Source organism: Athene noctua, chromosome 9, assembly GCF_965140245.1.
Source record: "Athene noctua chromosome 9, bAthNoc1.hap1.1, whole genome shotgun sequence".
Taxonomy (NCBI): Eukaryota; Metazoa; Chordata; class Aves; order Strigiformes; family Strigidae; genus Athene; species Athene noctua.
The window spans coordinates 24,269,553-24,341,641 of NC_134045.1; the positions used below are offsets into that span (position 1 = coordinate 24,269,553).

At 41.4% G+C, this 72,089-nt stretch overlaps 1 long non-coding RNA gene across 2 annotated transcripts; it reads left to right on the forward strand.

Annotated features, from left to right (window-relative positions):
• The first annotated feature begins 5,811 nt into the window (after positions 1-5,811).
• On the forward strand, positions 5,812-32,259 carry LOC141963730 (uncharacterized). 2 transcript variants are annotated; one of them, XR_012634195.1, is made up of 3 exons: positions 5,812-5,853; positions 30,886-31,070; positions 31,782-32,259. It is a non-coding gene; the product is annotated as an uncharacterized LOC141963730 (long non-coding RNA). The 2 variants fall into 2 exon arrangements; XR_012634196.1 differs by lacking the exons at positions 30,886-31,070; positions 31,782-32,259 and adding exons at positions 19,337-19,378; positions 20,026-20,465 and having other exon boundaries at positions 5,815-5,853.
• Positions 32,260-72,089: the final 39,830 nt, after the last annotated feature.

Below are 72,089 nucleotides of genomic sequence, written 5' to 3' on the forward strand. Positions count from 1 at the left end.
ATGAAGCAAATGAAATTCCTGCACCCAAAGGACCATTGCTGAAGCAAATCCGACTGCAAACACAGGACAGTAACTGGCCAAACGCAATCGTGATGGATTATCAATTATTTTTATCAAGAGATTTTATCTCTTCTCGCTTAGCTCAGTGGCAAAATTTCCCTTTGCTTTCTGGAGCTCTGGATTTTAGTTTCATCATGCGGATAGGAAGACAGTGAGATGATACCCACAGCCTTATCCTCAAAGCTGCCAGCTACTGAGAAAAACCTTCTTTCTTGTAATCTAGCTCCGTTATACTAGGATTAAGTTAAAGCATGTAAAATTTCTACTCATATCTAAGACCTGAATTTTGTGTATGCTGTATCATGGAAAGTTATGACTCTGCTTTCACATGAATAATTCAGTCTGTGGCTCTTACGGATTCTGCTGCCAGCAAAATTGTCATGTTTTAGGATTTTATAGACAGATCAAAAAGGGTACCCTTCTAAAAATGTACAGTTTCAGTTGAGAGAAAGGGTTCGGATTGCAGCTGTCCCCTGTTTGAAAATGCTGCTTGGAAGACTGATTATTTTACTTCCTTCTGGACCAAAGCATACCAAAGCTCCCAGTTTTCTACAGCCCCCTCCCACTCTAAATGCCTGGCCCCAGATGGGGCTGGGAGATTTGTTGATGTTGAAAAAACCCCCCCGAGAGCTGTTCAGAAAGGATCGATAGCAAGTGATCATTTACCAGCGTGCTCAGCCTTGTCTTTGAAAGCGGTGCTAAAATTTCCATTGACTTCAGTAAGAACCAGACAGAGACTCTTAATTGAAAGTCAATGTGGCTTTGGTGTAAACACACCAGGCTGGGATGCAGATAACCTGTGTTTTAATCCTGCACTTCACCACTGAAATTGCACCTTGGATAAACCTTTTTTTTTTTTTTTTTTTTCCTAGAGCTTCAGTTCCCTCATCTATAAAAATTAAACCATGATACTAATATTTGTATTAAACTTTGACATTTACAGGAGTTACGAAAGAACTAGGAAAAATTACAGAACATCCTTCTAGTTACCTCTTAGACTAGTTTTTGCTGCTGTTGTTGAATTAATAAAAGTCTGATATTCCAGGTGATCTAGTGCCCTGCAGTCCACGCTGCAATGAGAACATCCTTAAGCAGATAAAACTCTGCTAAGGAGAAAGACTGAAGATACAGGATCAGGACCTAAATTTTATTAATTCTCCTTAATCCATGCAGCTCACACCACAGCACTTGCCGTGCTGACCTCCCAACGTGGGTCAGACGGGCAGTGCACAGCAGTGCCAGGTCAGGGGGCTTCTGCCCCAGCGGCCGCCTCGTGGGTCCCTCCTGGGGGCCCGATCCTGGGGATGCTCCGATCCCAGGGAACCTGCTGCTGCCTTTGCTTTTAGCTCAGCTGGACCCCATGGACCTGATCCTGTGTGCTCCAGCCTCGCTGACAGCTGGCAGAATTAGATATTATTTTCCATTTTTATTTTTATTTTTTAAATTTTTTTTTCTTTTCTCTTTTTGCTTTTATCATCAGCCTGTGCATTATGATCAAATGATGAACTCTACCAAGAAGGAATGACAGAAAAGCCACCACATATTAAAGACTCCTCTCACTCCACCCAGATTATCTTCTATTTATTTTGCGGGCAAACAGCAAGCTTTTCAGTCTTTTAATCCACAGCCTTACAACCCACCAAACAAAAACAAGAAATAGGTTTCTCCTGGCAAATCAAGTCAAACTGGATTAAATCCTATCCGAAAGGGACTAGATAAATATTTTCCTATAGGAGTCGACACCCCCAGCCTCTCTACAAACTAAAGAGGCAAGTGTGGGGTTTAATGGCCATATAGATAAGCCCTTATCTAAAGGATACACTTAGCTTTATAGTCCGCACACTTATTTCCCAGTTGCTAATGGCTACTGGGTTTGTGGCACTTGTGCCTCAATGACGGTGTGAACAGCCCTGGTTATCAGTGGCAGGGGGCAAGCCGTACCCCAGAGAGCCCCAGAAGGGATTTTTTTTGTGGAAACAAGCGCTTTAGAGGGGATCCGATAGGAAAAAAAAAAAAAAAAAAAAAAAAGCTTTTTTCTCACGCCAGCAGCTGCTTTAAGCGAGCAACGTGTGCCCTGGGCACTAAAAGCACTGGGCAGGGGGGAGGCGGCTAGAGTTGAATTACGGCTGCTTTTGAGAGAGTTTGGAGCCTGTTTAGATTTCTTGGGTCAAAGCGATCACAAAGGTGATTTTTTTTTTTTTTTTTGGTGAACAATTTCTCTTTGCGGAAAAGAAGATCAGGGGGAAAACTTTTCCCTGATGCTGCCCGGAGAAGGGATGCTGCCCGCAAAGGGGTGGGCAGCGGAGCCGGGACCTCCGCCCAGGTGATGTTTATGGCACAAAAAATAATCCCAATATCCCGGCGTACAATGGCTACACTGTAAATACGTCCTTTCCCATCCGTGTAAGACGTTAAAATCGTTAGTTTTGGCTGGAAACAAAATATATTACAGGCAAACCACTCTGCTAGTGGGCAGAAAATGCACACTGCTGCTGTAATGTTTCTCATTATATTTCCCCTTTGTTCATAAAAATGACTGAGTTATTGCATAATGCAGGAATCGAGGAAGAGGGGAAAATATATCATAAAGATGGAAACGAAGACAGCTTGGCAGTTATGAATACAAATGAATGCTTGATTTCTTTTATAAAGCAACTCCACCATAAAACTAATCGTCTAAGTAAACAAACCAAAAATAAAACCCAAAACAATCCTATTCCGACAAATAAATAGTTCGTCTCCTCCACGTTTAATCCAAGCTTGAAAAATCTCCAGAAACTAGTCAGAGGTTTGTTGAGGGGTTTTTTTGTGGGTTTGGTTGTTGTTTTTTTTTTTCTTTCTTGATTCTTGATTTTTTTCCCCCGAATTTTGTGTGCGTGCGTTTTATTAGGTTAATAAAACTTGGTTTTCAAGGATTTGGACGCCTCGAGGGTACAATCAGCTCGGATGTCAAATGCATCAAATAGCCAATGAAGGGATTTCAAAGGTCTCCAAAGTGTCCATAGCAGCAACTTGTAGCGTCTCATAAAGGTAAAGCCCATTTTGTGTTTTGTCTGACAGTTTTCCGGCTACTCCAGCTTCGATCTGGTGTTTTATTCCCATTTTATATGATTTTTAAATGCCCCGATCTCACTGTCATAAGGTTTGTGGTCAAATCAAGCCAAACCATCATCCTCAAGCGAAGTCACGCCAGTATTACTCGGAAAGGGCAAACGGGGAGCGAGGGGGGGGGGGAAACGGAGATGGACCCCCAAAGTATGGTGCATTACCGGGATGGAGAGGATGAAACCATGTGGGGGAAAATCCTTACGCAAGGAAATATTTTACTGTGTAAATGTGTTATTTGGGAAGGAACAGGGGGAGGAGAATCGCTTTTTGCTCCTTTTTTTTTATTTTTTAATTTTTTTCTTTTTTTCTTTTTTTTTCTTTTTTTCTTTTTTTTTTTTTTTTTTCCCCCCCTGTTTTTTCTTATTTCAACTTCTTTTCTGCTAACTAACTACTCTTTCTGGGGGCTGAGCTCGGTGCGCAGGCGGGTGACAGTGAGGGATGGAGGGAACTCTGCCGGCTGCTCCGGGCACTGCTGCCCGCCTGTACTCAGCTCTGCCCGGGGGCCGGGGCACTCACTTTTCCTCCAGGATTTTTTGCTTGATTTACTCTTCATTCTTCCCCCCCGCCTCCCCAGGCCTGGTGCTACTTTGTCAAAAGCAAAAAAAAAAAAAAAAACCAAGCAGCCCCCCCCTCCATTCCCCATCGCGCATCTCATCCGTGCGGGTCGCAGCATCCCCCGGGATTGCGGTGTGTTTTCTGTGATTCCTGGGCTAATGAATTTGCCGTTTCCAGCTTTCCTCTGCCTTTTTCACAAACAGGGAGCTCAATTAACGGAGCTGAGGAGCAAGTCCCTTTGAACTAAGCTTCTATAATAAACGCCCCGCACTCCCTCTTGCAGAGAGCGCTGTTTTCTTCCCCTCCCGAGGTGCAGGCGGTCACTAAAGGAGCTCTTGCAACAGGCCGGTGTTTGCTGGAAAATCTTCCTGGCAGCTCGTTCTGTCAGTTGTTACGAGCTCTTCTCGGCTGCCAAATTAAAGACATCGCCCGTAAAAATATTTTAAAAATTAAAATACTAAAATAAAATTTAAAAAAAAAAAAAAATAAATAAATAAAATAAAATAACCCCTCTGCCGGTTTTTTTGCAGCCACTCTCTCTGCTGTGGGGGACACCCAGAGCTTCGGTGACACCCAGGCAGGGGAGGGACGGTGATGGAGAGGGGCCGGGGGGGGCCGGGACGGCCGGGTTGGGGCTAAGCTGAGGATGGCAGGACTCGGGGTTGTTGTCACCCTTAAAACAAAAGGGCTATTATGGAGCCCATAGATCAGCAGCAGTAAAAGCTTTCCTAAGGCACAGCTCTCTCCGTGAGGTTAGAACAGCAGTGTTAATCTTCTATTCAGTGTTTACAGAGCCAGCTCATCCGTGGGGTGGGTGGAAAGCCGCCAGCTCGCAAGAGAACGCTCTTTATTAAAAAATACGGACTTGTGTTGCTTTTAGCAGTGACCCCGGAGCGTGTCCCGCATTTTTGGGGGGGAGGGCAGCTCCCCTTGCCCAGGGCTCCCGCAGTCCCGGCCCCGCACCCGTCGGGAGTGTGTGTGTGTGTGTGTGTGTGTGTGTGTGTGGGGAGGCGATAGGAGAGGGGCGGGGAGGTGTCTCCAGCATCTGGAGGGGTCTTCCCTGGGAGAAAAATCCCTTGCGGGGATTTGGGGGGTTATATTCGCTCAGATGGGAGCCTCAAGAAGCCAACCCCCCACCCCCGGCAGTGCCGCTGCCCACGGAGCGTGTGTGCGTGTGTCCCCCCCCCCCGCGGAGGACAGCCACGGGCTTTATTTTATTTATTCCTCTATTTGTTTGTTTTACGTAAGGGGTTGGGGGGAGCGAGAAAGACTTTCGGTCCGTATCAGCAGGCAGAGACCGTCATTTCGAAACGGGAAGAAAAGGGGAAGGAACGGGTGAATTGTGGAAAACTTAGGAAAAGCACGGAGGGTAGATGTGCAAGAAAAAAGAAAAAACAAACAAACAAAACCAAAACCCCAACAAAAAAGCGCCCAGCTCTCCTTGCTACACTCATCCTTGTGAGAAATGCACTTTTAGAAGAAATACCAGCACGGAACTCTGTCATGTCGCCATCCTGCTTAGCCCAGCCCGTGGGAAGGGAAGATAATTCCTCGGAAAAGGCTGCGCGCCCCGCACGGGTGTGCGGGGAGCTGCCTTCCACCTCCTTTTGGGGACAGATGGGCTGATGTGGGTATTTCTGCCCGGCAGGCAGTCCCTGGGCTGGTGGGGGGGCCCTGCCGGCACCCCCCGCCCTGCCCCGCGCTCTGCCGCAACCAGCAAAATCAGTAAAACTGGGCGGCCGCACCCGCGGGAGATGTGGGGATCCGCGGCCGCGTACCTGGCCCCGGAGGATGAGTTTCCGTGGGGTAAAAATACAGCAAAGAGAGGGTACCGCGGGTCGGAGCGCTGCCCGCGGTGCGCAGCGCCCTGCGCTGCTTGCGCTGCGCTGCGCGGGACTGCGCGCCGGCCCCCGCTCCTCTCCCTGCCAAAACGCGCGGCCCGCGCGAATTTGTTGCATTTCCTCGATTGATTGTTTAGTTAGAGATTTTGCCAACTTCCTGATGGTTCATTTTCTGATTCTGAAAAAAAAAAAAAAAAAAAAAAAAAAAAAAAGAACCGCATTTCCTTTTTGACTTAAGAGGGAGAGAGAGAGAGAAGCGGAGGCTGGGGGCTGGTGGACTCATCGAGCTGTATGTACTGGACTTTTTCTCTTCCCTCTCCCCTTCCCGAAACCCTCCTCCTCCTCTTCCTCTTCCTCCCCTTCCTCGCTCCGAGTTTCTGCTTCGAAAAATCCCGCCGGGCTCCTGGGACAGCGCTGGGCAGGGGGAAGCGGCACCGCTGCTCCGAGAGCAGCTGCTCCGCCAGCTCCGCTGGCCCAGGTTGGAGGCTTTGGATTTGCTTCCTTTGCCTTAAATTGCTTTAAATGATTTTTTTTTTCCCCCCTTTTTTCCTGTATTTTATTTCCCATTTCGAGTTCTATCCTTGCAGTTCTTGTGGCTACAACAAGGGATCCAACTGCAGAAAGAAAAGTAAACACGGAAATCTGTTCCACTCGCTTTTATTTGCTTCGGGGTTTCTGTTGTTGGGCTTGACTGAGTTTATTTTACTATTATTTCAATTTTTTTTCCTTTTTTCTGAAAGCAGCAAAGCTACCCTTTGCACTATTTTTTTTTTTTTTCCCCAGCTCTACTGGCTCTAAGTGTCGCCTCTAATCCTGATGGTTTTAAAACTGTGTCTTTCTTAAAGTTGATTTTTATCCCTAAACTTCCCATACTAGAATATTCTTGGAATAGGTGGTGGAACGGGTGCAAATCTTGCTGTAAGCATAGCACACTTCATAGAAAATGACTGTCTTTCCCCCCCCTACCCCCCCTTTCTAAACTATTTTTGTGTGGCCTGATGTTTGTCATTCAAATTAGCACCGATTTCAGACCTGCCTGCAGCAGGTCAGGGGCTGAAGAAGCGCAGGGCCCTATCCCAGACCTCGTGAAGTCAGCGGGAGCTTTGGGTCAGCCCCTACAGAAATAAATAAGAAGGCAAATCCTGGGTACAGTGTAAAGGAAAACACGCACGAGCCAGAGAGAATGGTGCTTTGTTCAACTGCGACGGGAGAAAGGGGAGAGGAAAAACCCAAACTGCTTTCTGACAGCCTTATGTCCAAGGGTATATAACTAGGGTGGAAATCTTAAATCATCTTCAAATTAGGGCCTGGTTTGGGAGTCAGTCCTAGAAGTTGGTCAGACACGATTTGTTGCACTAGTGAAAAGGCAAAGTAATTCGCCCCTGTGTTTATATATGTGTGCATAGATAACCACGCATCCACTGATCAGCAGCGATGCCTGCCTGCCCACGGGTACAGAAAAACATTCCTGGGAAGGTGCGCACACGCACGCAGATGTTTGTGACGCTGCAGAAAAGCAGCTGCAACCTGCACAATGCGGTTTAAGGCAAAGGCATCTTTCTTCTGTCGTCTCCGCACCCCGGCCTCGGTTTCTCCACGGGCATCTCTCTGCAAAGGGCCACGTGCGAGCCGCCGTGGACCTGTGTGTCGGGATGCATGAGGGGTGGGAGCGATGGGGAAGGCGAAAGCGTGTCACCACCACGCGTCAGAGAGCAGCGGTTTAGTGCAGCCCGGTGTATTTGCCCATCGCTTCCAGAGCGGGTCACAGCTCCAAGTATTCTGCCTTAACAGGAATATGGGGGGTTTCTATGAAGATAATAAATCGAAGCTTCTAAATCATCAGCCGTGCTCCTCATATAAAACCACAACTCGTGCTTTAGGGGCCGCGTGCATCTGCCCGTGAGACAGGGATGGGTTGAGACAACGCTACTCACTTCAAATGTTGACATCCAGCAAGGCAAGCAAAATATTTGCCCAGCCTTTGCTACAGGATTTTGTTATTCTTCCATTGAAACGATTGCTTTGTAAAGCTTTTTTTTTAAAAAAAAAAATTTTTTTTTTAGCTGTTAAAGCTAAGCAGAGATTGCTATCAGGGAAAACGCCTGCTCGGGCCGTGCTAGGTGCGGGCTCTCCATTAGATGGCATTGCTCGGTTGGCAGTGCGAGAGGGAAAAGGGGCTTCGTGCTCTGGTCACCTTCTACCGCGACATCTATTTCCATCGCCATTGAAAGCGCATTTATCTTTTCAGCACTTGTTCTACACTTCTAGTACAATTTGCTTTATCAACACCCAGTTTAATAATTTTATCGGCGAGGTTTCTCTATCAAGAATGAAAATCAATACCCACTTGCCCTAAACGCTGCACGTTGCGTCTGCTTTTTATGCAATTAGAGGCGTTATAAAAATAGTTACCGTACAACACTTAAAAACCATAACAGTCCAACTTAATGTATAACAGATTATACACAACCCTTTCCTGTTTTCCAAAGGGAACTCAGCCCTTATCTCGCGGGGTAGCCACATGCATTGGCAAATGAATTTTACACACTTACAAATTGTGGGTGTGTTGTACGCCGGGCAAAACCATGATGGCAATAAGAAAAAAAAAAAAAACAACAAAACACGCTTTAAAAATGTATAGAGCACAACTGGTTTTGATCTGAGAGATTATAGATGCAATTCTAAAAAAAAAAAAAAAATCTAAAAAAAATAATAAAAATCAATCAACAAAAATATTTTTTCTACCCACAGTAACATTCTGTCCGTGGGAGTTCTGCTTTTACATCTCATGCCAGATATATATATATTTTTTTAAATGTGGAAAAATCCTTTAATTGTTAAAAATAATCTATTTTGTCTGCAAAGACAGAGATCATTTTAATCATAAAATAATTAGCCTAATTTAATTTACACTGGTGAAATCGCATTAACTAAATTAGAGCCAGTCCCTTATTTACAATGAGGTTAGTGAGAGCAGAATCAATCTCAAACTGTTTGCTATTGTTTGTTTTGGTTTGGTTTTTTTTTCCCCTGACTTCTTGCTGTCATTTAATTGAAAGGGCAGACTTCACATTTATACTCATTTGGGAAAAATGCTCTAAAGAATTAAATCTGTGTTTTAATCTCAAGCTACTGTGTTTAAAGAAGGAGCTTCCCTGAATGGCTTTAAAACATCCTGATTCACGAAGGCTGAACTGTATATTTTGTCAAAGTTATGACTGGTAAGCTGTATTGGAAATGTTAGCCTGGTTTTTAATTAATTAATTTATTTATTTATTTATATATCATATATATATGATGAAATATCTACACATACTAATGGATAAACTGATTTTAAAACATTTGTTTTATCTAGAAAAAAAGGATTTTTATTTTAGTCTATGACATATTCTCTTTTTTTTTTTTCCCCAGTTTTGTCTTCTTTACTGTACTTTTCTTTCCCTGGACTAGCTATCTGAAAAAATATTAAAAATCTCATTTGTTGGATTTCTTTTAATAACTCACAGTGCTTTCCTGTGCTCTCATGGGAGGGAATACTCTGGTTATTTTGACAACTGAAGTTTTCAAAACCTTTTTTTTTAAAAGCACATAATGACATTTCTATTTGTATATGTGAGTCGATGACAATTAATAAAAAATTTTCATTCTAATACCTTAGATTTCTAGACTCCAGCAATAATAAATTGAACGTTCATATCCCAGATACATTTTAAAATGTAAGTTTTAAATATTTTCCCTATAACATCTGCAAGACCCCCATTAATAACATCTATATCAATATATCAGAAGAAAAGTGGCTTTAATTCTCGGGAGCCCAGTGGGAACATCCTAATCCAGTTCTGCACCAATTAAGCATGTTGTTGACTGAAATTTTGTTTGTTTAAAGGTCATTTTTGCCCCTTGCAGTGTTGGGGTGGGACCATAAAGTTACATGGCTCATTCCATCAGTTTGTGTTGCGTTATCTAAAGTTGTAGAAATGCAAAACAGTTTTTTTTTTTTTTTTCCCCTTGTAGCGGTTTGCAGCTAAAAGCAGAAGGGCTGAAGCCAGGGAAGGGAGCGACAGTCAGCTAAAACAAAACAAACAGCCAGAGCAAAGTGTGATTTCCAAAAGGAGAATTTAGAGTCATAGCGGGGGTTAATTCAGCAGTGACAACCTTATTAGCATCTTCTGCATGTTACATTCCCATTTCAAGGTTTCTTTCATTATTTTTCCTTTTTATTAAGGCACATTTACTGGGAGGTTTTGTGTTGGTTTTTGTTTGGGGTTTGTTTGTTTGGTTTTTTTTCGGTTGTTTTTTTGTTTGGTTTTTTTTTCCCTGAATTAACCTCTGTCAGTCATCTCCAATGTTCTAGCAAACTGAAATTTTTACCCTGTGCTCGGTGCAGTAATCATGATTTCATCATCCTGAGCTGAAACAAAGCAGGACTTCATTTTGGGGGCAGAGGGATATGATAATCAGGGAGAAATCAGAGACTAGATCTTAAACTAGGAGAAATTGGTGAATTTCCATGAAAAATCAATGAGGAGCTGGAGTGATTTTTTTTTTTTCTTTTTTTCCCCCCCGGGTGGAAGAAAACTGATATCAAAGTCAACAACCTCAGAGCTTACCCCAGTCTGTGGAAATTTCAACATACGTTACCTGCTTTTGACCTTTAGCAGGGCAGCAGAATAAGCGGCACACAAATGCTGGGGGAACGGCACCCAAACACAGTTTCTCTTTCATACCAAAAAAAAAAAAAAAAAAAATCAGATGGAAGAAATGTAAATATCTTTTTCTATGACAGCTCGCAACTAGAATCACCCCCTCTTAAAAAATGGTCAACGTGGTGATAGTATTTAAAGCATTTTCATGGCTTTTTCTAGCACGATAAGGCCCCAGGTTTGATTGCAGCTGAAACTCCTGGGAAATTCAACAGAACAAACAAACAAACAAACAAAAAAGGGGATGTGTAAAGCTCTCAGGGGTCAGGTTACCCCACTTGCCTATTCATCACTGAGGGCTGTCTCCTCTAGTAATTTTTAACTACGTTTTAGGGTACTTGCACGCTGTAGTTGTTTGGTTAGACTCCTCTTCACGAGAGAATCAAATATGCACAGCATTTAGGGGAGTAAAAGATCGTGGGATGAGGCCTGAGAGATTCAAATTGTGGTCTTGGGCAATGATGCAAGTCTAAATAAATGCTTAAAAACTCCAGGAAAGTTCTGCACAGCCATTCTAGTTAAAATAAAATAGTAATAATCATAATAATATATTTTAAAAAATAAAAATAGAAGGGCCAAACTCTGCTGTAAACAACCGTAATGAAAATTACATTGTGGTAATGACTATACAAGCCAGTTTTTAATAACATGAAGAAGGAAACTCTATTCTTGCCTTAACAGCATGTCAGTAGAAATAGATGCCCTTGCAAAATCCTATAGAAATACATATGGCTCTGCCTTTATTCAGGGTCTTGGTGGATTAGGCTTTAGGGTGGCTGCCTTTCCCATCGCTACTGGCCTCTTTGATGCATTTTCTTGCCTTTTTCATGGTTCTGTTGAAAAGAGATCGAAACCACAGGCTGGCCGTGATGCTCACTGAATGTGCTCGCATCCACCCTCTCGCCAGCCTCAGGAGGTGTTTCGGTCCGGACACGTCCGAAGCAGAAATCCTGTCACAGGCAAATCTCTGGGCTCGAATATGGGGTAGGGGGGTGGTGAAGTATTAGCTGATGAATGAAAGCAAGGAAAGTATTTTTGCCTGTGATTTAAAAAAATAATAATAATAAAATATTGGTTTTAAAAGAACATATTATATTTATTCAGTTTTGAGTTTGGCTGAGGTTTGTTAAAAAAATAGTGCTGTAATTTTTTAAGAAACATTTTCTGTTTGGATAGATTAACTGTACACGCAGGCACTTTAGCTTTTGATTCCTTTCAGTAATATAGTAATATTCGTTGCTGGCATCAAAAGCTGCTCTTAATATAAACAGTTTGGGAAATCTTCTGTGCCAGGGAGATAAAATCTCTTTGAAACACGGGGTGGTGATGAGCAACTGTCAGAGAACGTGATTCCCCCCTCTGCCCTTGGGTCCCAGAGCCGAAGAGGTATCGCCTGCAAAAGTGCATCTTCTCCAAAGCTCCGCTACAAAAAAATGTGTTTGAGAATGATCTTATTACTAAGCCAGTTGATTGCAATTACCAGTGCTGTGTGGGTTCAGGACAAAAATAATACAGGTGTCACGGCGATGTGGGGTTGTCCCTCTCTCCCTGTACTTTTCACATCTGGGCCGGCATCCTATGGCACTCAGCAGGGCTCTGGTGTATCCTTCCCAACCCACCTTGCCTCCTCAGATCCCCTCAGGCTCTCAGTGAACTTTTTTGCTTCCCATGAAGTGTGGGAAAAGCCCGACTGAAGCAGCAGCGCTGGGGAGCCGGCAGAAGGGATGATCTTCTGTATCCCTCTGCACGTGCCCTCAAAGCACCTTGTTGCGCCCCTTGCCTTTAATCGCTGCGCTCGCAGGTTATTCGCAATAATTCCTCTGATGGTCCGGGAAGCTTTCTTATAGCCAATAGTTGCCTTCTGTCATTTTATATCTGTTAAATCAGGGCAAGATTCATCTGAGTTAAATCTTCATAGCTGACTGCAAATCCCCATTTACCTAAGCTGAGGCTGCGACCCCGAACACCCGTGCTGCTGCTAACCCTCAAACCAGTCTGCAGAAATTAAAAGAAAAAGAGGAAAAAGAGCAAAATACTGAAAGAAACACATGTTTTTCTCTGTTCTCTGTGTCAGTGGGTCGTTGCAGAAGTGGCCACCCTGGGAGCTACCTGGGTCCCGCTGGTTGGTGCCACCCGCACGGATCCAGCCCGCAGAGCAATTCCCAGCCCCAGCACGCTTGGACATACCGGGCTGTTACGGCTCAGCTTTTGCTTCTAATTGTTTCTGCCTCGTTATTCTCTTTGAAAATCCTGCAGCATTTCTGAGCAGTTCACTTCAGTCTTTGTTAAAAGTTCCATTTTGGGGGGGGGTTCCATTTTTGCAGTGTTTTGACTTCAGTGCGTACATGGATGCGCTGCCAACACACCCGTGAACGCACCCAAAGCCTGAGTGTTCAATTAAGCAGCTCACTGCTCTTTTGACATTTTCATTTCATCTCTCTTTTTTTTTTTTTTTTTTTTCTTTTTTCAAGGGAATTAGTGGTAACTTTATCTCTCATCAAATTCCAGGATTTTGTGTAATTCAATTATACCTATCTAGGTTCTTTTCTTCTTTAGTTGGCTTTACTGAAGCGACACATTAAGATTGTATTTCTGTTTCTGAGAAAATTCAAATCACCCTAAAAATATCTGCATTTCTGCTTGTGCATGCCCAATAATATCTCTTACTCTTCTTCAAAACCAGAATGTGCTGATCTGTTGTTGGCTACACATTATTATTAAACCATTTTAATGATGTTCTCTCTGCAGACATTGGTAATTTGTTACAGCAGCAGCGGTGATGATAATAGGAAAAAATATTAGGAAGCACCACCTCTTTGCATTAGCCTTCCTTGCCATGCTCCCTGCCAGCTTGCATCCCCTTCTCATCTCTGAGATAGAAATAACCTTGGGACTGGGAGAAATGTGTGTTTCTCATAAGAACGTGGGACAGGAAGGCCTTTTCTTTAAATTGAAAGCAGTTGGCTTCTGCAAGAGTCTTGAGGCAGAAGCTCTGCTGCTTGCTGGTGGTGTATGTCGGCCCTTCCACCTGCCCACAAGCACAATTCGCCGGGGTTAACATCAATCCCAAAGCCCTTATTTTTTAACACTGGTCTAATCTGAGACCTGCTGCAAAGCAGTGTGCTCCCCTGCGGGCTCTGGCTGGTGTGGGACCAGGCTGGGCTTTCCTGGGGGCTGGAGAGAGCTGCCTCTGGCCATGGGCCAGGTTGTGGGGACATTCCCCCCAGCAAGCACCCAACCTGGGCAGCTGGTCTCTGCTGGGAAACTGGACCAAGGTTTGCCCAAGGCGACTCCCTAGGAACTACCTTAGGCTCTTTTAGGTGGTGTGTCCAGCCTGCTTCTGCCAACAACTCTCCCCCATCAGGACAGCCACAATGCAGCATCCCTCCGTTGCAGCTCTGCCTACACATGGGCTGGCGATGCCTGGAAGGACGGACCATTTTGGCTACTCCTTCTTGGAGGGGATTTTCACTGCTTTTCCTTCTGAGGCATATTTTGTCAACCAGCTATTGAACAGACATTCTTTTGCCTTGCACAACTTTTTCTTTCCTAGGTTGATGGTTGATCTATTCCCCCCCAAGGGAGTAACAGGGGGCATCCCCCGTTCTTTGTACTCCAGCAGCCCTCTGCATCCCTGTGTGATGAAGTAGTCCGACAACGTTGCTGGCAGCTGTTATCTTGGCGTTTAAGGGTGATGCAAAACCTGGGAGCCCCGTGAAAACTGGTGCTGTTGAATTTACACAGCTTCACTCAAAAGTTATCAAAGCCAAGGCTGGGTGTCAGTGCACAGGGCTGGGCATGCCGGGACCTCATGCGCTGCGCAGGTGGATTGGTATGTGGAAAGGTCACACCTACCAACTTCTTAGGCCTCTGGTGAGAAAGATAAAGCCATCTGGTCACCATTTGACAGCTTAAATTGTAATTACACCATTTGGCCTATGAATTGCTGTGAGCCACTGTTTGAAGCTGCCGTGATTCAGCTATTCCAGCGCCGAGATAGGGATCGGGTCATTCCCCAGAAGCTGAGTTACTGGAATTCATCTTGCTTCATCTCCTTGGCCTGTTTTTTACCTTCCAAAATTTATCTCTGCGGATCCTTCGTTATGATTGTGAACTTGGCAGCGGTTGTTTAGCATAAATAATCACAGTTGCCGATAACCAGTTACACCTGCTGGCTTATTACCCGGAACAGGAGGAGAAGACGGGCATCTCCAGCAAAATTCCACCGCGGCAATATGGAAGTGTTTAAAGGAAGACCTGCACCACTCAGGGTAGCAGAGATCTGAACCTTTAAATTACAGCCATTCCCGGCCTGACGATAAGTAAATAAACAATTCACAGCTGCATGGGCTAAACACAGAAACACATCTATCTCTTCCAGGCGTGATTGCTGAACAAGTAATTAAGTGCGAAATGTGAGCCCTCAATGTCAGTGTGAGATGATAAAGGTCTCCAGTTGTAAATTAACTGAACTCCAGCGAGCCCTCGATATTAACCCTTCAGGAGCCCTTGGGTGGCAATGGGTGCGTTAGCATGACTCCAGTGCGATTTGCATGCAATTATTCCTGACATTTGCCCCTGGGAATATGGAGCTGTTATTTTAGCAAATTAAAAAAACAAGTGAGGGAGTTGCTTTTTCTCTTCTCTACGAGCTAGCACAGGGCACCCCGTAAGATGGGAGATGTAGTGGCAGTTCATGGCTCTGCCATGCTCGTCCATCACATTCCCCTGTGGCAATCTTCCTCCTGGCCATCGCAGAGGTGTCACAAAACCAAAATACATTAAAGACTGTGAGCTGCTCAAGCACTGAGATAAAGAGGAGGGCTAACTCAGATGGGCAGATATCCATCAATGCCTCAAAATGGGTACACCACAACTCAACCCCAGAATAAGGATCCATAAACCGAAATATCCCCACTTGTTGAGTAATCCATTAAACAGGTTGTGGGGGTTTTTCTGGTTTTTGTTTGGTTTGGTTTTGTTTTCCTTTTTTTTTGTTGTTTTTTTTTTTTGTTTTTTGTTTCCCCATGAATGAACTAGTTGAAAGGGAGTTTACCTGTGATTTCAGTTTGCACAGTATTTGATGGTTTATCTTAAGGGCTCAGCTCCTGCCATCATATGACTATAGTCAGTGTTCTTTTTCAGATGTGTATCTCTAATTCCTTTAGCTCGTAATGAAAACTTTGACACTGTGCATCAGGTGCCCAGTTTTCAATCCAAGGGAGTGGAAACTACAAGACAAATAAAACTAATTCAAAGTAAGGTTTGTTCTTGGTTTGGTTTCTAAACTTATCATTTTTAAGCCATACAATTTGAGGCCTAAATATCAACTTTGAAACTTCTGGGGCTGGCTGTACGGAATGCAGTTTTGGTCATTAAGCTTAGAGGACCTGTTTGATGCTGGGGCTGGATTTCACTCAAAGTCCTGGCTGTGAAGCAATGTGCTGCTGGGGGGACAGATCTGTAGATCTGGACCTTGGAGTCCCCAGACCCCAAAAGCCCATGGGCCATATGGGGCACTGCACATCTCTGCTGGCTCCTTGCTAACTGGCAAATGCATGAAGTGAGCCCAGTTTTGCTCCCCCCACCAACCAGTTTACACTGGGGATTAGCAGAGCCTCGTCGCCGCCTCTGGCCTCAACACTTTTGGTTTGGGCAAGCTGAGTCCAGCCACATTGTAACGTAGGAGAAGAAGGGGACCAAAGGGAAATTTATGGCCACGTTTGGCAAGGTGAAGTTGAATTCCCGGTAAGATGTCTAGAAATAGTATTTGAACTATGACTCAACCCTGGGCCAAAATGGTGACTTTTCAGGTGGAGCCAGCATTACTCTTTCTTTCACATCATAGCAAGCGGAGGAGGAAGGAGGACACGGGCAGGAGAGAGCAGGTAGCCCCGCCTCAGCCTCCAAATGCAGACAAAGGAGCTCAAAAGCATGACTGCAGTTCTGCTGTGGTCCATTTTGGGCTTCAGACAACTTAGGACCAAGGTAAGAAGTCAGCAAATGCAATGTAACCGAGCTAAATAGGCTGGGTTCATGCAAAAGGTAATCTTTTATCTACTGGGCTTAGCACAAAAATGACCCACTGGCATTCAGCATGATACATCCCAAGCTAAACAGATAAATCAAGAGGTTATGTTGTTGCACACACGAGTCTGTTATGAGTATTTTAACTCTTGGACAAAGCTTGCTGACCTTGGCTTTTGTGCTTCAAGTATTTAATTCTTTTATCTAAGATTCCCTTGTGTCACTATCATCTTTCCTAACAGTCTCCACAGGTGAGTAATAAGCAGTAGAAGATGTTAAAATGAGGCCCTGGTGCAGCTGCTGTAGGTAAAGACAGGGCAAATAATTGAAACGCTTTTTTAAGAGAGTTTAGTGAGTTCATGATGGGAATTATTTGACGTAGTGTCTGCCATAGAAGGAGATATATCCGGTAATTCAAGAGGTTCTGCTTTCCTATGGCCGTGGAAGACAAAGAAATAAGCAGCTCAGATGTGTCTTGCTGAGTGTCTCGGTACCCTAGGGATACACTGAGCCCATACCTACACAGGCAGGGCATCTTCCTAAAATCTTTCTCATTAAATGGGTCTATTTTCTCTGCCTTAGCCTCACTCACATGCCACCCTTTCATTAAGCCACTATGCCTGGGCATCGTTTTTCAGCCTCAGCCCAGGAATCACATGCAGCCTACTCCATAGTAAATTTTTATGGGGACCAAACGCATTCTTGAGTTCACTGGGGAAGGGAGGGAATCAGGAAGTGAGTAACAGCAGGGAGATGGTACTTCAGCTTTTTTTCTTGCTGAAGCATGTGGCTGGTTTGGGACTGGGCTCTTTATTATGTATTTCTTCAGATTTTACTCACGGGCTCTTTTTCTTTTCCTGTTCCGAAGCCAGCTGCTTAAATTTCACAGCTTTACTTGAAGCCACAGCAAGAGCTGGGCTCAGAATGCTGCAGCGGGAGTCTGTATCGCAGTTCAGAAAATCAGACACCAAATCCCTGGTGCATCTCAGCAGCTGGGCACGCTCCAGCCCAGCCAGGCTGTTGCCAGGGAAGCGGGGTGCCCCCGCCGAGCCAGCTTCTGGCAGCACATCACCAGGGGTGCAAACGGCAGATGAGGACATCAGATAACCAAGCTAGGGATCTCCTGATTAACCAGGAGACCCTTGTCTTTCCCGTGTCCCAAAGTGTCTATATAAAAAAACCTTCTCCATTTGACACGACTGTTTTTTTCAAAGCCAAAGTCATGTAGAAGCACGGATCATCCATTTTAGGTCCTACTTCCAGTGAGGGGCCCTGGGAACTGGGCAGGGAGACAGCAAACTTTCAAAAACCAAGCTGTGAAGGAACGAGAACACTCCTAAAATGTCCCTTCTAAAAGGGAGCCTCCCTTTTGGGTTTAAAATGCTATCTTTGTTACCGCCCTCTGTAACCTCTCTAGCAAAGAGCTGAATGTTATTCGAAAAGAGCTGAGTATGGGTGGGAAGACAAGAAAACAAAAGGAAATGGAAGTGCTGGAAATTGATTTTCCATTTGAATCTATTCTTTTTTTTTTTTTTTCTCTCCTTATTTTTTAATAAGACATTTTATGAAGTTTATTGCACTGCTTTCTATTTTCTTTTAGGGTGTGTTATCTTTTGTGACTTAGTTTAGACTAAAATAAACCTCGGTTACTAATTAAGGATAGAAATGGAAATCCAAAGATTTGCTTCTCATCAATGCCAAGCGGCAAATCCTTTAATGCTCTGGGATTTTGCTCTATAGCTCTAAATTTCCCATTGGTATTTAGTAATCTGCTGATTGCATTTACTTTAATTCTTTGGTCTTCAGAGTTTTCATGTTAAGGCACTCACTTACAGTAGCTCTGCGTGTTAAGGGCAATGAGTTAAAAGCTATAGGGTTTTTTTATTAAATTCCAGCTTTGTTTTTTCTACTGAGTTCCCAACTACTGTGTTATATCATACTAATAAGAGTTGTACTCTGGCTGGACAAATGACAACGTATTGCGGTGTCCTATGGGAGCTATGACATCATTTCCAATTTGCTTATCTGAACTCCTTCAAACTAGAAGGGTGAGTGGTGAGGAACTGAGTTGTGGTTTCACTTGAACCCACCTCTTCTTGCTCCGACGTTATGGGAACGGTGTCACTGTGTAGCTTACACCCACTGGCTACTCCCTGGAGGCCTCAGATGCACCTATCTCCATCACCTCTAGTGCTTAGTGACCAATAGGCTCCTCTTCCCATTCCCAAAGGCTAAGGAGTAGCAGTGGAGTCGGAGGGGACACTAATGCCTGTCCCTCAAGGTTTCCTGCAGGCTTAGAGGCACCAAGGAAATCCTCCAGGTAGAGTCTCACAACCTTCTTGACACTGAGATCGACAAGAATAAAAGTTGGTTAAATGATTTGGAGCAGTTTTAGATACCTTTGGCCGTGTTCAGACTGCATTAGTTCAAGAAGAATTTTCTTTTCTTTTTTTTTTTTTTTTTTTCCCCATTTATTTTCCTTGTTTCAGCTTAGACTGAAAAATTTTCATGGGAGATGAAGAAAGGCCTCCTGGTGGAGCAGGTCTACACATTTGCTGTGGGCACTTCTTTGCTTATGGAAAGAGGACTGGAGGCAGGAATTTTAGAATAGGAGAGGGACTGTGCCATTTTCCATTTTATTCTTATCCTTCTGAGTAAATAGTTTACATACGGAGAATCGTAGATAAATACTTACTAAATCAACAAGTGTTTTTCTAATTTGACCCAAACTTTTAACATTTTCTGAAACCATGTCCATCTCTGCCCCAGAAAAGATAATCTAGACTTTCATCTAATAATCTAGATATAGATAATCAAGTCTTTAATAAATATGTATCACTCAGCCAGCTGAAATATTTTATTTTCCCTAGTTAAGCATCCAGCCATTCTGTCCACTCTTCATTTTGCAATGAGCACTTTCAAAGTGAGAGGGCAGTGCCATTTTTTTACAATGGCATTTTGTCATTTATCTACTTATTGCACTTAATCCAGAGAATCATTCATGCACTAAAACTTGTATTTGCACTTTGTCACTTCTAACAGGAGTACATGTTTAACGGATCCCTGCTCAACCCGGCATCTCACGTAAGCATCTCCCCTCTAACCCCAGCCAGGATGCACTGATGTTCTTTTAAGCTTTGGCTGCCAGAATCTGGGTGGTTTCACTATTTCTAGCAATTTTGGTAAATTAAATTAGAAGAGATCTAAAGCTGTGTTTTCTGAGTCATTTGGGAAAACACAATCACTTCATTAGTGTAGGCAGCTGCCTGTAAAACCAGTACCATAATGTCCTGGGTACCTAAACCAGCTGACATGACAGTACCAGTGAGCGAGGACCAAAGGCTCCAGCTCCCTGCAATGGGATAACATAACTGCATGAGGAAGATCTGTTTACATCACCGACATAACCTGGCTCTTTAAAAATAGCAAGGTCAGGGGGGCAATAAAGCTGTCAGCATGGCAATCACAGCGGTGGTTGTGTTCCACCAGCCGGAGGGCTGTGGGGATGCTCACCAGGCTGGGGACCAGGAGGGTGGGAATTGAGAACGAGGATGGCCACGTTTGGGTAAACAAACCTGTGGCAATATCAGCGTGCTATTGTCTGCTGAACAGCTCTATTTGTGCCAATGATATTTCCAGGTTAATTCCTCCTAGGGCCATAAAAATCTTCACTTTATTCTTTTTGCTGTTGTTTTTTTTTTTTTTTTTTTTTTTTCTTGATGCAATGATAGATGGAGTCCCCATAACACCTCACGGCGCCATGAACGAAATCCCCAAGCCCTGAGCCAGGTGTGGAGCAACTGGTCATCAAGCAGGCTTCCACCCGGTCCTAGGTTTGGCTCGTGTGTCTCTATTTTCTGGTCACTGGGATGCTTCGCTGTTTGTTCACTGCGTAAATGAGCATCTGACTGTGGGAATATTTCACACTGAAGTCCAGGCCAAGAATGGAAAACTATCAAATCTGCTCAGCTAACAGCCTTATGAGGTACTCAGGCCAGGTGGGACCACAGGCCAATATTTTTATTGTGTTAAGAGTATACGTTCTCAAAAAAGGAAGGTGTTGTGTAAGGTTCGCATCCTGTTGGTGCATCGGATACGTTTCAGCTATTGCTGTTTTCCTTTGGATAGCATTTCCCTTGGCTGAGCCTCATGTTTAGCTGTCCTTGGACAATAAGCCATAGTGATACGATTGATTTAGGGGTGACTTGTGGACACGAGTGTTTTGGGTCAGACTGTGCAGTATTGATACTGATTGTAAATGTGCAAAACAGTGTCCAGAAGTAAAACATTTCTTAATATAGCCAAAGTGAATCAGACTTGTGCCCCTGATACCACATAGCATGGCTTTCTCTGTTAAACCAGGCAAGACATCAAGTCTTCACCAAATTTGGGAGAAATTTTGGACTTTTAAGACATATTTCAGCTTGAGATGCTGAGAAAATATCAGGGGTTGAATTCAAAGGATGAGAAAGACCAAAAAGAGGCATGATCCTCATGTAAGCAAAATCTGGTTGCAGTTAGTGCAGCTGCCATTGCCTTGCACAGCTTTTCCCTTCCTTTAGGGATGGCTCAACATTGCTCAAGGCAGTTATAATCTAAAATTCCTGACAATTACACCCATCTTCTCCCACCCTGTCCAAAATAAAACGGATGAAATAAATCCATTTGAAAAAAGAAGCTTCAAATCCAAAATTCCATCGCTGTTAAAGAGGGTTAGAGATGGGATGTCATTCTGAGCAGTTGGATGGGATAAAATTGTGGTTGACCAGAAAATTTCATTGCAACTCAAACAAAACTTTTGTATTTTTTTGACGTACCTTTGTTACTTCGCATAATATTTTCGTGTGCCATCACATTCACTGATTTTGATGGGAGCCATAAACAGAAATTTTGTCAGACAAGGCTATTTCCATGGACTATTTTTGTTCGGTACTGGGGAAGCAGGGGGTGTGGGAAGAGGAAAGAAAACCTGTTCTTGAAGGATTTCCAGCTCAGAAAGAAATCAGAATAAAACATTTGTGAGTGCTTTTCTAAATGGAATAGTTCATCTGTAGCTTGCCTGTCACCAGGTCTTAATTACCTGTTCCTGTTACAGTTAATTACATTGATTCTCCATAGGTGAGGCGCGCTTCTAAGGCAGTGAAGGAATTTAAACAGAATGATTTTTTAGTTTTGATTCTATTTACAGACTGTGGTATGTCAATTTGAAGAAAAGCCAGAATCTGAAACGCCAGTGTTTTCTTCATGCTATAATTGGAATCTTTCAAGACAAGATTCCAATGTTTGAAGGTGTTCACTGCAAGGTTTTGGTCCTTTCCCATCAAGTTTTCAGTGCTGATGTATGAAGCATTAAACTCGATGTTGTCGCCGCCTTCTTCCATTGAACTCAACAGGGATTTTATTCTTTGATTTCAGGCAGAGCACAATCAGGCCAATGCTAAACACTTTTGGCTGTCCAAAAGCCACTGCGGTCCAGATAACCTGCTCTGGATCTGCAGGTTATGCTTTGCAGGTATAACTGGCCTTTCTTGAGTCTTCAGTAAACTGCACTCTTGTCTGAAAACAGGGATTTCTCTCAGTTGAACAAAGCGGCAATGGTGACCTGAAACACTACTGTTGTGTTGTGCTTCTTGGGAGCAACCCTGCTTGGGAAGGAAGTTGAATGCTGTTAATTTTTATGACAATTAAAAAAAAAGTCTTTTCATGAAAGGACGGGTTTGGCCTACAACTCCTTTGCCTCAGGGACCGGGTGTGAAGTAGCTCATCATCCATGGGTTTGCCATGCTATCTCTAAGGGCGTGAGAAGAATTGTGTTTGTACCTCTGCCAAGCTGTTCCCTGCTGGTCTTTAAGAAACCAAGTTGCTAAAAGCTCTTTCTTGCAGAGTGTTGCAAGGACTGTCTTGAATTTGGCTTCAGGAAAAGGTTTAATTCATTTTTTTTTATCTGGGTTGCTTCACACTATTAAAAAAAAAAACCAACAAACAAGAACTATATGCATGTATTGCATGGGACAGAGGACTTATATCGCCTACAGTGATGGTGATGGGGTGGCAATTACTGTGTGCTAGAACAAAAAGTCAGCATTATTTTAAATCCATTATTTCATCCTATGCAACAGTAAGATCTTCTGGACAACGGATTTTGAAAAAGTTGAAATGTTTGCTTTACAAAACAGACATAAAATTTCTCCTTCAAGGTGCTAAATTTGTGCTGAGCTGGTCCAAAACACGACTGCATCTGGCTATGTCTCGTGTCTGCTACTAAAAAAATGTCCTAAATTCCAGACAACCTCTGGGGCTTTGAAATAAAACTCATTAATCCTGCATTTGAATTTAATATTTGAAATTTTATCCTAATCTTTTTTTCTTCCACATGAATTAACTTTAGAAAACTTGGAAAGGAACACAAGGGTGGGTTTTTTTTCTTGGGGTGTTTTTTTTTTTTTTTTTTTAGAGGGAGGGAGAGAGAGAGAGAACATTCTTAACAAAGGGTATAAAATTAAACTAGATTTGACCTCTGCCTTTAGCAGATTTTCCACCTGGTCTGTGCAGGAAATCAACTTCTATATAGCAGCTCTTTCATAAGGAATAACATACATGAGTCTGTAAGTGACAGTTTTTCTTGGGTGGACAACAATGTTAGTTACTTTTTATGATTAATTGATAAATGTTTTGATATGGTGCCTGGGCTCCGAGTCAAAAATCACTCTAGTTAGATGATCCAACACTTGGGAAGCTGAGCCAATTACAGCTCAGGCACAGTGAAAACAATTCTAAAATATTTGAGACTAAAAATGTGCATAGTTGTTAAGGAATCTTACACGTGGGTGTATGGTGGTATCCTGAATTACAACTACTTGGTGGGCCAATTTCTTGAGGAATGCAGGGAAGTGCAGGGATTCGAGACTCTTGCATCTATATTTCAAAAGACTTGGGAAAACAGAAGAACCACATGGACTCTTGTGGCCGGGCACGTGCTGAGGAAAACCAGACCGTGGGCCAAAATGTACTTTTAGTCCCTCGGGTTACACAAATCCCTTTGCTTTTTTGGGAAGGCTTTAGGTTTTGAGTCTCCTTCCTTGACTCCAAACCTTCTCTTCTGAGGTTGCTCTTTTCTTTTTCAGGCTCCAGAACTTACTTTCTACACCAGGCTTCCTACCTTGCCCTCAGATTTGCACCCTGACTCTAAGCCTTAATGTTTTTTTTAGACGATTCACAAGAAGTGAAGGACCTCATCATATCTGTGGCTATAGATCAGGTTACCACTACCATCAGGGTAGCCTGGACTCCGAGGCTGCAGCCCTGGAGTGCAAACCTACATTAGACACAGCTGCTTCTTGTAATGGAGGTCCTCTAGAAGAATAACCCACCTTGCAATTAAAGGTTACTTTCTTGGATTATTGGGGGAAAGAAAAAACACTTTCTATTTTTCTTTCCACAAGTAAGTGGATACAGGGGTATATTTTTGAGTAGGATTTTGGGGTCATCAATTCAAAGACCCTCTGGAAAATTCTTTATTGCAGGTTGCTAATGATTTTGTGTGTGACACGCTGCCAGCTGTTCTCAACAAAGTCAGTGGAAATAGAATATCTGTCTCCTTGCTGGTTCCCCAGCCTTCAATACCTCAAATGTTACATGGAGGTTTTTGAGGGATACATGCCTGGGTTTCAGTGCCACCACAGATCTGGGAACTGGGAGGCAAACTATGAACTTCAGAAATCTTGGCGGCTATTAGCTGCTCATCATAGACCTCTGCGTTTTTTCAAGAAAAGATCTGATCCTAACCCCAAGCATCTCATTGCCTTCAATGGATTTTTATTCCAAGATCAAGACTAGACATCACTTCAGAAAAAATAATGTCTAATGGATACAGCTACTCCTAAAGGCTATTTTACATCACTGAAGGGCTTAGGTCCGGACATCTATTGAAGATGTTCGAGAATACTTAGATCTAGGCATTACCTCATCTTCTCATGAGCCTGGGCTCTTGATATACTGCTGTGTCAATAGAAGGAGGTGAGGAGAGCTGAAGAGTATCTTTTCAAATAAAGGGCAACTTTCCAACCCTTGTTTTACAGCAAAAACCCATAGAGGATGTTTCTTCCACTCTGTTTTGTGGTTAAAAATGCAACTTTTCCAGTAATTGTCTTATTTCAGGTACCATCTGAATGCCGTGATATTCCCTTCCCACCCTCCTTCCATCCCTGACACTCTGGTTTGGATCCTGGCTGCTGGATCTAAACGCACTCCTGCTTTCACTTTATTTAACACCAGAGGATTTCATCATTGCTGATACGAAAGGAAAATTTCTAACAGCATACTGTAAGCTTTACTGCTCGTGACTTCTTAATCATGAAGATTTTATTTCATGTTAAGCTAGCAACTGAACTCTTCTAATAAACAGAGTAAAATCTAATTAGGCTACTGGAGGGGAATAGAAGAATTTATACTCCTCCAGACACACAGACATTAGGAATTCTTCCTCAAACATACACACAGGCTTCCTGGCAGCCGTCTCATTCCGAGTGGCTAATGATCATACTAATTTGCACTTAACTGATACTGTTAGGAATTCCTCATAGATGGAAAATATACTTCTTCCATGAGATCATACAGGGTAGCATGGCCTCGTAGAGAAAAAGAAATCCCCATTTCTAATCCCATGGTTCACACTACTTGCTGTGTGGTCTCTCTTTCTCTCTCAGTTTCTCCATGCGCAGTCGTAGTTATCTGGCTCATTCATGGGATTGTGATGATTACTCAGTCATTTGGTTGTAATGTGTTTCAAAAGCAGAAGGCACAATTAAAATGCTGAAGCACTGTGATTAGAGACTCAACAGCACCTCCAAAATATGTGTGTAAGAGATTGACATCAAAGATGAATTTGGCTGTTTTCTTGCCTTCATTGGGCTCATAATTATTTCAAGTGTTGTTGGTGAGAGAACTCAGAGAGCAGCAAAGCTGTGCCCCATCCAGCCTTGGGGGAAGCCAACCCCTAGGCAAGGGGGCAACATCTTCCATAAAACCAGAGGCCATATAACCAGACCACACCAAACATGTCAGGGGTGTCTCCATGCACACAATGTTTCCTGGCCTACAGACCGGTGGTCCATCCAAAGAGGTGATGTCATCTCAAGTTTTTACCCCTTGCAACCAAAAGCAACTCATCCAGCCAGTAGGTTCAAGCTTGGGGTCTCCACTAATTTGGACTGGGATTGATGCATCTTGCAAGGGGCTGAGAATCCTCCAGCAAATTTCCTCACAATTTCCTGCGAAGGGCAGCCCAGATGTCCCAGAGCAGCCCCAGCTGTCCAGAGAGCCTTGACATTGAGAACCATGAGATATATGACCAGAATTGGCTGTACAAGTGTGGACACCGTGGAGGCGACAGGTAATCCCAAGGCATGCAACCCTCACTGGGAATCAGTGCTCGAGGTTCTTCCCTGAGCCTGTCTATTTTCCAGTAGCCTTTCTTCAGCTGGAGAGTTTTCATCTTCTCCAAGACCGCTTAGCTCTTCCTGTGTTGCTTGTCAGGATTGTTCCTATAAAACCATTAGTCATTTCTTGGGTTTGAATGAAGTGCAGGGAGAGAATATAAGAGTAAACATTAAAATAAGACTGGAATAAAAGTTTGGGTTTGTTTATAAGTAAATAAGACCTGACCCAGACCCTGGCAACCTCAGGAGACATCTTTCTATCAACGGCCATGAGGCAGGGTGCCAACCAGCTCTGGCTCCTGGAGACAAAACTGGTTCAGGAAGAATTCTGGTTCTGCTCAGCATAGGTTTGTTCAGGGAAGGGTGTAGCCCCAGGAATGGGAGGAGAAGACCTGCCTTCTCCTATTTATTTTTTTTTTTTTTTTTTTTTTTTTTAATTATCACAAAAAAACCCAACAATGCTGCAGTGGGCTGAAGCCGATGTATCTTTTTATAATACAATGAGTTTTTGTGAAATGGAATCGCTGGCCTGAAACTTGGAGGCATTGCTCAGTTTTAACTTATACTTTATTCAGGCAAAACTCCAGTTGATGTGAGAGAGCACTGGGTCATATTAGGATTTGGCCCAGAAGGGCGGAGGAGAGCCAAGCTCAGAATGTCACATAAACATATTAGCTAGAGACTTGGCTTTCTCTGAGATCCCAGGGATGGAATAGAGCCGTGATCTAGTCTTCTACGAGGCATATAAGGAGGTTAAATTTGTCCTGCATAGAGCATTAAGAGAACAGAATCCAAACATCTGCACAAGCATCTGTATCATCTCTTCCTCCTCCTGGCGATGTCTGGAATACAGTCCTTTTTTGTGTGACAGGTAGAAACCGAGCTGAAAACTACTTAACCTGTTTCGTGTGAGTGAAAAAAAAAATAAAATCAAACCATGAGTTGTTCATGCTGAAGTCGAAAGCATGTTCTTTCTGGTGATGAGGTATGAAGAGGGCATATTGTTCATTTAAACCACACTCTATAGTTTTTGCAGCGACAAAGTATTTTTGAAAGTTTACAGCTGTAGTAGAAATTCCCTGGAGCCTAACCGTCAGTTTTCTGCCAATCAGAAAGCTGAAGGCACTCCGGTTTGGGCCCCAAAAGTGACATTTTAGTGTTACACGTCTCAAATGTGGAGCGGTTTCGAGAGAGCATCCTGACAGGTTTTGAACTCTGAAGAAATTATTTTCTGGTGCCAAGCTACACAGTCTGGGAAAGGCTGCACGCTGCACGCCACACTCGCTCCCTGTGCCTCTGCCAGAAACTGAAATATATATTAAAAAAAAAAAAAAAAGGTATAAGAAATATGGCCTGGGACTAAGGTCTGCGGATGCATTTCTAGTAGGAGCTCTGTCTAACATTTAACATATTAACTGTTCTCACAGCCATAAGAAATTGGTACAGGAGGAGGTCCATGTACATGTATATCATGTAGTGACACTGTGGAGAAAGGGAGAGGAAGGGCATGAAAGAGAGCACCTCAGCTTGACCAAAAACCATCTACACTATGGAGGAAATGGTAAAACTTGGGCCAATCCACTGTAAGTCTATTAACTTAATAAGTTTAAAAGTGACTTTACAGTGGTTTCTGAAAGGGAGGACATGGGCATCTGAGAAGGTGTAGCTGCTAAGGCACTGATGTGGGACTCATATTTCAGGGAACAAGAATGCATCAGCATGTCATGACTGTCTCCACAAAATGGTCAAAAGGAGGAGACTCAAGGAAGTTTAAAATTGCCTCTTCCAAAAAAAAAAAAAAAAAAAAAAAAGAAGGGTTATGAGACGGAAAAAAAGAAAAGACATTCAGCTTCTTATACTTCATTTATTTAACCACGGTAGGGAAGAGCTGGGAGAGAAATGGGCAACGGTTTAAGACCTTTCATTTTGTAATAAGAATAGATCATCTTTTAACTAAGACCTTGGATGAACAAATTTGCAATAACTAATTTTAGCCCGTTAGACTAGGAGCTGCACTGCTGTAGGCAGATTTATCTCCAGGGGTATCACTAAAATGTGATTGTTTATATCAGCCAAGGTTGGAAAGAGCTTCTCGATGGGGAATAGCTCCGATGTGGTCATCATACCTCTCCTGAAGTGCCCTGCACAGGCCAGGGCAGAGCCAGGGCACCAGGTGAGAGAACCTTTGAGCTCAGTCCCTTCTGATGTCCTTGTATGTGGGTCTCTTAATATTTTGAAACACTCTGTCGTGGATTCAATGACTTTGGCCCAGAACCTTCTGTTTATTGTTAATAAAAGTCAATGGAAGTGTGGAAAAGTACAAACTGTGTACTGAAATCCATGGCAGTAGAGAGAAAAGAAAGGAAACCCACCCTTAGGTACATGCTTTGTCCCTCATGCTGTGTTGGGATCCAGAAGTAGAAACCTTTCCTCAGGACTGGGGCTTAGAAAGTCAAGAATTTTGTCTCTTTATTTTCATTACAGTTAGTTAAATCCTTAGGCTCCTGTTAACACTGAACTCCAAGTTGATTTTTTGTTAAAACGCTGAAACCTAATTTTCATTTAACAATTTTCTGTTTGAGGCCAACATCAAATTAGTGTGCTTTCCACTGGCAGACCCCAGTAATTTGGTAGGCAGGAGGCTCACACATACTTAAGTTATTCAATACATTTTGTTATACTCTGTACAAAAAACCTAGTCAGAGAAGCCTGATTTATGATATTCCTCAGGTTTCCTGTTACTTTAAACCACTAACATCCTATGGCCAAGCCCTTCATAGGCAGCCAGCACATCTGGCCCAGAGTGGTTCTGTCACCTATCGCCAAAATGCCATATTTATAATCGAGTCATAATAGAAAAGAAAGAATTGATTATGATGAAAAAGAAAAAAAAAGCAAAGTTATCGGTGGATATTTGTAAATATGATTGGGTGTTCCTTTCAAAACACCATCTCAGACAAATAAGAGCATGGAGAATACCAAGCAGGCAGATTAGATGTGTGCAAACATCTCTTCTGGCCTAATTATAATTTACTGAAAACTCTGATTTTTCCCATTTCACACATTTTTAATGTCTATTTTGTTTTTCATTTATACTGCCAAAGCGCTCCTGGCTGAAGCCAAAGCTACACAGTCCATCTGAAATCCCACCTGCAGTTCTGCAACTGCTTGTAAATAAGTGAGTCTGCTCCTCGCAAAATGTTTTTTAGCTGGTCTCTGTAGGGATTTAAGGCTTATGCAACCATTATGCCTGTGTTGTATCTGTGTATCCATCTGTCAAATTTGATCAATGAGCCAAAGTCTCCCAAAATATTAACTTCCTACATGTTTCATAAAAATAGTTAGAGGCAGAAATTTGGTTTAATATTCTCCTTAAAGGGAAAGCTGCTGTGGATGTCCATGCTGTAGAAATCATATGCAAAATCCTCGGGGCAAGAAATAAAGCTCACCACACAAATCCTTAATTTTTCCTCATAAAACTACACGCTTAGAAAATAGCTATATAAACAAGAGAGTAGAAAGACCTCCAAGTTTCAGACTGGTGCAGGCTGTGAAGTCAGGCAGCGGTTTGGGGGTGCCGTGAGCACGGGTTTGGGTTGTGTGTGCTCCTAAAGGGCACAGGCAGAGCTGGCAGTATTCCTTCTCTGGGAGATGTGTTTTGCAGTGATTCATTTTTTCTAAGGGGGTCATAAAAGAAACATATAGATGATAACGAACAGATTCTCAGCTTTGTCAAACTCTGGAACACTGCTATGGAAATGCGCGGAGCTGCAGAGGTTCAACATCTTTGAAAATCTGATCACTGAATATTTCTGGTCAGCTTTTTCCAAATCTCTGCCAAACTCTGACGTTCACAAAGTGTTTCTCAAGTGGATTTGGATGATGTAACCAATAACCATGAAAACCTCCTCCACTTTCCAAATTACATCTGGTTGGGATGAATTCCTATACGGATAACACAAAGAAAATGTGAAAGACTGTATTTGTTCTAAACCTTATTATGCAGTTGCATTATGACGTATAAAAGTCCCTAATGGTTACATGGCATAATCTAAAGCAACTGCATGTTCACACACCAGAGATCCAACAGCTTTGCCATTTTGTTCTTAATTATCCCTGGTGGATAAACTAGTTGAAAGACTGAGCCAACTTCTCCAGCCTCAAAACCAAAGGAGCAATGCTGATTTACATCAGCTGCGATCCTTGACTGCAGTTTACAAAATAGTTATCAATTAATTTCCTGCAGAAACATCCTGGAAGTGCAGCCTGACATTTTTTTGACCTCCAATTCAGCAAGCTATCTTCATGCCGAAAATTATTTAAGCACATGTTTGACTGCAAGCAAATGCTGAAACATGTCTTTGAGCTTCAGATACGTGCCTGAGTGTTGTTAAAATGGGATCTCAGGGGAAGCATCCACCTGACTTGTATTTTCACTCAAGAAGATGATCTTTGCACCACCACCAAAGGACTCAGCAGTTCTTAATGATGACAATGCCTCTCGTTGCTTCTCTTGGAAATAATTTTGCGAGTCTCTCTCAGAAGAATTAGATCACAGTCAGTCCCACCTTAACTACATATTTACTAGCTGAACAAACAGGATGAAATTGGACCTGATGGTCATGTCTGCTGGCAGAATTGAGCACTTTCAGTGCCTTAAGACTGGTTCCAAGGGTGCAAGGCATTCAACCAGCCTCTCACATCCCCAGATTTTGCCCTCTGCCAAAATTACAGCCCAGCAAACGTTTTCAATGCTTCCATCACCACTGCTAACAATAACGCGCAAACCAGAAAGACAAACTCATTCACATTTCAAATAGCAATCTCAGCAATATTAATTGCACAATAAGAAAGAATTTGTTCCAAGTATGCAGCCAGCAATTTATTTATGTTCAATTCTGAGTCATAAATCTTTAATTTGACGTTTAAAGCCTATTTTAACAAACAAGACTTTTTTTTTTTTTTTTTTAGTTTGCAGAGTGCCTAATCAGATAGGTTTCTGCGCAATTTTAGTAGCTCTGAGAAATGCAGTCTCTGATGAATATTTCACTGCACTAAACATAAATTTTCCCTACGTAAGCTAAACCTGCATTGTTCCTTTATTACGTGAAAGTGCTAAAACTTTGCTTTCCCCTTTCATTGTTGTTTATACAGACAAACGGAAAATGAAAACAGAGGCTCAAAATTAATTTTGAAGACGGCTGACTTCATGAGCAAGTTTCTGTGCCTTTATTCACATCACTTGTTCCTCCCTGTGTACCAGCCTCGGAACCATGTGGAATAGTTCTTGAAAATGGTGTATTGGATAAAAGGGAGGAGAAATCTGCAGTTAAAACAAGGTACTGAGGGAAAAATGCTTTCTGACTCTGCAGTTATTTGGTGTTGTTTTTTTCTGAGTGACCAAACAAGGTATTTAGGCTGCGATTCCACAGGCAGTCGTATTTCTGCTGAATGTCGATAACTCGTTTACAAGTATATATTTGAGCTGAATTACCTTTTTGTTAGCTTTTAGTGTCCCACAGTTCTTCACCTGTGAAATAGGGTCATTTCTTCTCTCTCATTAGGCTAATACATGTTTAGAAGCAATGAGGTATTCAGATATTGTGTAACGGGTTGCTAGAAAGAATCCAAATACAGTTATTCATTAGTATAACAGGTTTGCACTTGGCTCAGCAGAATGGCAGAGTAGGTGGAGTGAACTACCGCAGGACACATATTACTATAATTTTTATCCAGGATAGCTTGAGCCCATAAATAGTTGGAGAAATAAGTAAGTAAGAAGAAAAATCTAAAATTAAGTGTTGCAGTCTTGGGTACATTTTGAGCCCAAACACACATTTGTATCTATGAGTTTTGAGGTGTGAATAGAGATAAAACACAATTAATGGTGCCATTCATGGAGAAAGGTGGTGAGGGAAGAATTTCATGTTCTCTGTATGTGCCAAAACCAGACACGTATATCTCATCGATAAATGTAGAACGAACGTTTAAATACAAATATGGGTGTTGCACGCTCGTATTAAAAAGTTGCCCTTGGTCTTTGTTGGTAGAAGATACGCTCTTAATGGAGAAGAACACAGCCAATGAGGCCACGCTTTCCTGTCTCCAGAGCTACTAAAATAATAATAATTAAAAAAAAACCTGGAAGACAAACACAACCCTACAGACAGACGTGAAGAACAGAACCAGGTCTGGGACCACTTGAAGATATCAGGGTAAGAGGAACTTGACTTAAGGGTCTAAAGAGAGTCTTATCATTTGGGAAGGACTGATAGAGGAGGATTGATGGCATTCATGTGCCTCTTGGTGATGACCTCTCCACAGCCATTGCTTTTCTTTCACAAGGGCTTTGGTAGCCAAGAACAGCAGCAGCTATCATATAGACGATCGTGATTTTACATTTTCCTCTTATTGAAGGATTTAAAAAACTTAAATCAGAGCTAGCCACAGTTCTGGGGTTGTCCATAAAGAAAACATGTATAGATCAGGTACAAGAAAGAAGTGACTCTGGAAGATTTTTACAATTGAATTACTTCCTTCTGCCACTGATTTCCTGCCATTACACCAATGAATCTGCCCTTTCGCGTTTATGAAATCCTTTCAGAAAGCAAGACTGTACACTGACGTTCATTATAATGATTTTAATTATTTTATTGATTTAGAGGATTCTCTTGCTTTGTCTTCATATTTCATATGTACGTAAAAAAGTGTGAAATTAAGGCATGTGCAAGGAATTTTAGGAAATGTTGCATGTATTAAAGATTTCTGACTAGGATATGTACACCAACTGGGGCCATCATGTAGGTGAGCAACTATCAGCATCAGCTTCATCTTTAAATTCTCAGTTTTCCCTGCTTTTCTTACTTTACCATAGATTTTTGTGGTATGAATTTATTTCTTTCCTTTTTTTAATTTTTAATAATACCAATAAAAAAAAGCAGGGAAAAAAAAAATCTTCGTTGGAAATATTTGAAATATTCTCCACTGGAAAAATAATATCCTGTAGTAGATGGATAGTCGTGCAAACACACCGCTGCCTAGCACAACAAAACGAGCCTGGATTCATGGGTATGACTTCGGATGGCATAGTGGGGAAGCAGGAGGAATTTTGAAGGGAATTAATACACCAAGTTTGAACCTCTGGGGATGCCGGTCCAGTTTGGTCTCTGCTTGGGAGGGAAAATAAGTACAGTGGTCTCATTAGTCCTCGTTACAAAAACTGACCCTGTGATTTGGTACCGTTGGCAGCCCTTGGCTAGATAAATCCAGGACTAGAATAACAAGGGTTACTGCAAGCTAGACTTGAGGTGCGTTGGCAGGGAGGGGAAGTTTGCACAAAGCCTGGCTGTACCGAGGCCAGTGTTAACAGTCTCTTTACTTTCATTTGCTCTGAATTCACTCATATATTTGCAATCAAAATGGTTTTAAAGGTTTTTTTTTTTTTTTTTTTAAAAAAAAGAGGGAGTAAAAGAGAAACAGAGAGACAGCTTTTGAATAGTAAAACATATAACAGACCCCATTCCTGACAAGTTTTATTGCTGTTCAGCTAAATCCCTCAAGTCTATCTTTAAATTAGCTGAATTAGAAAAGATGTAAAACTAATCAGAATACTGCCATCTAGATGGTCCTTTGTCTGAAATATAGGAACTTTATCTTCTGCTAGAACTATTATATATGTTATCAGTTACAAATAACCTTTTGTAAAGGACTAGTAAATCAAGCAGTTTGCATTTCTTGAAAGAATACATAATCACATTATTTTTTCCCAATTAAGCAATTTCAACATTTTAACCTCAGCAAACTGCATTTAGAAAAGCTTTTCTGGATTTCATAAGTATTTTGCAATACGGTTTGCTACACACTGCACATGAACAAATTAGGATGAATGTATGTTTATAGGTATCCCCCCCCCCCCCTCCTCCTTCCCAGGAGAGTCTCAAATGAGCTAAATATTCAGCTGATGTAAATCGATGTTGTTCCAGATACTTTTAGACATGATATACTGCATTAAATCAACAGTCAGCCTTCTCCGACTGACTCCATCACTATGCCTGGCTGAAGCTGTAATTAAAGTCTGTGTTGCTCAGGAGTCAGTACCCAGCAGCCTCGGAGGATTAATTAGGTCTGATATTTATTTCTTTTGATACAAAACCCAGATGTGTGCAGTTAAGCCAAAAACCATAGGGAGAGCCATCCTGCTTTTTTTTCCATTGGACAGAGGAAAAGCAGTGTTGCCCACCCAGAATTAAAGAACAGAAGCAAATAATTATCATCATGGAACAATTTGGCAGCGGCAAATAATCTGCTAAGCCACTTTACCTGCCTGATTATGAAATAATTCAGACGACCTCAACTTTTTTTTGTTGTTGTTGTTACCAAGAATTGTAAATATATATATATATAAGTGTGTGTTGATTTATTTGTCTAAAAGTTGGGAAGAAAAATGGAGGGAATAGTCTTGCCCTCTATGGTTATAGAAACAAATCAGCTTGTATCTTACTTTACGTTCTTTAATGTGTTATAAAAATACCTGTCCATTCAGTAAAGGGCTTACCTTAAAACTAATTAATAAGATAAATAGATAGTTAAAACACTCTAAATCACGAGCAAGTGTAGTACCACCCTTGGGTCCCACTATGGAAAAGACATCTCCAGCAGGAAAATGCAGTTCAAGTTTTATGCTTAGAAAGATGTAGGACTGAGGACATTTTTGATGTTGAGCTTTGTGCTGTGGTCACTTCTCTGGCAACACAATCTCACTCAGAAAATTCACTAGGTCAGGCCAGCATCAGCTGAATTCACATGAATCATGAAGCAGCTTCATACGACAGCAATTTGCGCAGCATTTCTTATACAGCCTTTTCTTTCAATGGGAAAAAAAATGATCCAACGACGTAGATATAATTCTGTTTTTTTTTTTTTTCATTATAAAAAGAAAAGCAGCAAAAAGGGATGGTTTCCAACCTTCAAACTAAACATAATTTTTGGTGTGTGGGGTTTATTCATTACCAGCTCACACCTCCCCTTCTTTTCCAGTGACAAAATGTAAGAAGTAAATCTTACATTTTGTTTTGGGATCACCCAAAACAAAAAAATCGAAAAGAAATATGGAAAGATCAGACCGTTATGAAATTTCTCCTCTTATTACCATTGGAAGAAAGCTCTGAACATCTTCAAAATAGCATGAAATTCTATTTTTTTTTTTCCCTAATAATTTCTGTTAGTCATTTCTTGTTGTGTACCTGGGTATTGATTCAGAATAATGAGACTCCCACTGATTTCACCGAGTTTTGGATTAAATCCCTAGAAGAGATTTGAGCCAGTGATCTAATGATAAAAGACTGGAAAGCCCATTCCTTTTCCCTGATGCAGCTAGCCGACATATTAGACTGGAGATATGCAACATTTTTCCCCTATGAATAATTCCTATAGAACTTGGTGAAGTCTAGTTTTTCCCTCTTTCTCACTGGTTGCACCAGTGCATTTTACGGTATCTTCTTATATTTTGGTTTACAAGGGAAAAAAAAAAAAAAAAAAAAAAGAAAAAAAAGGCTTGAAAAGAGTAGAAGAGAGTAGAAGAGTAAAAGGGTTTTTGTTTTTTTGCCTTTTTTTTGGTGTTTTTTTTTATGTTTCTGATATTTGCTTTTCAGGTAGACTGTCAAAAGCAGGTTTTTGCATGGTTTCCTGGAGCATTTCCTTGCTCCTTTGCAGCTCGTTAAACTCCTTTTTTTTTGTTTTGTTTTTGTTGGGGGTTTTTCAGCCCATCTATGGGGCATCTCACAGGTCTTCACAGCTCCAAATGTCAGCTGGAAAAACAAGCACTCTCTTTTTAGCTCCCCCAGCTGATGCAAGATACAACAGGACTCAGGCGAAAGGGGGGAAAAAAATATAAGAAAAAGAAAAAAAAAAAAAAAGAAAAAAAAAAAAACAAACAAAAAAAACCCACCGGCAAACCACTGTATTTGGAGTTAGGAGCAACTGCTACTGGTAGGTGAACTAGTCCTCCTCCCCTTCGAGGTTCTGGAGAACATCAACCGAACTGACCTCAGCGAACTGGTACGATGTCCCTCTCTGCTCTCCCCAGGTCTCTGCTATGCTTAATACTGTCAGAAAAGTCTCCAGCAAACATTTGTAATTGCAGGGAGAAAGAACACTGCTGTCTTTATTTTTTCTAACTTGACATCTATCAAATTTAGTTTAAGTGTTCCCCTGGGTCACTTGAGTTGCTGAGCTATAAACTAAAAATAATTAAAATAAAATATTAAAAAAAACCCTCAAGTCTGCTTGCCAGGAGCATATCGTTTGGAGTTAACAGCTCTCAATCACGTATTTCAGAGTGTTGGAATAGCTGAAATAAGACAGGGAGGCTTAATACAACATAAAACCGTAATTCTTTGATGTTTTGTTGCTACAGGCTTGATTCTTGCACTTCAGGACAAAACTGGGACAGGCATTCAGAACCAAAATGCTTTTTTTTTTTTTTTTTTTTTGCTTTAATCCTACAGTTGTTAATATAAATTTTATAGGACTAACTTAATGAAAAGGAAAGGCAGGGGAAGGTAGAAAGAGTCTTTCTGATTAATATCTCAGATAATTAAAACCTTGCTCTGACAATTCCTGTAAGACAGAAGACAAGTTACCTTTTCATACAATATAAGATGACTTTGCCAATTTATTGACCCCAGCTGATGTATCAGCTATCACCAAAACTGGAAATTCTAGTTACAATGACTTAAATTTTGGCTTAAACCCGACCAGACAGACAGCATGTTCCCAGACTGGTCACATTCATAAATGTCATAAAAAACATACTTGTTCTATGACATGCATGAAATAAAATTCTCGAACAAGACATCTCTAACCAGAAAGGCATGAAGCAAAAATCTTTAACCACGTGGCAGTGAATGAGGGATGCTAAAAATGGGATTTTGACATTGGTGGACTGCTGAAGTAAAGGTTCTCCAGGCATAGATTTAACAGCAGTTTTATTATTTTTATTATTCTTATAGGGCATAGAAACCATGTAAGGTAAGACCAAAAAAAAAAAAAAAAAAATCAGTCAAAACATAGTTCAAAATTTTTGTGTAAGCTGTTCCAGTGCAAATTTAGAGAGAAAAAATTAGGTCAAGGATCACGTTCAGGGGATCTGAATAGAATCAGTCATCAAGAGATGCAAAATATGCAACTAAAGAATTAATCTGGGTTGTCAGAGTCCATCTGCACTTAGCGTTTTTGTTATTGTATTACTATACACGTATTACCATGATGTATCACCTGCACATTAATTATGTTTCTTTTTACACCTAGCGAAAAAAATATTTGAGTTCATCTCATTTTTTTTACTGTAAGCTTGTTATCATTGAAAAAACACTCCTTTCTGGAAAATGACATTTTTTTTTTGCAGAAAGTTGGCATTATCGATACTTTTATTTTTCTTTTGAAAAATTATTAACTTCATATTTCTGCAAACGCTGTTAAATACAACAGGATTGTCTACTGGAAAATTATAAAGCCATAAAGTTGAGAGGATTGCCTGCATTCAACCTTAAAAAGTAGAAGATTCATCTTTTCAAGCCCTACAAAACGGGAATAATTTTAATTTTTTAAATGTGGCATTGCGACTAGCTCTAAATCAAAACCAGACACGGTATCATTACTTTGTTCTTGTCAAAATTTCTGAATAACGCCCTCCCCAGCTTTAAACTGAGTCTGCATCTCACCTCCAAAATGATTGCACTCCTCTGATACAAATTGCCTCCCCGTAACGTGGGGCCAAGCTCCCTTGCAGAGGGGATGCCCTGGAGTCAAGGGAGTTACGCCCACGGATGGTTTGGTCCATAGCTAGCCGAGGATTTGGAAATGAAATGTGCTCCAGCTTACAAACTAGAGGTGGTTGGGAATTTTCCAAGGTACTTATTTGGCGGGGTGTCACAGAATGGCAATTTGTTGAAACTGAAACCATTCACAAGGGAAGGTCTGTCTGAACAAAGCTCCCAACTCAGAGTGAAAAGCAAAAACAGAAAAGCAAGTAAGAAAATAAAAAAAAAAAAAAAAAAAAAGAAAAAAGGGGGGAGGGGGGGGAATAAAGAGCAACTGCCCCTTTCTGACAATCCTAGAAGAAAAAGCTCAGGGTCTGGCTTGATGCAATTCTTGCCGTTCTCATTGTAAATAGCAATTTATGCAGAAGAATTTTTTTTTTTTTTAGGCCAAAATTACAAATTAAGAGCAGAACAGAACAACAGAAAGTAAATTTGCTCAGTCTGATCTCTTGAAACGAACCATTCCTGGACTTTTTTAAATGTTGAATTTTTTTCACCCATTTCTGCAGCCATGTTTTGTACTTATTGTCAAGAATCGCTAAAACACTATGTAAAATCTAATAGATCAAAAATACCTGATCCAGCCACTAGTACGTGATTAAGCAACTAGTACTTGCAGGAAATTTTCTGTCAAGCTTATTCTTTATTAGAAAGTTGCTCCCTTTAGAATGTACTTTTTCAGAAAAGGTACCTGCTTGTCTGGGTTGACTCCTCAAAAAAACGTGACGAACCTGAAGTATTCTAGAACTTTTAGGCAAATGATAAAGAAGAAACAATTCCCTGTTAGAACTTATAAGAGCAGCGTCAAGAATAAATTTCCTGAGCTAGTTACCTTAGAAAAAGGTAAAGTGACTTTAAAATAGTGCCAAAGGGGCATTTTGAGTGAGCAGATGCTGCTCTTCACCTCTTTTACAGGCATAACAGAAAGTTTATGGTTCAGTCACAACACGCTTGCTCCGTGGCAAGGAATTATGACCTGGCTGTCCTTTGCCACTAATTTCTGTGAGATATTTTCTGTCCTCCGAGACTTTGCCTTCCAGTTCTTGAAGAAAAGTAAAAGCAGGCTGGAGTAAACATGCACATGGTAAAATCAGACTTGATATGAGCACAACTCTCCTGATACCCAGTATAATCACTCATTTCTGAATCGGGTCTGGTTTTGGTCTTGTGTAGGTTGAACATATTTGCTACGGTCATGGTATATGTCAGGCAGTAAAGACACATGAGTTAAAGCTGCCATAGGGCTTGGTCCTGCAAGGTGGGAGGATGGAGACTTTAGGCCAAGGTGGGACGTGCACAACTGCTATTGCACAAATCATGAAGGCTGCTGGGCTTCTATAAAAAAAGACATAATATCCTGGGGGCTGCAAATATTGACTTATTAACTAGCTGTAGGTAGATTTGGCAGTCAGGTCTGGGATGAGTTTAACCCCTGGTTCAGTCAAATGGCTTTAAGCAGCCCTTGATCCCAGAGGGAGCACCTGACCCTCGATGAATGCTGTCACCAACACCGTGGGTTTTTTCCCCTCTTTGTGTCCCACACTCAGAAGAGGGAAGAGCCAGCAGTTGGAATCTCTCTGCGTTTTCATGTAAAAAAGGAGGAAGATTTTAAGGTCTCCTTCCTGAAGAAACACTCTATTTCCTTTCACCCCCATATTCCCTCTCCCCGTTATCTCCACCCCAGTATTTTGCCTCACCACTAGCCCAGAGAGGGAGAAAACAGACAGAAAGAAAAGAAAAGAGAGAAATATGCTGCCTGGATTGGAAAAGTCATCTTTTCCCAGGAGCAGCGTAATAATGTTAATGGAAGGGAGAACGGGAAAGAGGAAATGTTTCGCTAACGTGGAGAATTTCTGGCCTGGGTTCTTTCTGAGGCCTGTTTGTCAGGGGGAAAAGGAAATTGGTGGCTGGATGAAATATGAGCTGATGCAGCTGCAATGCCTTTAAATACAAGCTTTTTTAGGCACACTGGTGCTTCAGTTTGGGGATATAAGCAGATGCTGAATGCCTTTCCCTACTTCACATGGGGCCTTTGCGTGCTGTGGTTTTAAGACCAGTGTTCAGGTGATAAAAAAAAAAAAAAGGGGGGGGGGGGGGGAATGAAATGTCATTTTTGGAGAGGCAAAAAATACTTCAGGCTCTTTGGCGTGTAAGTCATAAAGGGCTTTTTGTGCACGGGTAGTCAGTGCAGTGTCAAGAGAAATCACTTGCACAAGGTGGAGTAACACTATCTGAAATTAAATTCTGGCCTCCATTTACAAGTAACACTTTAAGGTTATAAAAAAAAAAAAAAAAAAAAAAGGTTTTTCTTTTCAAGAAATTGAAGAGAAGTAACTAAAAGACATCCCCTCCTCTCTTCCAAAAACATACCCTTGGTGTTCTTGCTATCCATAACATGGCAGTCCCAAGCATAAGGTAATTAGCAGAGCTCATCAGCCAGACCTAATGAGCACACATAACTTTATCCGGTGGGGTGAAATCTGGGTGGAGGTTTAGGGCTGCTCTGATCTGACAGAGTTTGAACTGAAAAGGTTTGAACTCTCGTGCTATGGCTTTCCAGGCTCTTTGAGTCTGATTCCTATTTACACTAAGTTTCCTTCGCATAAAGGGGCCTTCAAGTGGGCATGCAGTGAAGGAATATTTCAAGGCAAAGAGCATGCAGAGCAGGCTCTCGCTACCCTCCTTGCACCTTCCTTGGAACAAGTCCCTCACTGTTTTCTTACAAGGGTGAAATGCCAGATGTAGCTCTAGTCGGAGGTGGAGGAGAAAGGCTCTGGCTCTTAGTCCTATTGAACCTCTTTTGCATCGCACTGCTATGCCACAAGGACCTAAATAATTACTTATGAGTTTTCCTCTGGATCTGTTTATTTTTAATTCCTGCTACCAAAGTTCTGATTTTTTATTCTTTCTCTATTGCTGGAAAGACAAAAAACTCATCTTGAGCTGGTCATCCAAGGTGGAAGCTGTGCTGACACTCTCTGGAGATGTCATTGAAATATAAACAGCAAACCGATGATTAAAAATAGTTTGTCCCATTGAAAGATTGCTTTAGAATTTAAAGATTATTCCCAGCTTCTGAGACCGCCTTGGCTCAGTCATGGCAGGGACCTTTCATTTATTTTTAAATGCCAGCCTGTGTTCCTCACTGCTAAGGAAATTAAGGCACATTAAATGCCTTTTTGTCCAAAGACAGTCACAAAGTTTTCTGTGACAATTTTACGAAATAAGATTCTCATCCAGTCTACCAAAGTCCCTGAAGAAAATGTTTCTGACTATTTATACCTGTTCCTTTACCAAGCAAAGATGTCTCTGTCCATAGAATAATCTCCCAAAAGATGCATTGGAAACCTAGTTTGGCCTCTTCAGCGTATCTGAACTGATTAATGTTGCTAGAACTAACGATTTTTAACAGAAATGGTCTTCTTTAACCCAAAAAATCTTTCTCCCAAGATTTTGAACATGTATATATTCTTTCTTTCTTTCTTTCTTTCTTTCTTTCTTTCTTTCTTTCTTTCATTTCTATTGAAAGGTTTTGCTATGACTTTCTTACCAAAAATGTTTCAGTATTTCATTTTAATCCAATAACCATTTCAGAAAGAAAATGAATCTGTTTCAAAGCATTATGATTTTTTAAAGGATCTATTTTGACCTCAGAATATTGAAACTCGGAGTAATTGCAAACACAGGTTTTCAACAATCAAGTTTATTTTCTCTGCAGAAAACCTCACCCATATGCCTGCAGGGAATAGCTGCATTTGCCAAATCCAACTTTTGGTGCACAGAAGAAGTGGGATATATAAATAGAAAGTGTAAGCTTTTGGATATACAAAATGGGTTTGTAATTTAAGGCCTCCCAGCCGGTGGCAACAATTGTCCATGTCTTGTGGGGTGTCAATTTTCCCTCTTCTCTTTATTTGGCTCAGCAAGCCGCCTTCTGCAATCACAGTTTAAAGTCTTGGCTTATGCCTCCTCTGTCTCCTATCTCACGTCAAGTCGCTGTCGTCCTAGGGAGCTGCAGGATGTTATCCACTAATCCAATGCTGCAGTCTCCAGGCCTGTGGTGGGATATTGAAAAAAAAGAAAGGAAAAAAAAAAAAACCAAAAAAAAACCCAACCAAAAAAAAGCTTTCCTAAATGATATACCAAATTACACATTATTTCACTTGACAAACAAAAACTCTTTTGTGGTTAGCAGAATGAATCGTGTACATCATAATTTTGACAGCGAGTACTGAGGTTGAACTGGCTCTTTAAACAATTTCCCTGTGTATGCATTGCTGTTCCAGTTCAATGCGAGCATATGGTAAACACAGAAACTATACTTACTGATGCCAGGGCATGACCAAAATCTATAATAATGTTGTTTACTTTCACCAGCTCTGCAAGAAAGAATGTAGCCTCATGCACTTAAACGACCTCAGAAGAGTCACACTTTTGTTTTGTCAATAATTTACTCAGAACACGCATTGTCCCTTAGAAACATAAGGACCCAAGACGTTTGCAGTAACTGAGTCAAACTCCTCTATACAGAGTCTTGCTTGTCTCCTGGAGAAAACCTAAGGAAATTCTCTCCATGACGTTGGTGAGAGTAGAGGGAGGCGGCAGACAAACGTAGCTTTTGGAGCACACTTGGCTTATGCTCTTTTTGTTGTTGTCATTTCTGATAAAAATCAGAATATTTCAAAGTCTTCTACGGACAGAGCTCTGCCAACTTCCTTCTCCCACTAAATTGGCCGTTCTCGAGCACTGCCAGGAAAGAACATATTTTAGCATCTTAGCACTGCGTGGTCTGGCAGGCGAGCGTTGGGAGGCTGAGGTGGTTGGCCACTCCTCTGCAGAAGGCTGTAACATCCAGTGCTCAAGGGGGTTTTCCTCCGCACTTTTGTCAGGCACTAAAGCTGCCCTAATGATGTGGAGCCATGAGACAGCGCAGGCTTTGAAATGCTTGGGGAATAAACAAGCTCAGCTAGCTGCCTGTGGAAACTCCAGCTCTCACAGAAAAAATATCCTTCTTCACAACCCAAATCAGAATGTCAACAGGAGGATAGTCTTCGTTTCACTTTGGTTTGAAACACTGTAAGGAAAGAAGAGGGGTAGCCTGAAGGGACAGGATCTCTTAAATAAAGACGTGTGTTGAGGGAACGGGAGTCAAGGAATTTGAGCGACATTGCAGTGATTCATTTAATAGCTTGGATAAATTTTCAGTGACAGCAATGGCAAAGACTAATGCTGCAAAGGTTCAGGACATACTGTGTAAATGGATCTGCATAAAGTACTTTCCCAGTTGCCTGGAAAGCGCATGGATGTGTATTTCAAGCATCAGAGAATCTTAAAGCTGAGAGGAGCTGAGTGGTGCTAAGTCCCATTCCAGGCAGTGAGAACCAGGACTCTGCATCTGAGGGCACAATGCTTAAAATCAAGCTCACCTCTGCTGGAGACAGTGTTTGTACAAGGATGAGGCAGGCTAACCTACAGGTGGAGTCATAAATATTTATTTATGGAAGGAGACAATGTCGCTAATTTACATTTCCTCCTTTTTATGCTTTCCTAATTCACAGTGTCCTCTCCCATTTCTTAGTCATCAGAGCTACACAGTATATGCACACACACAACCCTGATAAAAATTTGAGAAACCAATAAACTCAGTACCCAAATAGAAACGAGATATTTTTCTAGCAGTTAAAACTCAATTACGGTTAAGTCACATGTTCACTCTGCTCAATAGCTCATAAAATGGGCAGTTAACTCACCAGGTTCTTAATTATTGGATGGATGAGAGAAGGCACCACTGGGAGATGGGCAGATACCCATCTGCAGGGGCTCAAGCCTCTGGGATTTACTCACTGGGGTTCAGCCTGAGCCCTGGTTGTCTCTGAGTGCAGGCAGAGCTGGACTGAGCTAATAAGCCCAGCTAAAGTCCGTGGAGCTAACTCGGGTTTTTCTGCCCCCAAAGTTAGTACACAAGAAAACAGAGCACCCCAAAATGTTCAAGTCTTGATTTGTATGTCTGTTTTGGCCTAGGAAGAAGTAGATGTTCCAGGAGCACGGCCATCCTGAGGCAATCCAAGGGTTCAGGCTCCAGCAGTTCCACATATAAAAAAATAACCGAAGAATCAGCTGACAAAAGACCTTTGCCAATTTGCCCGAGCCACAGAAGTTTATAAATCTTTGCAGCCATTGCATTGATGATGTCTCCTTGCATGAAGTGGGGGAGACACCCACGTTTATTACAGGTCAAAGATATTCTCAAGAGCAAGATCCAAAGACCAAGGAAGTCCCCGAAAGTTGCTCATTTCAGAGAGCTTTGGGTCACGCTGGCAGGTACCATTAAGCAAAAGCCCAGTGAACAGATTTTGCTGGAGTCACTGAAGCAGGGGTGGATCCAGATCACACGAATTCTGCTCCTCTTGGAACAAACCCAAACGTGGAGATTTCAACCCCCAGCCCCCCAATGTATTGCTCAATGGTTAGTTTTGATTTCTGCATGTGATACGTTCCTGGCTGGGTCAGGGCCACTACTAATAACAAAAATGCAGGCATCAGCATGAATCATGGCCCTTCTTTTCCTTTGTTTTTAATTTTTTTTTTTTTTCTGAATACACATAATTTAAAGCATAAGTTCCCATTATAATCTGGAGGTGCACACTTTTACTAACGTCAGGTACTCTATCCTTTCACCTCAGACTGCTTGCAAGTGGTGTGTTTCCATATTAGTAGTCAAGTCAGGCAGAACTCTACTCTTGCACCGTTTTAATTTTTTATGTTGGAAATCCAAGGGTTTGCAGCAAAGGGATGTTTCTAGCAACTCCAAAAGTTCACGTTTGAAAGCTAAACCACACTTTGTTCACTCAGGCTTAAGATTAGTTCCTCTGAGTTGAAAATTTACTCTTTCAACTTGTAACCTAAGATCCTTCTTTCACCTCTCTGGGTGACTCCAAGATGAATTAAGAAAGTCCCAGTTCTACCAGCAAAAATATTGCTAAAGAATAGGGGATAAAGTGGAATCTGATTCATCTCTTAACAAAATATGTAAGTGAAGAAATGACACCACTGAAATGAATAGATTTAACAGAAGAAACGCATCAAAGAAATGCTGTTTCTCTATCACTATGTGGTTATGCAGATAAACCTACAGCCACATTTAATATTTTCAAAAAAGGTCAGTTAAATGATTCCCAATCTCTAGTTTCATATCACTTTGCAGCTTCTTGGTTCCAGCTCCAAGGAGAAGCAGAGGTGCTGAAATACAGAAAGATAGGATATCCTCTTTGTGTCACTTTTTTTACTGGAAAGAGGAAATAATGGAAATCTTGTAAGAAGTCCCATTCTCATGAGACTTTCAGCTTCTTTATTCAGACCCAACGATCCTGGCTAGTTCAGATAAGGTTACTTTGGCTATTTACCCATTATAAAGTAAATGATCAAAAGTCTTCAGGCTTGTCCATCATTAACAAAGGTTGAAAAATTCACCCTCTTCCCCATGACAGGGTTAAGAAAACAATGTTAAAATCTATTTCAGGATCCAAGAGATGCACAGTTCAGTGCCAAAGGCACTCGAGTAAAAAGATAATAAGTTTTCTCTGCAGCTTTTCTACCTATGCATGAATTTTCTTCAGAAGTTGTAGAAGTTACAGGGAAACTTCTCTGGGCACATGTCTATGCAGTAAGACATCCCAAAATCTTTAACGAATGGGCATCTTTTCCTGATGTGATTTTCCCTTCTTATTCGTTATCTCTGTTTCAATTGGCATGGCATGCTTAGGGCAGTGCTTCGTCTTGCTTGGATGGACTGAGCTCCCCCTTATGAAGCCACGAACTCTCAGCCCTGCCAGTGAGCAATCTTTCCGATAGAGGAGGAAATCTCTGCTCGAGGCAAGATAATTCACCAGCCTCCTCTCATACCCTTCCAGACAGCCCATTCTTTCTCTTCAGCCGCATGTGACACCAGGCTGAACTCCTACACCAAACCTCTTCTTCTCATGCCTGGTCTTTGGATATGGCAGAAGAGGAGGAGAAGAGGGACAGGGGGAGAGAGCTGAGCTCCCCTCCACACCGCTCATAGCAGAGGCCCATGGAAATACCGGCAGAAGATTTGTTGCATCATTTGGTGATTTTTCACTGCTCTACTGTACCTCTCTACTCAGACACTCTTTGTTTATTGTATGCCCTTCTAATCCTGGCACTGTCAAAGCCTGGTCCATTAAGCTAACATTATTATGATTTATTAGCTGTGCATGACCAACATAGTGTTATGACAGTTGGGATGAGATTAGGTTGCAGGTCAACCTGCTCCTTCAACTGGAACATTTTCAGGTCTCTTTGGGTCTAAGCTTGAGTTTTAGACTGAGGAAATCCCAGAGCAAAAAGAAAGAGAGGTATGCGGTGCTTCTCTGTTCTATACTCATGACACCTCTGATAAATGGCAAGAGAAACCTACTTGTTAGAAAGCAGAGGTGGAAAAAAAAAAAAAAATTATTTGGTGAAGGTAGAGGAATAATGCTCCTTCTCTCAAAACAAGAAGCTCCCAGACCTAGAGAAAACACACTCACATTTTCCAGCTCACGCCTGATTTCAGACATAATTTATGAGATCAAAACACCTTGGTGATCAAAAGTAGGTACTTCTTGCATGTTTCTCATTTTTTTCCACCTCACTGAAAACAGTTGGGTAGATGTTCAGTCAGACTCCTTTTACATGCCAGAAATCCCAACTATATGTGTCAGAATTTTCTCTAAATTAGAACAAAAATATTCGCCAACTTCTAAGCCACCTTCTTTTATTTTGCTGAGTAATTATCTCTTTGTTTGTCCAGGGGAATATCTAATAACTCCCTGTTCACAAAAGGGCACTGACCTCTGAATGAACCAAAAGTAGCCCATGCAATAATTTCAACAATATGCTTAATATCTGATGTGGAGGCCCCTTTGGATCTGATGCGCTACATCACTTTGCACTGGGACAAAACGGAGCGGGACGAAGCGTTGACCCTTTCCCAACAGGAGAATCAAGTGTTTGCTGGGTGGGAGAAAGGAGGGCTGACGGGGCTCCCCCATCCATCGTCAGATCCACTGTCGTTCAATGCACACATCCAGTAAATTGTTTCAATCAAGTTGCGGTTGGGAGAAGTATGCTCCGTATAATTCGCTGCAGCCTCCTGCCTGCGGACTCCACTGTTTATAGCATGGCCTTAATTGCTTTTTTTTTTTTTTTTTCCTCTCTTTCTTTTTGCTCAACTGAATTCATTTAGAAACACAATATAAGTTAATGATAAAATCCTCCACTAAACCACCGATAGCTAAGTGTTGCCTGACTGGGACAGACAAATAGCCCAGTTAGTCTGGAATCCTTTATGCTTCTATAAGGCCTGTAATATGTCTAAATTGTGTAATAATATAGCACAGAGATAAATTATTTCATGGCAAAACCTTGTGTATTAAACCCTTCCAAAGTGCAACAGAGTGTAGCAGGCAAGATGATTAAAATAACTGGGTTCTCTTCCAAGATCTAAAGCTGAATTTCTGCATAACCGGCACTAGTCAGCCAGCCTCAGCGAGCCTCAGTTCCTTCCTCCTCCTCTATCTGTCATCTCGATGGCACTGCTCTGCTTCCTGCCTCTGAAGAATAAGCTACAACCTTATTCTTAGCCTATATTTTTATTATCACCTAAATAATGTGGCTTTGATCGCAATAATGATTTCAGATGGGCTTGTAATAATTAATTAAAAATAGTTTGAGTGGTATTTTTGACTTCCATATGACCCAAATCCTTCTGCCTAATCTTTCAAATCTACCTGCTTTGGTTATATCCCAAGGCAGTGAGTGCCAAAGATTAACTATTTACTGTGCGGTATTTTCTCCACAGATTTTAAAGTGTTTCCCTTAAAGGCAGTGATATTTTTTGTCTCTCTGTCTCTCTCTTTTTTTTTTCTTTTTTTTTTCTTTTTTTTTTTCTTTTTTTTAATGGGTAAGCAGTCTCATTAGTACCAGGTGATTCATTTAAAGCACAATTACACAGGGAATTCAGCTAATTGATTGGATAACCCCAGATTCATTTGTAAAAACACAATCCTCCAACCCAAAGTGCTTGGACTTAGTGGTAGTCATGTACCGAGAAGTTTACTTTAAAAGCAAACGTTTAGGTTAATGGGATCCATATGATATGAATTCCTAATAACTTTACCATGGGTGGGCTTATCGAACTGCTTATCATAACAGAAGTCGGACCATTTCAAAGGATCTTTCTTCTGAGAGTTTCTGAAGACTTTTCTTTCACCCCAGATCTATAGAAAATTCCACTAACTCTCCATTGAGAAAATATTTGAGCTCGCTCTCCTGCCATGATTCAAAGGGATTATTTTAAAAATGTGTATTTTTTAACCCTTTGCTGGCAGGACAATGCACTTAATAGAGATGTGCGATTCTTTGACGGGGGAAGAGTTCTGACCAGGAATGTTTGTGATGCCACTGCTCTCAGGTCCAGGAGGTCACATTTATGTATAAAAGTGGTTGGGGGCTTGGACTAAAGATGTTACACTTGCCTGTAAACTCAAAGAACTCAAGGGTAATCTGGGCTCATTCAAACCCAGGGAGGTCAACACACATCTTCCAGCTGACCTCTGTGGGTTTTGTATCAGATCCATAGAGATACTCTAAGCACTATTTCTAATTATGTAGGGGAATATATGAGAACAAACATCCCCTGAAGAGACACAGGAATATTTAGCAATCAAAGGAACAAGGCCACCTGCACACTTTGAAGACAAAATTTGACGCAGAACTAAATAATCTTAGAAGCGAGCAGAGAAGATGCTGCTACAGTAACATTTCTTAATTTATGAATATAATTTTTGAAACTAAACACGTTACATTTGCCAGAAAACATGTTACTGGAAACTTAAATGTCTCTTCTCCCTGATTTATACTAATATTGAGCATACCATTTTCCCTCTAAAATATACAAAACTATAGAAATTATTTTAAACAGACAAACATGGCAGTACAGTTTTATATATATATGTCTGTATGTGCATATAAAGAGAAATCCAGTATCTTGATAATCTCTGGGAAAGAACAATCTGCCAGCATCATGGCAGGTATGAAAATTGCCAGGATGTTCATTGAAGAGGGCACAATAATTCTGTCATTATACTTCTGGTATTTAAAACAAAAACCATATCACTCAGCAGAAGAGGGGGACAGCATCATAAAACACCAGCATATGGATAAGATTCCTGCTGGGATAGCTGCATGGACTGAAAAAAGAGAAAAGATTGAAACTGCTGACTGTAGTCATACTTGGCATTGACCTATGGGGACATTAAAATGATCTACAAGTGTATGAAAATGAGTGATCAAGAGTAATTATTTAGGATGACGAAAATAAAGAAAGGGAGAAGAGAATTAGAATGGCCCAGTGTGAAGGAAAATACAAAGGTTATGTTTCGAGAACTTCAGAGAAAGAGCCACTTGCTTGCAAGTGGGTTCCCAGTGGCACACACTGCTGTCACCATTCATGATAAATCATGCTAAACACAGATCCTGTGCAAGATTTTCTAAGCTAAGCAACCTGTAAAAGTTTCTAGTAATCACCGTCATCCTTGTCTGCAATGTTTGATCGTGCCCTCGAAGCTTGCGTAGTGTTTTTATTAAGTCCTTAATCATTTGCCCTACACAACCAGTGTCTAAGATGGCTCAGTTTCACTGCTGTAAATGCTACCTGTCTGCAATATTATTGCAAGGAGGTGTATTTGTGATCGCTGTATCCCGTTACAGCATCAGGGATAACGGTCTGGCACGTTAGGAGCTGTACAAGGTGATGAGAGGCCGGTGCAGGAGTCCAGTGTGTTGATGTACAAAGTTTCCAAACATTAACTAATGCAGAAGGGAAGTTGACACTGGAAAATCTTGTTGTTGACCGTGGTGGGACAGCCGAGCCCTTCGTAACACTATTAATATGCTACAGACACTGGTCTCCTCAGAGGAGAAGGCCAGGTTAGGAGCAGCTCAGAGGTGGGCATGTCACAGGAAAAGATTGAGGTTTGTTGGCAGAGAATTGTGGAAGATGCCTGTAGGTTGCTTGTCAGCACTTCACCTGGCCCAGACCAGGCGTGTTAAATCATGGGATGCAAACCCACACGCGGATATATACAGAAGGGAAAACAAAATACCACATGCTCTACAGCCATGTCCTTCGGACCAACACTAGGTTTCTTCAATCTTTCTGGGGGAAGAGGAGAACCCATTGAACCTCTCCATCCAGAAGACCAAAGCCTTTCCAAAAAAATAAAATTAGGCAGGGATCGCAAAAGTCCCAGAGACGGAATTATCCATGAATCTCACCTCTAGGAGGCCTCAGAAGTAACCAAAAATGGTTAGAAGCTGTGATGTCTCATTGCTGGCCGGTAGGATTATTGTGTTAGAGGCTTAACGGGCTTGAAAAAGCTGGGCTGGAGCGGCAGTGAAAGAGAGAACAGTGTTTATTGAGCAATAAAAGAAACATTATGTTTCATTGCTTAGCCAAACTGCCCTACAGAAGCAAATCCCCATGCCTTATAATACGGGGTGTAATAAATACTAATACTATAAAGGGGTCTGTTGGAAACAACCAGCAGGGCCCTATCGCAGTGTAATCAAGCCTCCCGTTAAATTAGCGTCTCGCTTGCGCTCGCTGCTTTATTGTCTGACGGGAGAGACCGCCTGGAGGTTTGAACGGCGGCTCCGGTGGGGTTCACCTCCTGCACGGCTGCACTCCGGTTACCCTCTCTCGGGGACATCTCTCCGAGGCCAAGGGTTAGGTTTCCTTCCAAGGATTAAGCGGTAGGTTCATGTCAACAAGGTGGTCGTGGAGATACAGGCAAAGCAGGAAGGACTCGTGAGGCCAATGGAGAGAGATCCAACTATTTCAAGGCAACAGATTAATCCCGATAATACAGCGTTGGGCCATTTTTTTTCCCTGGTTGGGTCAAGTTCCCCTAGCAACCACAAAGCCTGCCATTAATAAAATTTAAAAAACTCAATCATCATTTCCAACCTCTGTGCCCTTTTCAGAGGTGAAAAGATAAATTGAATATAAAAATGAAAGCCTTGCTTTTTTGGCCTTTGTAAACCTCTTCTCGCTTTTTCACTTTCCTCCCCATAATTCTGCAGTGCTGACCTTCTTCCAGTCGCAACGGTCTCGGGAGCACACGCAACATATGGACCTCATTGTCCTGCAGAGTGAGGAGGGCATGGGGATACCGTTCCCGTTGACCTTTCCTTACGCGGGCTGGGGTACATTACTGACGGCATCCACACAGCTCTACCTGGGCTGGGCTGCAGCCACATTTTATCTCCAACCTTTGTCTGATATTACAATTATTATCGCAAGTTGAGCTGCCTTCCAGCATTTCTTTGGAACAAAAAAAAAAAAAAAAAGGCAAAAGGAAGGGCCTTTTTTTTTTTTTTTTTTTGTTTCTAACTGAATTTTTTGGCTAAAATTGATATTTCTGCTAAGATGATTTAGTTACTGGATTCTGTAAAGAAGGAGTGGTTGAAAACCAAAAGAGAGAAAAATATGAATATGTCTGAAGATGCTTTAATTTTCAGAAACCAGAAGTAACTGAAGAACAGTTGTTAAAAATTGGAAAAGTGTTGGGTTTGGGGTTTTTGTCAGTAAACAAGAGCGTTTCTGTGGAAATTCAGTTTTTCGGTTGCTTACAAAAAAATCACTGGAGAACTACCACACTCCAACCACCTCTTTTTCATTTTCTTCTGGTCATATAACACCAGGTTTCCATTTGCTGGAAATAAATGAGGAAGCCATGGGGTATCCCTGCTCTTTTTATTCACGCAAATAATCCCATTAAAGTCCACAGGAGTTCTCGTATCCAGTGGGCAGGTTCTGACCCCAATTGTTTTAACAGTTCTTTTATTCACACCTCATATTCTAGCTGAAAAATCTTATAGAGCTTGACAGAAGGCTTAAAATCATGAGTCTGTCCAGTGACAAAATTAGTGTTATGTATGTATGCTGCTCGGTTGACTTAAGTCAGATAAAAAAGGACAAAATACAGGATGGAAAAAAGAATTGAGGGTAAACAGATGGGATAAGTTTGGTGAGTCAGTCTGAAACCGTCATATACTTTCTGAGAAATTATAATCACTGTATAATCAACTATAATCAATCCTTTTTCCCTCTGTGCCTCAGTTTCCCCATCTGTAAAATGGGATTTATCAAACGTCCCCTTCTCAAAGAGCTGTGAACATATAGTCAGCGGTAACCTTCAGGTGAACAAATGTAAGAGAGATAACGGCATTTATCTTCAAACTGAAAATCAGGCCTTTTTGGTAAAAGGATTATCTTTTGATGCTACTACTCTACTGCTACTCAGAGTTCTTCCCTTAACGATATGGTGGACGATGCCACATTCACAAATGTTGAAAATAAAACAGAGGTGACTGATTCATAGCAGAGTGAGCTCTGTGCACGCTCACACAGTCCTGTGCTTCTCTTTGGATTTATATTTGATGCAGAGTCGAAACCGATTTCTGAAATCATTTCATTCCAATCAATTTTCTTCAGAGCTTCCAAAAACGTTTTCCTGGCTGTAGCATACCCCATTGCTAAAAAGTTTTTTACTCTTTCCCAGCTGAATTCAAAAAGAAAAATTCGTAAACCCTTTTTTTAAAAAAAATGCTATTTATTTGTTTATATGATACCTGCAGCATATACAGAGCAAAGTAGTTCATTCCAACAAGCTTCTTCAAGTCTTCAACCTTATGATAGCCAACCTAATTTTATTTCAGCTTCGAAAGAAACAAAAGTCACCTCTAAGTTCAGACTAAACATGCGAAATCTTGGCCAGAAAGGAAATTTTTTTGAGAAAGTTATGTGGGAAGATATAAAAACAGTGGGTTAGAATGGAATGACTCTTTCAACTTGAGTTTATTGTGTTTACAGTATTACTCAAGTTCTGAGGAAACTAATAACCATCACAAATCTCACCAATGTCCCATATTTTAGGGATTGAATTTTTGACATTTTCTGTTGGTTTAAAGACAAACAGAAGGTTCTTGATAGAATAAGCTCTAATGTTAAAACTGCTATGATGTGCAGAGATCTATATAACCTCACTCTTGGGTAACCAGTCTCCACTGCAACTTTAGCAACAAATTTCTTCCCCTCCTCACAACCTCCCCTACATCACATAATAGCCTCTACGTTTCAAAAGTAAGGCTCCACATCTGTAATATATTATGTGCATAATTTGCACTTAATTACCAACCGCATTGATTAAACCATTGCACAACAATTAAACTTAATTAGGTTGTTGTATTTTTTTTTACAGTGCCTTCGCTATGTAACTGAAACACACCAAGTGTCTTATCAGCTCTAATTGAAACGCTCGCTGGAGATGTTTAGCTTAAAGTGTGATCACCATTTCTTTCCAATTTCAGGTGAAGGCAAAACTGGGGATTAACAAATGCGTGTCAGTCTGTGACCCAGCATGAGCCACTTTGCGTTCCCAATTGTTTCCATGTGTATGTCAGCAAATGTTCATCCCAACGCTATAAATAGATGAGCAGGCTGCCCCCACCATGAAATTAGACAAGTTCTGTAGCACTTAGGAATGAGGTTTCGGTTGTTGTTAAGAGCAAAGCTATGAAATTCGAAGGGTATATATTGAGTTTTCAGCGTTATGATTAATAACTTGAGGCATTATTTTCCTCAAGCACAAAATTGCAGCTGCTGTCAGAAAGGACAGAATTTCACAGACTTGAGCTACTGAGGAAGTTGAAGAAGCCTACCTCAGTGCACAAATATTGAGAAGCTCGTAGTTATATTTAGGGAGCTTTTTTTTTTTTTTTTTTTTCCCCTAAATTGGTGTAGTTTGCATAATTAAATATTAATGGATTTAGTGGGTTTGATTCTTTTTCTCTAGAGAAAGCAATGACAAAATATTTGATCCCTTGAACATGTGGTTCCTGTGTCAGATACTATAGGTAGATCTTTGAGCCCATCTCTGCATGAAATAACAAAGTTAAATGTCACTTTGCTAAAGTGCAGTCTTACCGTGGCTGAATTTGGGGAAAAAAATGTAAATTAAAGGAAAAAATCTAATAGATTCTCTACCTAGTAGTTCATCACTGATCAAAGAAAACGGATTTAAAAATTAACTGTGTAAGGTTGTATTTCAGTGCTGTTAATGTCTGTAACTAAAATCTCCCAAATTCGCTGAATATTTGAATTTCTCTTTGCTTAGCTGAATAACGTTTTCCTCACAATTCTAGATTTAGTCAATTCTTATCCAAACTTCTATATATTTACATAATGTTCCCTGTATTTTCCTAATTGAGGACTTTTTTTTATATTTAATTCACATACTACTACTGAAAAAAACCTGATCTGTAAGCCTGAATAATGCAATGAGATAAATATAAGACGACGTTCAGAGACACGGGCCGTACTCCTAATTCTGCTTTAACCTTGCATCTAATTGTGTTAGATTATCATCTGTTTTCAGGAGGGAGTACTTAAATCTTTATTAAATTTCTTAAGCAATTCGTAACTATTTTGTGGGGTGGGTTTAAGCAGCAAGCTAGTTCTCCTACAAAAGGTAGGCTTCATGTATGCAGATAAGCGATTTTGATTTTTTCAGTAGCATTTAACCAATTGTATAAAAGATCTGCTTCCTTGGCAGAAAAAAGCATTGCAGTATTTTGACTGCCATCAGATCCACCAGTGATTGGAGTCTGTTGAATAAATTCATAGGACAATGCTTTTGGCAGATTTTACAATATGTCTTTTACTAAATTATTTGACTAAAATGATATTCATCTCTTTCCCAGCTGATAGTATTGCTTTGGTAACTTGCCCATCCATTCTGGGGGAGAAAAGAAAGATTCCTGTAAAATCTTTCAAATAATAATTTCAAGAAAGAAGTATTTTCCTTCAAGTCACCCAAGCTGGTGACTGTGGAAACTGTAAGAAAAGCTACACTAGGAAAGTTCAGTGTTCATACGCACTGCCTCAAATCAATAGAAGTTATTTTATTTTTTCCCCATCTTTTTTTTTTTTCTTTTTTTTTTTTCCCCTCTCTAACGAGTTACAAAGAATAAAATAGCACCATGACTGAACTCCTGGGCACTTCAGCAAAGTGGGAAAAGTAAAACTTCCCCCCTCGATACCCACCCACTGAATCTGTCGGCGGGGTCCACCTTAAGAGGCCGGCCGTGGGGTGGGGGCAGACATCTATTTTTAAACATCAGGAAAGTTCAAGACCTGTGCCGTGGTTAACACGGAGCCTCCTCCCAGTGTTCCCAGTGACTCCTCTCTGTGAGCGTGAAATGCCATAAAGTGCTGCAGTGATGCCTTTATGAATGGCCTGTTTGTCTCCCTCTCCCCTGGCAGCCCATTTTTAATTTTTTTTTTTTTTAATTTTATTTTTTTTCCCTTCCTTTTTCACCCCACACTTGTCCAGTGGCCCAAAGCAGTTTAGCAGATATGGCAGCTCACATGAATTATGAAAACATGAATATGGCTCTGCTGACTTGTACCCTGCGTGTTGGCACTTTGTTGCGTTTTATTTTTTCACTGTAAAATTTCTTCTTTGTGAAAAGGTAGAGGACAAGGAACTGCTTTTATTCGTGGATGCATGACTCGGGGCACCTCACATGCTTAAACAGGAAAAATAATTGGTCAAATTTAAATAGGTATTTCCCGCTATAACTCAAACGCAAAAGCTCTCTCCATCCCCAGCAGCTCCAACTCCACTTATGAGTATGCTCAAACATGCAGCATCTGGATCCTACAGTCAGAGGCTGGATCCAGGGGTAATTTCAGCAGGTGATATTCATCTCTCAAAGAAATTCATATCCTGGAGACAACCAGGATCAGGCTGTTTGAGTTCCCTTCTTCATGCCACCCGCCGAAGGGGCAAAATCGATCTTCTGTGCACTCTGGGAAAGAGGACCTTAAAAAATGTTGGAAGAGTTTGTTTAATTAGGTGGCCTAGCAGTTCATTTCAGATGTATTGCTGGCAAATCACCTAACCTTTGAGGGCTAAAGTTAAAATCTGTTTCTACATTTTTTTCGGGGGGGGGGGGGGGCGGAAAGAAAAAAAAAAAAAAGAAGAAAAAAAAAAGGTTCTCCTTCACCCTTTCCAGCAAGCCAGGAAAGCTTGAAACTGAAATGGTGGCTTTATGCCCAGACAGAGAGGAACTGAAATAAATACGAGCAAGGTTAAGAATTTTCTTTATTGAGAGCACCTGCTCCAATTTTATATGTAGCATTGCTAAAAATTCCTTCATTACGGTGTGCTCAACTCTGTGGGAGTCCAGCGAAGACTTTGGTGCTGAGAAAACTCAAATGAGTCCTTTGGACATCTCTAGGGAAAGGTTTTCCCTGCTCTCCTCCAAAAGAACTAAATGTGTCCAAGATGGCAGAGCTGCATGTGATGCTCCCAAGGACAGTTGCAGGTGCCTGGCCTTGCTGTGGATGAGTTACAGGGCAGGGAAAAATGAATGGCAAAACCTCTCTATTTCTGAAGTTTCATGCAAAATGGCAATTTCTGCTTCTTTTTTTTTTTTTTTTTTTTTTTTTTTAGGTAGCTGCGTACCTCCTGGGTGTATCAGGTACACCTGGAGATCAGCAGATCCTTCTTGTATCTGCCCAAACACCTTCTCAAAAGCAGAGTGTGTCAGAGGAGGTGGATTACAAGTTTATTTTGTGATGCACCAGATTTCAACATTTTGTTCTTGCTGTGACAGGGGGAAAGATAAAAGCAAGACAAGGTTTTAGCAATAGGCAATATATTCTTATTAATCAGGCTGATGCAGCAGAAAAACACAGAGACAAGCCAGAACTCTGGGTCTTAAGGAAGATATTTCAAGCTAGTTTCTAGGCAAAACCATTCATTTTAAGTTTGATTTAATAATGTTAATCAAGTAGCCTGACGACTGAGACAGCGGCATCCTTTTGGCTTTCATCTGAGGGTAAAACAATTATGGACTAATGCTGTAAACTGTATTATTTTTGGAGTTGAGGCTGATTACTCACAGACCACTCAAACCTTCTACTAGCTCTCCAGAGGTCTTTTGCTGTAGTTGTGATGATCCAAGGACACACGACTTGTCTAAGAAAAGGCAGAGTTTCTGCTTACAAACCTACATCCAGCTAAAGTCTATTTCTATATTTTTACATGGCCTGATGAAAAAATTTTCTTCAACTCCGGAAGTTTAATCTCAGCGTTGACAATGAGTCTCTCAGTGGCCCTGGTTAAGTTTCTTGCTTTATTGCACCTTGCTTTCCCCAAGCAGACGATGATTCCTTTGTTAATGGCCTGAAAATAATATTCACAATAAACTTTTCAACTAAGTGAAAGCCTCGAGATGACAGAAGCGCTTTAGGAAGCGCTGTCTGAGTGTTAAAAAAATGGTAATAAAGAAACAGCAGCGTGCTAGAGATGGCCAACAGATTCACTTGAACTGCCACGTTTCGTATAAAATACCTCCCCAGATGCAGACAGATTGATTATCCCTGGCTGATGTCTCCTACAGGGCTTCCACAGATTGAGCACCCTAGTGAATTGTCACAAAGCAGTTAAACAGCCCATAATTCTGGCATGGCTGGTATGAGGTGCTACAATGGAGATGACAACAAAAGTGGGTCTGCATGTGCTGGGAAGTGGAGGAAAATCTGGGAGGTGCAGAAAAGGCTGAGGAGCCACTGGGGTCTGTTTGGAGTGGACAAGTGAAGAAATGGTTGGGGCTTTCTCAGTGCTTTTTTTTTTTATTTTTTTTTTTTTAAATTTTATTTTCTAAATGTGAAGCCTAAATAAACATCAAATTGAAGGTGAGGAGGGCAGCTAGTGGAAGTGGGGATTCAGCAATGCCACTGCACTGCAAGGCCATGACGAGCCAGAGGGAGTTGGCCAGCACCAGTAAAAGAAGGAGATGAGAAGATTCACCAGCGCTCTGGCTGATGGGCCTTTATTTACTCTGGGGCATGGCTTTGGCTAATTGTGCAGTAAACCCAGGAAAAAACCTAACACTGGGAATTTGTCATTTCAGTTGTGGTATTTTCAGAAAGATTGCCTTGACAATAAATTTTATCTGAAGGGCTGATGCCCTTTACATGCTGGAATAACCCTGTCCCACTGTTACTAGACAGCCTCTGTTAAATGATGCTTTTTTTTTTTTTTTTTTTTTTTCCTTCCAAGCCCTGCAGTGACAGCTCGGCTTCACCAACACACTAGAAGACAGCTTTCTGTCTTTTCTTCTTTTTTTCTTTTTTTTTTGTACCAGATCTAAAAAACCACAGTTAAACCCCACGATGCACTGATCCAGTATAAACTGGGAAATGAGACAGCACTGCTGCAGTGAATCCACACCTGACCCACAGCCAGTGTCTAGTGCTTGAAGGCATTTGCAGTGAGCAGACCCACGGCCAGCTGCCACTCTGGGAAAGAGGACCTTAAAATCTGGGAAATCGCTCCTGCAGCTGAGGGTGGGCATGAGAATGGGTGGAAAACAAGTGTGTGATTCTCCCTGGACCAGCTGCTTCCTTCAGATGTTCCTCCAGGAGCTGCCATAGCCTAAGCCTAGGACCTGGCAGGGTTTTTTACTTCACTGGGACAGAAGTAACATTCTTAAACTTACAGAAATTACAATACTTTACTAGGGGATAAAACTAATCAGATTGTATCCAAGTGGTCTATCTATAAATTTTAGCCACAGATGTATCTCATTTTCTTAATACCTAAGCTGCTTAGAAGCTTTAGCGTATTTATTTTCCTTTCACCCCTGCAACGTAGAGATACACTGTCCCTATTTTACAGCTGGGGAAGTTACTCACAGAGAGACTTAAGTGTATGTATTCATGGAAGTCACTGAGTAGAACGGAATTCAGCATGGCTGGAAAACCCACCTGAGAAGCTGGGTAAATACTTGGGCAAGTAGCTCAGCGGTCAATGCCAGGAGTACCCACGCTAATTCATTGAAAACAGGCTTAAGTGCATCTACTTGCACTCCCTGCAGGGTAGAAATGGTTTGAATGACTCACGCAAGGTGATGCGGGGGGGCTGGGGCAATTCTGAGAGCTGATCTGTGTCTCCCAGGCTGGCCGTGGCTGAAGCCTGGTCCTGCCTGCTCCCTGCTCGGTGGGGAGGGGCTCCCTGGCCAAGAGCATTGAATTATGCGATGGGAGATGGGTACAAGGTGGAGACACTAAAATCTCTGGGGGTTTGCATTCTCTCCTCTTTTTTTTCCCCTGTAGCTGAGTAAGCATTCACCAGTCTGGACCAAGTTATCCAACCTCCTGTCCCCTCCTGTCTCTCAATCAATCAGACAAGTTCAGTGAATTCACTACTCTGCTTCAGAGTCTTGAACAAGACCTTTTAGAGAAGCAAGGGCACAATGATAAATCAGAGCAGCCACACATGCACGAGTGTGGCACCACGGCAGAGACCATTCCCTGAGTCCCAAGTCATAATTAACTCCCTGAAGGACAGAAACCTGACAGGAAATCCAAAATCTCTTTGCAATCCACTAAATATTACAGGAATGAATGGCTGGCACGGGGGAAGGAATGTTGGCTGGAAGTGAAGCTTTTTGGTTTGAGCTTTTCCTGGGTTGTGTTTATTTAGCATACAGCTCGGAGGCACTTGCTGTTTCATATCTAGGAATGGAAGTAACACAGATAGCGTTGCACTGGGAGATGGAAAGGTTGCAGCTCAGTCTGCTGTTACCTGGAGATAATTTCTGCACCTGCACAGGGCCCCAGGCGGTGTTTAAAACATTTGAAGCGTTTAACTGTGGGTTTATGTCGAACAGTTCAAAACGTGACTGCCCTGCAGATCTTTGTACTCAGACCATGAAGGCCAAGGTGTGATTCCTTATGGCTTTTTCATTTCCCTTGGGTGAAATGGAAGAAAAACCCTAAAAAAGCCCATAACTGAACTTTTCTCCTACCAAACCAAAAAAAACCCCACTGCACTTCAGGTTCAGCTTCCCTCAAGGACAGGGAGAGAGAGAAAGGAAAGACACGCGTTGCATGATGTCGTGTAACCACTACTAGAAGATGTTAGATACAACATGGTGAGGGTCCCATATGAACTAAAATAGAACATAAATTATTAGTCTCAGTGAAATGATGCTACTTCACGACAGCTACAAATTCCCCTTCCTCAAGAGCTCTGGCTTTGCCAAGCTTTGAACTGTAACCGTTCTTTGAATGTGAAAATTAAAAAAAAACATTTCTTGAATGTGAAATTTCCCATCCTTTCTCCCCTTATGAACCGTCCCTGGATGTGCTTGAGAGCATCACTCTCGGCCAGCTCATCTCTGAGGACCAAGCACCCCGTGTAACTTTGAATGGCTGATGCTTGCTCAGTGACAAAACAGCAGACCTGAAATAGCAGAGGGCTCAATTTTATGAGGCATTACTGAGCCCTCGGTGTTGAAACGCAGGTGATGAGCTTCCAATCAGATAAGGTGATGGTAATTCCAGATGACCCTGCCATTAGTTGCAGGAATTGCCATGCGGGGAATGTCGGGATTAGGTTTCACTTGGAGCCTGGACACATTTATAATGTTTCAGTAAATGAATAGGGAGTACTGTGACCCAGCTGGGAAATTTATGGCCTTGGTCGTGGCTCTGACAGGACTTTGGAGTGAGATATCATGGGCTTCAGGGGTGGAGGCTCATCTTAAACTTAAATTGGGGTGGGGTAGGGGTGAGAAGCAGAGATAAAGCAGCTGTTGAAAAGCTTAAGCTGTGTGTCTCTGGCTAAAAGCAGCTGGAGAGAACATGCTCACCAAGGTGTCAACCGTCTACAAGTACCCATTAATTGAAAAATATTCCAACTGGACCCTGAAGGACAGATCAAATCCCGTGCTGGGGGGTCCAGGCACTCGCTCATAAAATGTACAGGTTGCAGTCTTCATAGAAGGAGGAAGAGGAGGAATAGTTTCATGGGAGGAGAGGTTGTTCGTGACAATGTGCAGTCACCACGAGGCTTGAGTCAGGGACTTTTCACTCCACCGTCTGCGGTCACTCAACTTATTTTCTCTCGGAGTTGGGCTGGGGGATTTATTGCACCTTTTGGATTTTCAACAGCATCTGTTACATAATCTAAAATGAACTCTTCAAGAAATGGAAGCTAATCTTTGCCTAAGCTATGTATGATGATATGCTGTGACCTTCCTGACTGATACTTAGAAAAACTTTCCTTAAAAGCAGAGCGTGAAAAGCAGGGTATAAAGATTTACTGGGACATTTACAAGGGTGATAACATTTTTCAGCCTGTTTTGTTTTATGATAAATCATTTTTTTATTGCCCCAGAAAACCTGGGAGATGATGACCAGAAGTAAAATATTCTTGGCTTTGTCATTGGAAAATCAGACCCAAAGCGTTTCAGCTATGAATGGAAGGAAATTTAAAGCACACAACAATCTGAGGTAACTAGTCAAAACACTTGCTGTGGCTGTCCAAACAAAACCAAAAAACGCCTAGAAGTAAACAAAAGATGTGTTTTGCAGGCCACTGAGAAGGTCTTTATTTTTTTCCCTTTTGATCTTGAATAATTTTTTTTTATTTTTTTCCAAAGAAAGTAGCGAGGTCAAAAAATGGGGGGTTTTTGCATTAAAAAATATCAATGTCTGGAGAAAAGCCAAGTGTTCATGACCTGTTTTATTTGAAAAATTTCAACCAGCTGTACCTATGAAACTGGAAACCAGGTAAAAATTGCCCTGATCTGGGCTTTTTTTGAAACTGAAAAGTCAACCAAGGTTCATCAGAATGGTTTTTGAGTTTCCAACTAACTGTCCTAGGCTTGCTGCAGACTGGGCCTGGATAACAAAATTGTAGGAAATCATGTGGACTCCACTGAGTTTCACTTTTGTTTTTGCAGCCAAACCTGAAATCCTGAGTTATGTGGCATTCGTACCGAAAGCAAACTGAGACTTACGCAAAGGACTTTCCTGGCTAATTGATACCAAAAATTCAAGCTGCACAGAAATGAAATTGAGGTTGCATTGAAGTAATTAGTTTTTCATTGACATGATTGGGAACTGGAGCTTACCCGGAACATTCACCATCAAACCGACCTGACTCTTGGCATGAGATTCATAAATAAACGGTGCTAGCTATTTTCTAAAGCAATTATGCCATTTTTAATTCTTATAAATCTTCCAGCTGAGGAAAAGCTGATCAATATATCTCAGTGAACAGTAGTTCTTTGTTGAAAACCAGCATAGCTTAAGCCTCTTTCAAGTTTAGAGGAAGAAGAAATGGGTATGTCTATGCTTTCTTTTTATACTAATAGCTACAGAAAACTCCTCGGGGGTCACCTTTTTCTGCTCCATGTTAACACCATCTCTAGTGATTAATTCCTGACCCATGAGCGGGACTCATAAGCATTAAGAAAGATGAATTAGGTACACAAAAATCGCTGAATAATAGAATGAGAGCCATTTTTAGTCTCCATTCAGTTGCAGATGTGTGTGGATCTTTTTCCAGTGCCTGTAGTCTTGCAATTATAATTTGAGCAGTGAGTTGCCAAAGCCTCCGACCGACTTCAGGACCCCCCATTGGATAGTTCACCTGCAGCAAGAAAAAGGTTTTGATACTCTGGATACACTGGGAACTGAAATCAAAGACGCCAGGTCTGTTTTTTCAGGGCTATCTCCACCTATGCAATAGTCTCCCTGGAATCTGAATCATCTCATACGGCACAGAACACTGAATCCTTGCCAGAAATGAGTAACATATCCCATTTTTCTTTCCTTATCTGTTTGCATTTTGCTAATATGACCTTTCAACCCCTTCCCCTCACTTCCAGTGGCTATTATCAGCAGACAGCAAAGAAATCTTTCTCAACCAACATGTCTGCAACTTTTGTGTGGGAAATTTTCTCACCGATGCTCTCTGGGCACATAAGATGCGATTTACGTGAGTGGTGATATGGGGATTGATTATGAAAGCTTAATTGAGATCAATCGTATAACAGGTAAAATATTAGGATGGAGGATGACACAACTTCTCAAAACTCTGATTACGTGAGAGCCACCAAAATATATTGCCACAGAAATTGAGAAAAACATTCCTTTGGCTAGCTGAGAGGAGGTTTAACATTTATTGAAAGCCTCATGCTAGTATTTGCTGGAACATTGATGTTCATTGCTAAATAGTCTGCATGTACTACAGTAAAAACGAAAAATCAAGAGGGAGAGACTAACATGCCATAAACTATTGATTTTGAGTTTCAAAACAATTTGGTTTGTGTTTTATTTATTTTTCTTTATATGTGTGCCATTAAAAAAAGTGAACGCATTCTGTTATATTGCCTGTCTAAACAAATTGGAAAGCTCTTGGGCAATCTCTAGAAATAAATTTAAATGAGTAAAGCTTTTTTATTTATATTCTGTGCAGAGGGAGGGAATTTGACGTTAGTACTTTATTCAGTGCGCAAAATTAATTTGATAAATGCAGCCTGGAAGACAGTGCGGCGTATGATAGGTTCCCAAGCTTAAGGCAAACTATGAAGTATATACATCATTAATAGTCATATATATGAATTAATGTAGATTTTTAGTGCTACAGATGCCATGGTGTTCAGGTGGGAATAAGAACATTTTAAAATAGTACACTCTAGATAGAAACCCAGCTCAATAATGTTTGCTACAAACGTGGGAGTTGCTGAGGGAGAAGCCAATATTGCATTCCTCAGGTCTAGGGCAGAAAAAGTGGAGGAGTTAAGATGAAGTACAGATTTTCTTCTAATCAAATCCAGAAGAATTGCTGTAAACCTTATTCTAAGAGATCCGCTAAGTCTGCAGCATGAACATGACAGGCAGGCAAAATTGTGGATCTGATCATTTAAAAACCTGTGGATTCCTGGGGTTTTGGCTACGTTAAAGACTCTGAGAAAAGACATGCTGAAAATTGCTGAGGGGTGTTACCAAACCAAGTTGCCAAAGGCTTAGCCTGCCTCAGTAATACAGAGAGCAGCTGGTTGAGCTAACTCCCAGTTAATTACCTCTTCATTTCTGCAATCACTCCATCGTTTGTTTAGGGCAAGGTGGACTGGAGGTTTCGGTGCCCAAAATCATTCAATTTATTCTTTTGCTATAGAAAATAAAAGTTGGAAAATAAAGACCTCATTATTGTACATATTTTTTCATTTAATTCGTTATGGGCATATTACAAAATGGCTTTGTAATTTGGGTAATCATACACAAATGTTGGGTTTTGCTGCAGCATATTCAGATCAAATACTTGTTTGGCTGAACCTGGCAGGCGATGCTGGTGCGAGCCCAGCTCGCTAAGAGTGTAGAGGTGATTGATTGATTGCTCCTGTAAATCTTACAGAGATAGATCCTGATGTCTTTTCACACTCTGAATGGGGTAGGACTTTCAGTGCCCACGATGGAAAGGCGCTTTTTGTGTGGAAGTCAGAAGGAACATGGGCACCAAAGCGCTGCACACGGTCATTTATCCGAGGAGGAAAATGAAGATACGACTCATCTTCTTTTTGCTATTTAATAGGATCTTTGTAGGACTGTTTCATATAATTAAGTTTTTCAAGTCCTTTGTCCCATCTACTTCATATAAATACTCCATTAGGGTAACAACTAAGTATGACAGACAGTCCTAACTTCCACCGCTCGGTACAATCCCTGTAGATTATCCTAAATAATTGCTCTTTTTCTTTGTCATTTTTTATACAATCCCAAATTACAATCTCCTTCAGTGTCAGCTTTGTTTTAACTCTGCAGCACATCTAAAATCAGCATTTAAGGAATATTTAAGTTGTAAAGTCAAGCTCTGAGAAGATTAGGAAGTGCTTGGATCCAGAATGCCCAAGCAACCTTAAATTGGCCCCATTCTACAAAGCTTTTAAATATCCGATTGCTACAAGTTCATGCCCCTTCCAACTACTGTGAAAAAAAGAGGCAAGACCTGCAAAAACTAGTCCATTTTGAGCCTGGATTCATTCCTGTTGTATTTTCTATCCGAGGCTTTGAATGAAGTTGTATGGAAAAAACACAGTGTGACCATGTAATTAACATTTCCTTGTGTGGAACCACAGCAGCCTCGGGCAACTGGGGAGAGCAGATGGGAGAGGGTTCACACCCCCACTTTGACAACTTATAGTGAGAAGTTAGCCCACCCTTGCCGCAGAAGAGATCTTGAGAGGTTGATACTAATTTATTTTGTCTTAGTGATGAGGAGTTGTGATGGGAGACTGAAGAGTCACTTGAAAATCTGATACTCCATTGAGAATTTCTGTCTCTTAGCCATTTTACTCCTTCATCTGTTATTACCCTCATAAAAATCAAGCTCGAACTCCTTCAAGAAAAAAATAACTCTGTTCTTCAAAGAATATAGATGCTTCTTCCACAGCATTTTTCATCTTTTCTAGTCTCCACGAAGAGTTAGAGACCAAATGTAATATCTATTCCAAGATTCGGATCTCCTTGTCCAAATCATCAGAATCTTCTCCAGCCCCTGCATTTTGCATTGCCTATTTTAGCTCTACGTTTAAAACGAAGCAAAAAACCACACACACACACACAAACCAACCCCAAAACCAACCCAAAAACCACAACAAAAACCCAACCCTTTGCTTTGCCCTGTTTTGTTCTAAAAAACCTCTTCTTCTAACTGTGGTGGTGGGGAGCTCTTCACTAACCTTTCCAACTCCTGGCCTGACATCTGTTTTCTGAAGGACTTACTGGAATAGTCTGCTCAACGAATGATCCAGCTGGCTGAGTGTTCCAAGGTGCCGGGTTATAATCCAACAGAGAGGAACAACATACTCCCGTGTTTGACATCATCACAGAGGCAGAAAATGCCATTTAGTGTGAAGTGTCACTTTGTTTACCAAAGCAAGTAGGTCGTTGTCAGAAAAATGACTATTCTACACTTACATCTTTTCTGTGTTCTACATAATCCTCCTCCCCAACTCCCCAAAGAGGACAAAAATATGCAAAATACAGTAAGAAGCTTTTCATGCTACATCTAGCTATAATCCCTGATAATTCCAGGCTAGTGCTGTGGAACGAATGACCAAACCTTGTTCACTTTATGTTGTGAATTTTTTAAAAAGTGTGTTTCCAGCTGATTTTCCTACTGCTGTACTTGCTTTGCCTGAAATGGTTGTGGCTTTCATAGTCTGGGTAGGTTCAACATGGCCATGAAGGGTTAGGAAGACCTCACAGGCAAGACCTCCTACAATCAGTGGTGAACGTTGTCCCTTTAGAAAAGAGCTTCTTAGCTTTGAGTAGGTGTTGCATCAATGTCCCAGGAGATGGATCTGCCCTTGGAAGGGTTTGCTTTCCTTGAGCTCTCTCAAGACCTTGACCACACTTTCACCAAACAGCTTTATGTGAGCATTGTGCCTGTTCCCTCCAATATCCTGTCAACATCTGAGGGTGTTTCCATCCAGAGTAGGGACAGTTATTTCCAAAGATGAAGGTTCTTTGTGGAGAAAGCCTTACTCATTTCCCTTTATTTAGAAATTATATATATATATATATATATATAAAAGTGCATTTCTTAAGCCATCTAGATCTTTAAATGTCAGAACTCCAACTGGAGCACAGATCACAGGCCTCTGTTGTTACTATATTGTTCCAGTGACAAACCCAACGCATGAAGTGGGTTGACCAGCTTCCAGCTGATTAAAGGTGTTCTCCAGTAGAACAGTCTAATTTGGAGTTGACTAAGGCATGGAAACTGTCTGCTTCCAATAAAACTCCCTGCCTCCTTGCCAGGCATAGAAGAAAAAAGACCTGCCTTCAAAGTCTTGGCCATGAACTTGCTTCATGTTTTAGCGTTGCCATTCTCCTTTCCTCTGCACTGCAAGCAATGTTAAGAAATTACTAGAATATCATCTGCATGCAAACCCAGTATGTTCGTTGACATATTTTCTCATTTCTTCCCTCATACCAGTAGTGGCACATTAGTCTGATCTGGGCTGCGGGCTGCCCCTCTTCTTTCATGCTATTCCAGTAAACTCCAAAGGCACAAACTGGAAAGTGATTTGGCCGGAGGCATTATTCTTCCCTCTGTAGACATCCCTATTTACACTGCATGCTGGCCTAACCTTTGCAAAATGCTTTGGAAGAAGGTGGCACGCTGAAGCTGGTTATTGCTTTCTGCTGACAATGCTGAAGGTGATGATTGCCCTGCAGTGCCGAGCATCATGTTGGATTCATTTAGCGTATGTTACGTACCCCGTGGTCTGTGATTCATTCGCTGCATTGCAACGTGCTTTTTGGAATCACACTCCAGCAGTGACTTTCTGACATGCGGTTCAAATACTCATTTCTTTTCAGACCATACTTTTATTACAGGGAGTAGATCTGTATATAGCTTTAGACTGCTGCAAATTTCCAAGGGCCTCGTCCCAACAAGTATCACTTTCCAATTTCATTCCCCTCAAGAAATTCTGTCAACAGCTTCTCCCAATTCCATTAATCTTGTGTTTTACCATCTTAAAGCCTCCCATTCTCTCAACTCCCTTAAAGATGTGACCAGTGTTTCTCCTTGAGTGCTGACAATTGCTTTCTCATTCTAATGTGGAGCTGCTCTCCCTGCTAAGAACCACATGCAGTTTTCAATAATACCTATTCATCAGTAATGTATAGAGTGAGCCAGGTCTGGATTTCCACACTGAGGTACTGATGTCTTTTACATACCTTTCCTCTCTCAAAAGGGATTTTCTGTCTCTGAACACTAAATATGAGAAGCATTTTTCAAATTCTTTGACAGAATGCTTTTAACATATCAGCAGGGTTAATAAATCTTTTCCATTTGTTCTGTTCACTTTTATAATTCGTAGTGAAGTATTGATCAGGAACAAGAAGGGATTGTGAGGACAGTTCTCAAATGGAAGTGATATATGGTGCTACCAGGACGCCGATACAAATGGTTTCACTTGGAGCTGTGGGTCATCAGGCCCGAGGATTTTCTCCCAGCAGCAAGGAAACCCGGAAAGAGAAGATTTAACCACACCAGACCACCAACTTGTCAGATCTCTCCACTGCGTTGTTTTCAGATTTGCCTTTCTTCACCCCCTTTTTCATTGTGGTGCTCTTGAATAACACAAACATTTTATCTCTCCAAAATGCAAGCAATTGATGGGGTCAGAGTGGCTGATTTCAAGCAGGGATGAGGTGACATAGGTTACCATAATGTTGATGCCAAAGGGAACACTTTGGAAACTCAATTTCACCTTCTGTCCGTGCTTCAAATCTGGAAAATCCAGGAGGGCATCCCTACATTGATATAATTTTCTCTGTGTATGTGTACTTTTTATAGATATCTTATGGCTGTGCAATAATTAAATCAGTTTCTCCTCAGATAGACAGACATCTTCGTTGCTTTGTGTCTTGCTTGAAGGGTAATTTGTGGATCCTGTAACAGGTCATGCTCACACGTGGTTCATGGGATGGCCCTCGGAGCAGCACAATGAAATGGGACTGTCAAATGCACAGAGTTAAGAACGGTCTTCACAGAGACCCTTTGTCAGGTCCTTGGATGGAGAAACCCGGAGTGTGCGATGGGGACGAGGACTGGGTCTCTGCAAAACACCTCACTGAAGCAGAGCAGGGAGTGAACAGAGCACAAGGAGACGAGGAAGTTCATGAGTGCCAATGAGCTGTTGGGAGCTACCTCTGGATGAAATAATTCCGAAAGAAATACTCAGGCAGTAGACTTATTGTAAAAATTTTACACTGACAGCATTTTTCAGCTACACATCTCAAATCGTGTTAGAAGGATGTGACACATTCTTAGAGGTACTGTCACAGGTAAGTTGCTGGAGGACAGAGAGGTGACCCTCGCTCTCCCATGTCTCTCTCAGTGCTAAAACTGAGGTCCCACATCAGACCTGATGTTCCTATCATCTTCCTCTAGTGCTCTAAGGGGTTAGAAAAGTGGCCAGAAAAGAACAAAAATAACACACACACCCCCCAAAATCAGCAAACCCTTTAGAAAAAGGTAGTTAAAAGGGTAAATATTCAATGACAGGGGAAAAAAAAAAAAAAAAGAAAAATAATAACACTGAAAAAAATCTGAGGTATTGCTGAGAAACAGCAAGTCAGTTATTTTTTGCAAGTCTAAATTAATATTGGGCAAACCAGTTACTGGGATGCGCACGAGGGATGACATCCGGGAGATAACTGCTCTTCTGCTGTCAGTTCACACCGCAATACCTGCTGTTCCTTATCACCAGGAAAACATTGACTGATTTTGTGATATTCGAAGGAGACACAAGGATAAAGAACAGTCAAAACCAGAGGAAAATTGAAAAGCTGAAAGCTAACCTATCCTAATTACCTCATTTTTGATAAAACAGTAGGCAGGGATATTACCCCACAAATATTCTTGGGGAAAACAAACAAACAAACAAACAAACAAAAACAAAAAAAAAACAACCCAAACAAACCCCAAAACATTTCTTATGGAGAAAGTCTCAATACCTCAAATCCTTTCATGAAAATGGGATGGAAAGACTGGTGATGATGAAGTCCATGATGTGAAGGGACAGGATGATGTTCTGAAAGGAGGAATTCAGTCTAAATGTCAAAAATATTAGGAGATATTTTGGGTTGTGAATAATCTTCTCAAATGCTGGTAAGAGGTCTCTCATTTAGGGCTTTTAAACCAGCCAGTGACATAGGGGATTATCTTGAATTGGAAAAGAAATAGCCTGGATGACCAAACAATTTTCCATTTCTAGTTTCCATGAGTCTGTAATTCTCTGGATTTTTTTTCTCTGTTGCTCTTCATATGAAAAATCTTCTCTACACGTTGTTTTTGGGCTAGGTTTTTTTTTTTTTTTCAGAAGCATCTGGTCATTGGAATTCCTATTTAACATTCTGGTGACACGTTGCGCTTTTGTCAGCCTTGGCATGTGATCCACCGAGGAGAACAGAATGTCAAAATGCAGTTGTGACAGGAGAAGAGTCGACAAAGTTTGGAGTTGGGAGTCTATTTTTAGTGGCTAAAGATTGTTCCAAGGTTAAAGGAACATATAACTCTGGGGGAAGGTGGAGGGAATATTTGCCCTCCCTGGAGGGAATCCAAGAGGATTGCAGAATAAGAGGTCAGAGGAGCAAAGGGAGGGGAGGGCTATCTGTGACACAGCTGTTTCTGAAAACAGAAAGAAAAGAAAAAATAAGTTGGATGGTAATCCCTTACGTCGTATCCCACTGAAACGTTTTTCAGAGTGGAACAAATGTACAGTCATATTTAAAGCATCAGACCACCTACATCTTAACAGATCCACAAATTGACGTTAATGAAGCCATTTATGGTTTTTTTTTTTTTTTTTTTTTAAATTTAAATTCAGCTGGAAAAATAGAATGAATGCTGAAACACTGGCTTACTTGTTCAAACCAGCTTTCTAAAGCAGTATTTGATATGTTTACTGGAGAAAAGAACAGACAGGACAAAGCTGTCTAAGGAAGATTATCTCGGGCAATACTTTCCTTCAGCATGTTTCTTACCAACAGTGGAAGACCTTAGGTTGTGTCAATGACAAACGCTCACACACCAAAAGTGGAAACAGCAGTTTATTTTTTTGGCAGAAAAATGAACATTTGGGCAGTGCAGGACACTTTTGGAGACATTTACTGGAGATGAAAATTGCTAATGCAGCAAGATCGATTCACTGTAAATTAGTGATGCCTAAATTGGGAAAATATTGTGATTTTTTTTTTTTTTAAGAGTGACTTGCAAACTATGTAAATCTTCTATGTTTTTTCTCTTGCATTTATTTTTAAAAAAAAAATTAAAACTGCAGTATTTTTTTCTTGGGACTATTTTATTTGCTCACTTTTTCAAAAGGAAGGATAGCAACTCAACATTCGAAGCAGGGAAAGGCACAGGAGCTGACTAATTTTGCTACATTTTTCTTTCCCCTGAAGAACTTTTAAGCTTTCTCCAAGGAAATGTGTAGTGAATGATTAAGCTACCTATAAAAACAAACCAGCATGTGTTATCCAGTGTGTGCACAAGTCAAACTGCTTTTTACGTGGGTTAAGAACGTGCTCAGAATGATTTCTTTTCACCTGCCAATCCACAGTTACCCGCACAAGCCTTGGATGTGCGTACGAGCCTTTCAAAGGTTGTCCTCTGTATTTGAGGATAGAGCAGAAAGCCAATATTGTTCATTTGAGGGCTATTTTTAATGGCTACATACAGAGAGCTCTCTAGAGTTGCCATAAATATCCTGTTTGCTTTCTTTGTTTCTCTTTCATTTAACTCCCTTGGTATCAACCAGACTATTCTTTCTAAAATGTTTTACTATATCCCCGCTGCTCCCTTTGGAGGAGGAAATCAGGGAAATACATTTGCAGGGGGAAAGTTATATTTATTCAGCAACGAGTAACTTTTAAAAATAGTTAAATCAATTTAGAACAAACTTTCAACAGAAAACGCTCACCTTTGGACAGAGATCAAGAATGGAAACTCTCAGACCAGAAGGAATTTGTGCAGGATGTAATGAGGAATAAAAAAATGTGAGTGGGTCTGGGGGTGCCAGGACCAAAATAACGCCAGGTCACCCCGAACTGCCAGGCAACACGCTGCCTTTTTTCCCCTCTCACGCAGCACACAAACGTATAACATTTCGCTGAGAGCGTGAAGTGCAAATCCAAGCGCCCACAAGGATTAATTTACTTGCCCGAGCGGGGAGCTGTGCTTAAACAATGAGGCTCTACCCTGAAGTGCTTCAGTATATCACACGTATGCACAAATCCATATGCAGGCATTCGAGTGCCTACAGAGCGTTTTCTTGTTGTAAAAGGCACGTGTGATATTGGGCTCATTAAGATGAAACACGTGAAATCAGATCCTCCTTTCTTCCTGTTCTGTTCTGCCTTTGCTTCTGTCGAGTGTCAGAAAAGCAGATTAGATTCCTTCAGCCACTACCCGCAGCATCAGAGGTGAAGTTTATCTGCATCTTCCTTCTGTTTAATTTTTTTTTTCTTTTCAAATTCTTGGCTCCCTTATTCAAAAGCTCCTGAAAGAGAGAAACTCTCCTAATGCAGTGAAGCATTTATGTACTGGAGCAGAGGGTTTTGTTGGGTTTTTTTTAGTAACATTTCTCACATGAAAGCAGTGCTGACCTTTTTCCCACGTCCGTCCTCCAGGCTGGCATGTGCAGACTCCAGGCACTCTGCTGACCACTGTCCCTCACACCTGGGGTTGCAGAGCCTGCCCTCACCAGGGGGGCTTCTCATGAGCCTCCCCAGCAAGCTGGGGAAATGCCTTCCAGCAGCTCCTCTCACCTCGTAAAATCCAGGGTGTGAATTGCTGGCACATGTGGGAGACCCCGCAGAGTCTGGGGACCACGAATCTCTCCGGTTCTCCCACCACCACTGCCCCAAGTCCTCAGCAAATCCTTCCCGTTGCCATTCCGGCAGCAGCACCGTTCCCTCCTCGGGTACTTCTCTTCCTCTCATGATCCCACGTGCTGCTGGGGGACTTGCAGGTGGTGACATGAGACAAGAGGATCAGTCCTTGCTTCCCATGGCTATACATTATT